The sequence below is a fragment of the Falco peregrinus genome, chromosome 5, assembly GCF_023634155.1.
Source record: "Falco peregrinus isolate bFalPer1 chromosome 5, bFalPer1.pri, whole genome shotgun sequence".
NCBI classification, from domain to species: domain Eukaryota; kingdom Metazoa; phylum Chordata; class Aves; order Falconiformes; family Falconidae; genus Falco; species Falco peregrinus.
The window spans coordinates 83,380,398-83,443,984 of record NC_073725.1 but is presented as its reverse complement, the minus strand read 5'-3'; the positions used below and the strand labels follow the sequence as shown (position 1 = coordinate 83,443,984).

Genomic DNA, 63,587 nt, shown 5'->3' with positions numbered 1-63,587 from the left:
TTGCCTGCTCTGGTCTGGCCACCATCATTAGTGGGTCTGTGCGTAACAGTGTGCCTTGAAAGCATGGAAGCACTCATTTGGGATTAGCTCTGTGGGACTTCGTTAGTGTGAGCATCATGAAGCCCTCTGGAGAGATACTGCACTGGATTGGGGACTTCGTGAGTGGTCCTTCGAATGATGTGCAACTACTGATAGCACGCGAGGACCAGGCTGCTGTATTCCTAGATGTAAGAAAATGAAGAGAAAAATGTACAGAACTCTACACTGGAGTTTCTGTTAAAAAAAAAAAAAAAAGGTGGAAAAAAAAAAAGGCAAACCAATCCTTCTATCTGCTGTTCTCCAGCCCCTATATTAACTGGGCTTCTGTGACAAAAAGGGTCAGAAATTCAATTAGGAAACTTCACAGCCATTACAAACATCTGCAGTTCAAAATGAATTAGCAATTCCACTACAGCAGCCTTCACAACTCCTATGTCCTTCGGGTACTGCTGGATCCTGCAGTCTCTGGTGTGTGCAGAGCTGAAAATGTGTGTATCATTCTCGTGAGTTTTTATTGTAAGGGAGGAATCTCACAGGACAAATGTGTAATGTTGTAAGAGCAACAAGGTTGCATGGATACAAGAACACAAACCAGGAGGCTTGCACTTTGAGAATATGAATCCTTCGGAAGAACAACTATCTCACTGTGTTTGGATGAAGCTTAATAAAATGGACTGCTCCAAGCTAGGCCTCTACAGGCTTCCAAGCTACAAACAATGAAGAATAATATCACAATTTTATGGTACTTAGCATGGCTGAGTTACATCCTGGATGGTCTCCACAGAATCACTGCAACTAGCTTTGATTTGAGTCAGAGGAGAAGAGCTTTACACCCACATTGCTGAGGAGACATGAGCACACCACGCACGGGACCCCAGAGACCAAGCCCTGAGTGTATTGCTTTCATTTACAACACGTATCAGTATACCTTAAGCCGGGCTGGTACTTTTACAGTTATTCAGCTGGATGAACTAAGTATTACTGACAAAACACAGCCCATTTTTAATAGCTTTATCCACCAGGCAGAGAATATCCCGCACTCGCAGCAGCTCCCTTGTCCCATAGGGGTGGAGAGCAGGGAGAAACTCCATATACCCACTAAAATAGCGGCCTGTGCTGGTATGCAAGTGCCCTAGTTCAATGCCTAAACATGGTATCTCGCTACCCAGGCTGGCAGTGCTGCCAGTTCGTACTCCAGCCCTGAAGGTGAACTGTGTGTCACTCAGCAGCGTCTCCCGCAGCAGGGAAGGTCAAACAGCCCCTTGCTTTCGGCTGTGCTGCTGGGCCTCCTGGGTACGAAGCAGCTGGGCAGTGGGGAGAGACGAGCATGTTATCAAAAGCATTACTAACTGTCTTTCTTTGCTGCTAAACCAAACCATTTCTCCAGGGAGAGTTGGGTCTAACTCCCACTGAAGTCAAAGCGGCAGTTTTGGGGGCACGATCAGCTCTAGTGGGACCCTGCTCCATTCACAGGAGGGCAAAGCATCTCCAGAAATACTGTGGCTTTAAGTGTCAACCCGTGCAGGTGGTGTGGGCCATGGCTACCCTCCATGTTCAGGGGCAGGGACATCATAAAACTTTTCTGAGCCCCTTCTGATCACTCTGCTTAGCCAAAACCTTGTAGTAGATTTGCATCTTATGACTACTGAAGAAAATTATCAACTATGAAACTGGAAAGCTGCACAAACAAAAGTTTCAAAGAAAACAAAGCTCAGCCAGAAGGACAGAGCCAGTGCAAGGATCCAAAAGGAAGAGCTGGAAAAGAAGGCAATAATGTTTGTAGGTTGTACCAGCTGGAATAATAACTGCCTTGCTTGTTCTTCTTGCAGCTTTTCTTACTGCTCTTTATGCGCCAAATTTCAGGAAAGGGAACGGTTTACTTGCCATCAGCGCTCTCTGCATCTGTAACGCATTGCCTGTGCTTCACCTGCACCTGTGACAGCTTTGTCCCTGGTGCTGCAGGCAGGCAGCAATCTTGCTGCAGAGGGGGAAGATGACCTTCCCCCACCATGGCCACGTGCCCCTCTGAAGCTACAGGCCAAAGAAACGTTCAAAACCAGACAGAAAGCACCTGAAGTGGGTGAGCTTCCTGCCTAGCTTTCTGGATTTTATGTTCCGAACTTTCATCCTCCATATTACACTGTGTGGCACTGACACTGAATGGTGCAGGTCCAAATCGCTGGGAGTATTTCTTTATAGTCCCTTTCTGGAGCCAGGACACTCTTGGCTCTTGGTCCTTTTCCAGCTGCAGCAGCAGGTTATATCCCATAGAACATACCAAACCACTTTGGCCAGCCCCAAACAGCCACTAAAATAAAAGCAGGCCACCCTTTCAAGAAAAAAAACCCTTACCCAAATTCATTCTGTTAATTTTAACATGATTATCAATGAGGCAAACTCCCCACTGAAATCAAGTCTGAAAAAGTCTCCGACAGGTTTCCCAAGACTCCCTCAGCAGGAATGTGACTGCAATGAAATGACTCCTCTTGCAACTTTAAGGCTTGTTAAGAGGGCCAAACAAGTGTCAGCATCTCAGCCTGACCCCTGAACTAGCTGCCTGGGGCTGCAGGCACCATTCCGAAGCCATCCCAGTGCCTTCCATGGCTTCAGCCTGCTCCTGCACCGCAGCGCCTGCCTTGCTGCCCATCCCCGGGCCATGCTTCTCCCAGCGACCTTCCTGCGGCTGGGCTGCTCACGTGCATCGCACTCCCTGCACACTCTGAAACTCGAGTTGGTCCCACTACACGCCTTGACCTGTGTTTCTATCAACTGAGCCAGCAGGATTTAAATGAGCTTTGGTAGCTGGTGCTGGAAGCCCGATTTGGGGCACCCTGGCTTCATGCGTCACCGCCTGCAGAAAGCACTGGTGCCACTGAAGTAATTTCATTTTGTGTCAAGGAGCTTCTGCATTCCTTCCCCCGTGCCAAGTGCTGTGCAAACCCCGGGAAGCCTGCCTCTCAACACTCCGTCATAGTGTAATTCTATTATAATTCCTGACATTTGAGGGACTTCTAACACTACGTGCTTTAAATTAGGCAAGCAGTATCTTGCTCCTCTCAGATAAATAAAAAGGCACAAAATCTAATTTTCTGTTGCTCTGTTCTTTGTACTGATTTTCTTTTAAACCTATAAATACCGATCCTGACACTCTTTCCACATGTGTGTCTTGCAGGTATTACATAAGCGATATTTCATGTTCGGTGCACACATGTTTAATAGACTTGTGGATGGTAGGAAGGTGCCATGCTGAGGTAAAGATGTACTTGTGTGATGTTTTTCACACAGATGTATCTGCATGCTTGTAAGGACTGATGCAGCACAAATGCAGTTTTTGATCAAACAACAGACAAGGAGAAAATGTGTTTCGTAAGCACATAGACAACCCAAGTATGAAGTTGTTTGTAGAATCTGTGTGAATTTTATTTACGTTCTCTGGTCTTTGGTCTCTTGTGGGATCTTACATATTTTGCATTATTATCAAATATTTGCAATGATCCATATAAACAGTCTAATGTTAAAAGCTACTCCAAGTGTAACTCGACCCAAAGGAAAGATGCTTATCTGAGCTCCACAATGACAGATTTAAAAAAGATGCTGATGCATTATGTTTCTCATAAAATATGTAAGAAAAATCAAAATGGCATAATTTTTTTTACCCATAGAGGAAGTAGGACTTATGCCTATGTTGGCTTTCGTAGTGGAATACCACTTGAAAGAGCTACAGATACCCAGCACTTCTGATCCCAGACACGTTAGCCGATGAAGGAAGGAAGCAGAGGAGTAAATGCCCAGTGAGCCGGTACTGTCAGAATCTATTTCACTGTTTGGTAATTATTTTTTTTTATTACTATGACAACACAGACCGTAAGAATTGTTTCTTTAACCCCAGCAAATGGTAAATGCAGATGAGACTTTCTCTTTTTTTTAAGTAAAGTCGTCACTTTTTACTTCTGCCATGTCAACTCCCGCTTAAGAAAGTGATGGCAACTACCAGCATGACTTGCCCTGGGCTGCCTCCTGCTTGCCCTGCTGCTTGCCAGCGCAGCCTGCGTGGACGGGGCTGCAGCAGTGTGGCACTCGGATCATTTTTTTTAATGTCAGGAGGCATTTGAGAACGGCTCCACACTGGCTCAGCATTTTCTGCCTTAAAAAAAAAAAAAAAAAAAAAAAAAAGGCATTCTCCTTTTTAAAGTGCTTCCAAATCTTTTACATCTCTTTCCTTTCTCCCTCTTTTCAACCCCCACCTTTCCCCCCCCCCCCCCCCCTTGTGGTCCTGGAGACCACCCTGTAAGCCTACATGACATCATGAGAGAGAATTAAACGTACTTGAAAGGCCACTTCTGTTTTGGTGGGAACTTCTATGCAATTGCAAAGTGCCCATTAAAGCACAGGTTGTTTCCTAGAAGCATGTCCAAGCCAGTAGCGTGCAAACCCCTTCAGGGCTTCTAGAAAGCATTCGCTTTTGAAATGCTGAAGGAAATTCAGAGATGAAAGGATAAGTCTCCCTGGCTGTGCATTTACAGTCTATTGTCTTCCATGAAGGATAGTATCACTCCTCAGTTGTGTTATTGCAGTTAATCCACTTAAATGCTATTGGATTTTCAGATGAGCTGAATTCTTTGCATCTGCTATTAAGATGCTTTGTTTAGATGAGAAAGGGCTGTTATTTAAATCACAATGAGTTCAGGGAGATGTCAGGGTGCAGCAGGCACCTTGTGCCAATCTGCGCCGGGGAAATGGGGGCATCTTCTCGCCGGGGCGGCGGGGAGGGAGGATGCGAAGGGGGAGCGAGCCGCCGCCGCCCGGACCCGGCGCTCAGCGGGCTGCCTGCGGGGCGCCGGGGCCGGCTGCGGAGGGGCCGGGGCTGCCTGCGGGGGGGCCGGGGCCGGCTGCGGCGGAGCCCCGGGGCGCAGCGTCTCCGCGGCCGCGGCGGGGAGCCCCGCACCCGCCGTAGCCAGGTGCCGCAGGGCGGAGGACACCGGCTGCCCCCCGCCCGCACCGCCCCCCCCCCCCCGAAGCTTTTAATTTTTTTTTGGGGGGGTTGCTTTCGTGTTTCTTAAAGGGGGGGGGTGTCCTTCGCAATGAGGGCTGCGTTGCAACAGCAGCGAAGCTACGTTCCCCCCCCCCCCCCCAACCCGCCGCCACTCTGCCCCTCCCCTTCGGCAAAAGGCCGCCCCCCCTCCGCAAAAAAATAATAATAAAAAAAACCCCAAACGATTAAAAAAAACACCCAAACCCTCCGCGGTCATGGCGATCTCTTCCGCCTTATATAAAAGGCAGGGGCACAAGGTGGATCCCGTAAGGTTCCGCGGCGGCTGTTGCGCAGCAGCGCCCGGCCCTTCCCCGCTCCCCCGCCCCGGTGCCGCAGAGGGCCGGGGTGGCGGGCAGCCTGCCCCGCTCCCCCGCTCCCTCCCGGCCCCCCCTGGCCCTTCTCCGGCTCCTTTTTTTTTTTTTTTTTTTTTTTTTTTTTTCCCCCCTCTTTTTTTCCCCCTTCCGTGTGGGCAGAGCCCCTTTCGCCCTGCGAGCAGGCGCTGCAGCTGGCGGCACCCCCACTACTTGTTGTTTGTGGGTTTGGTGCCGGGAGTACCGGGAGGAGGGCCGGGGGAGGCGCATGGCAGGAGGGAGCGGTATATGCTGCTCCTCGCCGGAGCCACGCTCCAGACAGGCCACCGCTTCGGAGCGAGCCCGGGAGTCCTCCCTCCGCCAGGAGTTGCAGTTCGTCTCCGATCCCCTTGGGATTTAAACCTTCTTGCGCATATATATATATATACACATATATATATATTATTTTTTTTTCCTTCCTCCTCCTCTCTTTTTCTCCCGTGCAAAGTGGAGAAGGAACTGCACCAAGGCAGCCCGCGAGATCTTGCAATATTGCTCCGATTTATCACTGCTATTATTCGTAATTAATTATTATTTTTAACCTCACCCCAGCCGGGGAGGGAAGCGGGACCGTTCTCAGCAAGAGAAACATTTCGATCCGTATCAATAAAGATTTTTTTTTTCCTTTTTGAGAAAGGGGGAGAGGGTGGAGGGGCAGCATAGCGGGCGGGGGAGCAGCCGGCAGCCCGAGCGAGCCCCCGGTCGGTCCCGGCGCGGAGCGGGAGGCCGCGGCGGCGGGGGGAGGCGGGCCCCAGCGCCGCCCGCCGCGAGGGGGGCCAGCCGCCCCAGACAGGTGATGGGCGTTTCGGCTGCGCTCCGGATCGACTCCTTGGGTTTCACTTTGGTCTGATCTAAGCAAATATGCAGAAGTACCGGCTGGTCTAGTCCTAAGAGCCAAGAGGAGCGAGCGAGAGCAGCAGAAAGGAGAGCAGCCACGCTCCCGTAGCGAGGGGAACATACAAACAGCGGCAGCGCCGTAATTAAACCACCGCCGCCCCGAGGCAGCCCCGACCCACCCTGGATGCGGAGGACCCCCGAGCCACCCCGCTGCCTTTCCCCTGAGGGATGGTACTGAATTTCTGCGCGGCAGGAGCCGGCCTGCAGCTCCTCTCCATCAGCGTTGCCTTCCCTCCGTGTCTAAAGTGCACTAGACCGCGATGAGGACCTGGGCTTGCGTTTTGCTGATAGGTTTTGGCTACCTGTCCTTTACCTTCTCCGAGGTAGGTGAGAGCGGCTTCCCGGTTCCCGGTCCCCGGGGTGCGCCGCGGCGGAGGGCGCGGGGGAGCGGGCTGCCCACCTGGGCTCCGCGGGCATCTCTGTGCCCCGGCCTCGCCGGCAGCGCTCGCCCTGCCCCAGCCCCTGCGCGGCCGAGGCAGGAGGCAAGTTGCCATTTCATGCATGCCAGAGGCGAAGGAGAATGACCGTGCATTCCGCTCCGGGGCTGCTGGCAGCCCTTACAAATACACACACACACACACACACACACACACACACACACACATATATATATATACACATATTCGCGCCCCGCGGGTGCGAACGGGCTGCGGCTGTTCGCAGGCAGCGCGGTGCGCGGAGCCGCCCGGCAGCGGCCGCCCCCGCGGCGCACGGCGCTGCACGCAGCCGACCGCGGGCACCGTTAGTGCCGCGGGCAGAAGTTGGTTGCCTGCCCGGGCTCCCAGAAGAGCCCGTCCGTCCCCGGTTTTCGAAGCCCGCCCGGCTCGGAGCGGGCGAGGGGCGGCAGCCAGCCCGCCCGCACACGGCCGCTGGGTCGGAGCGGGGCGCGGAGCCGCCTCTCGGGGTTGCTACAGGTGGTCCTGGCCGGGGCGAGCGCGGTGCTCGGCGCTGCACGGCGACCGTAACTTTTCCCGGGACCGGGTCTGCTTGGCGCTGGGAGCCGCGACGTGGGCGCTGCTGGTATGGCGGTGGCCCCGTGGGTCGCGGACCTTCTCCTCCCCGGGCCGGGGGAGCCCGCGCCCGCGGTGGACTCCGCGCCCGCTTGGGCAAACTCCAGCAGCCAGCTGCCCGGCGCGGACTCCGGCCATCGAGCGGGCCTCGGGGCGCGGAGGCGCAGCTCGGCCGGGCACACGCTGGCCAGGCCGGGCCGGGGGGGTGGCCGCCTGGGGGGGTGGCCGCCTGGGGGGGTGGCCGCCCGGGGGGCCGTGGCGCAGTCCGGCTGGTGGCGGGCAGAGCGCAGCCCCCGCGGGCGCGCAGGCGGGAGGCAGCGGGGAGCGCTCCACCAGCGCCCGGCGGAGCGGGGTGTGTGTGTGCGTGTATTTTTCCCCTGCTTCGTCCAAACACGTCCAGCAAACACCCCGCACCCTCCACAAAACCCCAGCGCTCCCAGCCCCGAAGCGCCGAATCCCCGGTGCTGCAGGGGCGTGGGGTGCGCTGCGCGGGGTTGCGCGGTGACCCGCGGTGTGTGTGTCTTTGAAGGAGGCCGAGATCCCGCAGGAGCTCATCGAGCGGCTGGCGCACAGCGAGATCCACAGCATCCGCGACTTGCAGCGCCTCCTGGAGATTGACTCCGTAGGTAAATTAGTCCCGTCCTCCTTCCTTCCGCGCCGTCGGCCGCCGCCGCCCCGGGGCAGAGGCACCGCGGGCGGTCGCGGCGCAGCGTCCCGCACGCCCCTGGCCGCTCCAGCGGCACGGCCCGGGCTGTCTCGCCTGGGAGACGAGAGCCGTGCGGGGCCCCGGCCTAAGGAGCCAGGCTGCCCTGGGCAGGGGAGCTGCCTTTCGAAGGGAGGCGGTGGCCAAGGGGCTGATCGGGAATTAAAACTTCGGGGGGTTCAGGGTGGAGAGGGACCTAGTGACCCTCTGTGTTTTCAGACCTCTCCGTCTCTCAGCAGAGGAGAATTTCCATAAGGTTTGTTGTTGGTATTGCATTGCTCTATTATCTTTAAACTACTGTCCTAGAGGTATTTAAAATATTTGAAACAATATTTATGAATGAAGTAATGTCTCTTCAAGTGCTGGGCTTTATTAAAAGGAAAATAAACTGTCCGCGCTGATTTTAAACAGGAACCTGCACATGAAGCTTACCCTTAAAAATTCACTTTTTTTCCAAAAGAAAATAGCGCAGGGTTATTTTCTGCATAATTAGGCATGCAAATGGGTGTAGTGAGAGCATGCAGTTCAAACAGATCATTGCAGCAGTAAATCAGATCTAGAAGCACTGGATTGCTGGGTTTCTTATCATTTGGTTTCACTTGATGCACTTTGTTCCTGGTGATTTCTTCCCGTAGTTGAGAGAGAATAAACCCGGCACCTTTGATGTGCCCAAGGGAAACCTGCATCGTTCTGAAGAGCAAACATGGAGAAAAATGAATGAGTTCTTGCTGGCGTTGGTACTGGGCCATCTCCTTTTAAACCATATGCTGTGTATTTTTGTAAAGTCTGTGCCAGGTTCAATCACCTTCATTCAGTGTTGCAGGATCCTTCTACAGTTTAACTCACCGCTTTTTGTATAGTGCTGTATTAATGGGCAGGAATGCAGTAGGAACAGATTTTACAGACATAGCTTTCAATTTTCATGTGATGAAGGAGCAAACGGTTTCCCATTACACTGAAAATGGAATATTTTGCTCTTGCACAATACTTTACCAGAGAGGCTAATTACTAATTACCAGATTTGTTGGCATGGGTTTAGTTTTTGGAGAGCAGTGCTTCTTATTGCTTATCACTGCAATTAAAGAAGCTTTCACAACAGGGACGGGGTATGCAATACATATTTCCCCACCAAAGAGTGTTTTGGACCAGACAAGTGCACTACTGCTAAAATCTTTTTCCCAGTGAACTTGGTGGAAAGCTTGGCTGCTGTTGCGGAAGGGCTGGATCTGAGCACTAGCGTTCTAAAATACTGCAGGCTTCTTTTGCGTTTGAGTTGGTATTCTGTAGCTACCCGAATACATTATTTTTTCAAATACCCCAGTGTAACAAGCACATGCTTCATTTTTAAATACCACTTAGAAGGAGAGCAAAAGTTCACGTGGCTCCATTGCAAGAGAATCAAGCAGACAAGTGGAGCAATGGCAGGAGCTGAATAAATTAGTAGATGTGGCAGACAAATTTATTGCAGAAAATAATTATTTACCACGTGGCAAATACTAACCAGAGGATGCATGCCCCAAAATTGAAGAGGTCAGCCACAAGTTTACTGTTTCATTTTGCTGTTTTTGTGCAATTTGTCAGTTTAGAAAGCATTAGAGAAACAAGACACATAAATATTTTACTATTTCAACATGAAACAGTAATGCCTTAAGACATGAACTCAAGCAATATTATAAAATAAAACCAAAACGTTCAGCCTTTCACCCTGTTCTTGCTTATGTGAGTGCTCCTTTGCACACGTGCTAAGGTTTATTCTGAGCTACAGAGGCAGGATTGGATCTTCATAGAGAGCAGCTGGTCTTTACTACCCACAGTTAATGTTTTCAGGGCACAGTCCTGCAGTCTTCACTGTCACGAGAAGTTCCTAAGGGTTTATCAGAGTGACTAATTGAACACTGAAATGACCATGTTTTCTTCAGTAAACAGGATTGGGCCTGTTCACTATATGTAGTGTTAGATCAGCAATCAAGTGTTTTCTAGTTGTCACTGGTAAATGCAATTGCATTTAGGGAAGGGCTAGTTCAGTGAGAGCTTGTGCAGTAGCTACATTTCTATTCTATAGCATATACTGAGGCTCAGAATAAAAACACTCCAGTGATTATTTTCTCCCTCAGTTTAGTGCATCGTATTGCCAGTCCTTCTGCATGTGAGTAGCCCTGTTTAAACTCAGTGGGTGGACTTGAGAATTAAGAATGATCTTGTAGGAGAAGAGTTTGCAGGATCAGGCATGCATGCAGAAAATGTCTGATATTCCTGAGTAACGAGGCAGGATCTGTGGAAAATGAAGGAAGAACAGTGATTTTTCTCTTCTGCAATGCAAAGCATATATTTTTAATTGGAAAAGTAAGTTCTGTAAGTCAGAGTAGGCAGGTTTTTCTTCTATTCTGACAGATTTGGTCTCTATATTGTAGCGCAGAGATGACTGATAACCCCCTTCATAAAATTAGAAACCACACCCCCAGACCATCTGGCATATTACTTAAAGAAAAACACAACCCAACATGGAGCTTATCATTGTATTCAAAAAAAAAATCCAGGCCAATTTTTCAGCGCCCAGTGCTGCGTGTTCGATTCAAAGAGAAATCCCTGTAAAGGCAACATGAAAATTCTCTGTTTATGTCAGAAAACAGGGTCTCATTAATTTGCTGTGATTGGGATCCATAGTCGGCGACAGAGTTTCATTGGCATGACGGAGAGCAGAGTCTGACCCTATTTAAAACAGAAAGCATGCACGATCCCAGGAAGTAGGCAGCTGTAGCGTGCAGAGTACAGTTTTACTACTAACAGACTAAATCACCGAAACGGGGGCATTTCCTATATTCCGCCTGTGAAGTTCTCTTTGGCTTAGCAGCGTGGTTTTTCTCCTCGTGCTTCACCTCTCCCATCTGTCCTGTGGGAGGTAGAGTTCATTTCATCACCTATTATGTTTGCCTCCCGCTGGGAACAGATTTTTCCCCCAGTCACCTCCCTGCATGGGGAAATACAGGGCTGAGCCTGCTTCTTTGCATGGTTTAAGGGCATCAACCACAGGGTCACCTTAGGCCATGTGAATTTAACGGCCTGTGATTAAGAGCTAGCAGAGCAGCTTTTAAGTGGAGAGATGTTCTAAATTAACAGTATAGTTGCATGGAAAAGTGTTAGATTGCTGCAGAGCTCAACCTCTTGGAAAATCTTCTGTTGACTTTGTGGCTTTTGGCGTGGTGCTCAAATTAAGGATGTTACAAAGGAATGTGTTAGCTTTCCCTGCACCTCGTAAACATGATGAGAGTTGGGCATCTGCCGTGTGTGTCCTGTGTTTTTCCTGAGACAGATAGAGGGTATACTCCTCCTTTACAGTTGGTTGATCACATCTAGGTAAAGGGGAAAAAAAACCTAAACAAAACAGGATCTTGCAGGCTGCTACTTATACTTCCTTTAACAGATCAAAGTTGAAAACTTAGTGACATCTATCTCTGCAGTTGGATGTCAGAAGGGCATATTTTGCATCAGCCAGAAAGAAGATCAAACAAACAGACTGACGTTGCCTTGGGCTTTCTGGCTCTAGGATCGATTTGAAGACAGACCGTTTCAGTTTATTGTACCTTACATTGGATTCCTAAAAAAAAAAAAAAAAAAATAGAATGAGAATTTCCTACACTGCTGCTGTTGGTACTAGAAGTCTTCAACCTATACTTTTTGAATGCACATCAAAGTGGCATCTGGAAGGGTTTGTGTTAAGACTGCATGTATTGGAGATTGTACCTCACATAAAATTGTTTGGGAAGGAGATGGCAATAGCAAAAGTATAAATTGATAAATATAAAATAACAATAGTCTTGGGATGCTTTCCACATGCTTATTTAGTGAGAAGAGTAATCACATATTGGCAGAATGTTGCAGGAACTCTTTGATTTATATTCCATGACCCAGTGGAAAAATGCCAATCTGACAAAAAAGAACAATTTCAGCTACACTAATGGATTGACCAAGGCTAATTGCAAGAGTTTTTATACCCATCATTGATATGTTGTCAGTACATAAAAGATTACAGAGAAATTTCTTGATCGGCTGCCATAAAGACATTTTTTTTATTATTAAAACGCTAAAAGAGAGCTGCATTAATCTGGCTTTGTGCAGCATCCTCCATCTTCACTTAGTGACAAGCAGTGTTCAATTTCTAAACTAAGAACCACCCGTTTCTAAGCTTTCTGCTCCAAGCCTCATTTTGTGAGACGCTAAGCACCCATCAACTCCCATTTCCTTTGCTAAGAGATTATCCTTATCCTGCAACTTTGCGCTCCTAAATCAGTACAGAAGGGGGAAAAACTGATACAAATTAGGTATCAGGCTTCTTTAGAGTTAGACTAGAGAGTTCTATTTGTAATTACCGTAGCCATCATTGTTTTTAATGAAATAAAAGGAAGTCTGCTGGCTGCACATCCAGAGTCAAGTGTGGGTTTCAAAGCTGACTTTCTGATTTTTCAGTACTGCTCAGACAAGACTCCTGTTGACTTAAAGATTGCTTGAAGTGCAGTGTTTTTCCCGTTGACTTCACTGGGGAATGGAATTCCTTCCAAATGCCTGTGGAGATCAGGGGGACACCAAGTGCCTTTATACTATCTTTGGGCTCCAGCCATGTGCTCCATAATTCTGTTTATTAAAAAAAAAACCAACACATTGATGCTGTATCAATAGAAATAATACCACTTGTGTTGCATAATGCATTCAGGTTTGATTGGAACTTGTTTCTCAGTCTGCTGTGATAGCTGTGTAGATCTCTTTTTTTTTTTTAACCCCACAGTGAGACATGAACTTACAAAATGATATACATGCCTAAGATATGTAGCGAGACAGTGAGATACAGTATGAGCCAGAGGCCTTCTTCACCTTAGAAATCATCTTATAAGCAACACATGCTCCTCGACATGTCATTTTGCTTTATAAACATGATGATAGAATATGGCTAATTGCAGCTGAGTTGAGCAGTTATATATAAGCACATGGCTTAACATATTGGTTAGCTGATCATACTATTCCTTTAGTCTTACCAGTTTCTTTAAACAAGACAGCAAGAAGTCAGTCATGTTAGAAGGGAGCTATGCCAGCGTGTTGAATGTGGGATTAGGACCCGTGGCTCAGGCCTGCCGTACAGCTGGCATCATCGACGGTTTCTCTTTTCAACGAGATGTCTGTGACCACCAAGCAGTTCGGATTAGAGGCATTAGTTTTGTGTTTAATCTTTTTTAAGCACTGTTTGCGTGCGGACAGAGATGCTTCTTGCTCTGAGCCTAGGTTGGATCTTATGCTGAGCAGAATTCATGCTGGTTTCTTTAGAGTATCACTTCATTGCCTCAAATTGAGGGAGAAGTTGTGACAACTCGAAGCTGCCAAAAAGGAGGTCAGTATTGAGGTGTTGAGTGGCTGAGTGCTAGGAAGCAGAAGAGGGGTGGAGGAACAACAGAACGGATCCTCATTTTTCATAACACCGTTTGGGGTCAGGTGGATGGCCTGGTGCCATTGGAATGGGATGTGGGAGACCTGGCTCTGCTTCCCAGCCCAGTTGCAAACTTCCTGTGGGATCTCAGGCAAGCTATTTTATTTACTCTACTGATGAGTTTTCTGGAGCATGGGGTACAATAAAAGCAGAAATAAAATCCATTAGTCATTGCTAACATTACAGCACTAGGACTGCAAATAAGGCCCGCTATCAGCTGATCAGTTAGGTTCCAGAATTTCCCATCAAAATCAATGGGAAAAAGCACTCTACATAGGAAATAGGAGCCAGCCTATTTGGGTAAATTGGGAGTCTGTATTTCACACTGACTTATTTCAGACAAGGATCTGTTCAGCTGATAAGAAAAATAGACAGGACCAGTGGGTCTTCCTGGTATGACCTCTCGGGCATTCCATTTCATCTTCTACGATAGTTTTTTCCAAGAAGTGAAGATAAATTGTGAGGTTTAGAGCTGTTTCTAAGGTGCTGAAGATACCACTGTCTTCATGTCTTACCAGGCTCTGCAGGTGGTATCACAAGCTGCAAGCTTTTTAGGGTAGGATTTCTTGAGGGAGGAGAAAGAGTTTTTTTGTAGAGCAGATCTTTATGATGTGTATTACTAATAAAGTTGAGAATAAACCAAGTTCCAGACTCATGGTCAACTGTATGTACAAAACGAACTGGAAGCAGGGAAGGTGACCGTGGAGAAGACAGGAGCGTAGGATGTTGGTAGCTTGTAGAGAGGGTAATAGAGTACTGAGTAATAGTCATTTACATTTTTTAGTGCACATCACAGTTTTCTTTGGAGCCAGCAGTGAAACCTTGAAACTCTCCAGTGACATTACAGAGGGCACTCCAAGCAGCAGAGTACTAAAACTCTTAGTTTTGGTGTACTGGAATCTGTGTGGAGGTCCTCAGTTTGCTTACATCTTTCTGATCCCGTTTGCAGATTGTGCTTGTCGTTTTCAGAACCCCACTGCATGGGACACGACCTGGACTGCTTCACTTAACAAAACGAAATAGTTGGAGCAGTTATTTTGTTGTTTTTTATGATAAATGAAATGCCAAGTTTTCTGTCTTTGCTTTTTCTCATGGCCCTTTAACCCATGTGGTAGGCTTATTTAGGGAACAAGACAAGCCTGGATGCAGTCCCAGAGTTTGCAGTAGCTTCAGATGCCCCTCCAAAGGTTAGGATACTTCACAGGGGATTTGTTCTGCAACAGAGAGGCTAAAAGGAAACCCATGCTAGTTACTTTTTGCTTTTGATTCTGTCCTAGTACTGCCCTGAAAACCAAGCAAGAGAAGATTTACAGAGGCAGCATTGTTGCTGTTGGGTGTGTAATACCATATTTTCTACTGTAGCCTCGTACCAGAACTTCAAGAGACTGATAAGAAATGTTTCACGTGAACTGTTACTGTTCTTATTTCTACACCTTTCAGTAAGAAAAGCTGTATTATGCCTTTCACATAAAAATGCAACTGTTTTACTTTGGATGTGGTTCTGTGTCACAGAGTGTTTCTGGGGGCTTTCAGTAAAACAGATATTAGAATTAAATTGTGCATGCTTATACACGACTTTTAATGTCTATGTCTTCCCTGCCTTATGCCTTTGCAATTGCATTGACAGGAGTTACATTAGACTGATTGCAGCAGGATTTGGTCTTATGCATATGAACAGCACAGATTTATATGTATGGAACAGGACCATAGTGGCATTGGTGTGAATAACATAGCTGAGGTTTAATATTTTGTTTTCCTGTTCTAGGATATGATGATGTTTCAGAAGCAAACTTGAGATCTTACAGTGTTCATTCTGCTAAACATGTGCAAGAGAATCGTCCCGTGCCCATTCGCAGAAAAAGAAGCATTGGTAAGAAACAAGCTATTTGTACTTGGGGAGTAAAAACAGAGGGGGTGCTTTTGGTCAGCCAAGCAGGACATTTCACTGGAAAAATGTGACACGCACAAATGAAAAAGGCCATTTCTAGTTTCTCCCGTTCTTTTTACAAAAGAGCTCAACAAAACGAGCCGTTGCCTGAGAAGCTGTCTTCTGGAGGATGTCCATAGGAGACAGACAAGCACAAATTCTTTACATTCACTTTCCTGTTGCAGCATGTTAGAAAGCTAGACCTTGGTTAGAAAATGCTGTGATATTCAATGTATAATTCATAGTGTGGGGAACAACTACAGCAGTGTGCTTTAAAAAACATCAACAGTTGGTAGAGTTTTCAGTACAGAAGCTCCACAAAAGGAAACAGCTTGACTCTTTATTCACAAGAAAAAACAGTTTATCCAAAAAATTAAAAGCCATTGGCAGAAACGCTGGGGCACTGATTTCCATCATTGCGTAGGGCACCAGGCATGTTTACAAGGGATTTTGTTCTTATTAAACAATAATGATGGTGATCCAACAAAGTCCAAATATAAATTTAAAGAGATGCTAATGAATTTTAGAGTAGGGTTTGTATGCAGTGCTTGTTCATCTGAGTAGATCTGAGTGTTTTACCATTCCATTTGACTGTGGAAAACATCCATGATCGCTCCTATTACAGCTAATTCAGAGTCAATATATGTGTACTTTAAGCTACGGTGGTGTGCAGTAGATAGCACAGCATGCTGTCAGCATGGATTTGCAGTGTGAATTGGCAAGCGTGCTCGTCACATTGAATGCCTCTAGAGAACAGCGGTTCTGCAACAGTCTGCTACACTTGGCATCTTACTCTGCAAGGTGTTGAATGCCTCCCCATAAAAGTCAGTGGGAACTGGATATGCTCAATAACTTGCAGGAGTTGCCAGCTATCTTGGAGTATTGGATCCGTTAATTTTCTTGAGTTCATGGCACTGGGGATAGAGAAGAAATTTCCCTCTGCTTAGCTGACTGAAATGCATCTCTTTCAAAACTAAGCCTAGATTTTCATGTTACAGGCACAGGCCAGGCCTGAACTTCTTGTACTTCAGGAGTAATTGAAGAAGTGTAGGCAGTATTCCAGTTCCCTGACACATCTAACCCAAAGCTATCACTGCTTCCACTGCAAGGCAAAAAAATCCAAGCTGCCTTTGGAGAACTTCTCATCAAACAACTTGTCCCTGCCATTGCTATTATTGTCTGGACCATTTTGAATTATCAGCTTGACCTCTTAGGTAGTCCCTAGGTCGAGAAGGATACATGGTTTGGATTTTCCATGGCAGCATCATGCAGCAGTACAGAGCTACTCTTTATGATCTTCATGTGGCTGAAACTGTCGTCTGCAAGCTCACCTTACCTGAGCCCAGCAGGGTATTGGTTTAGCTGCAGGTTTTTCAGTCGTGCTACTCTTGTGGTTTTACCTCATTCAAGAAATAACACATCAAATAAAACCCACTGCGTACAAAGCTTGGATAACTTCATTTAGAAAAAATGGCAGTCACCCTTTGGGATGGCAGACAGACCAGGCTTCCTGATATGGGGATGTTAAGGTTTTGGAAGTGGAAACCCAAGACTCAAAAGTTTCAAGCTGGTGCAGGTTGTTTCCCAACTCAGCCAATTTGGACGTGATATAAATAGCCTCAGTGCAACTTCTGTGGTGGCGTTTGCCAGGTATTGCATGTTTGTGTGATAATATGTGTGTGCAGTGGTAACAGCTGCTGTTACGCAGTTGCTATGAGGCTGTATTAGAGGATCATCTAATCTGGAGAAGCCCCTGGCTTGCTGTCACTTCTAAACAGCCAGGATTGTCTTATCTAATGGTATGTGCTCCGAGCTATGTTGGGAGCCAGGCCACTGTAAAACCTCACTTTAGGGCTGGGCTTTTGGGAGTGAGTCAAGCTTCTCCCTAGGGTAGCACGCACAGTTTAGTGGTAGGCAAACAGTACTCAGCACCGACTTGTCGGTGAGCAATGGGAACTGAGAACACCATCTCAACCCACCAGCTAAGGGTGCCACTCATAAATCAATGGTGTAAAGTATCTGGGTGCTCTGAGGTGAGAGCAGCTGCTCACCTGGAAGTGTGAATTTGTGTTTGCAGAGGAAGCCATCCCAGCTGTCTGCAAAACACGGACGGTTATATACGAGATACCTCGGAGTCAAATTGATCCCACCTCTGCCAACTTCCTGATATGGCCGCCCTGCGTGGAGGTGAAACGTTGCACTGGCTGTTGCAACACCAGCAGCGTGAAATGCCAGCCATCGCGGATACATCACAGAAGTGTTAAGGTGAGCAAATTGTGGCTGCAGAGCCGTAAGAGGGTCTAAAAACTCCAGGTATTCTTGTGGTTGTTCTGTCTGACCTGGATCTTTATTATCCATCCTCATAGTCTCAGGATCAGATACAATGCTCCCCTTCGTTTTGAGTGAGCAGATGGCCTTTTCAAGTTACGTGATCATTGGAAAATCTTGGGTTTGAATTGACTTGATTTTCACAGGATTCCCTTTAGGTTTTTCTGCTTTTGTAATGAAAATAAAGTTGATTGTGTCTTTCCCATGATCTCGCACAGTACAAATCTTAAAGTTAAGAAGATAAAATGACTCAAGGGGCATTGGACTTAAAAAAAAAATAAATCACAGTATGGAATGCAGTTTTCTTAATTAAATATTATGCAGCCTAAATTGGGCTTTTATATTTGACAACATAACACTTTTGATCTGAAAAAATGTGTTTTAAATTATCTTACCCCAGGGATAGAAGACTCAACGGCTTCATGCTGTATTTACTCATTAGACAAAATCCCTGTTGCAATTTTCCAGTAAATATTATGTGAAATATTTCTTATGTTCGTTTGGCTTCACTGTGTTCTAATTTTTATCAGTATTTAAACAAGTAATGTTGATCTACATCTGCGTGTAGGAGATTAGACTTACACTTAGCATTTATATTGTTAAGACTCTGAGTTCTTGTTGCCATGAGTATTTTAAGAGCAGAATTTGAAAAAAAAAAACCACCCCAAAACACATTCTGGAACAGAATTACCCAGCACAACACACTGATTGGTGTACTTGCAATGGTTTTCTTATTGAGAAAGGTGTGGTTAATATAGTGCTGTACATCCTAAACACAAAATAAGGCGTCTAAGCCATTTCCTTGTTTTTCATACACAGACGAACACATCTGAGCAGGTTTTCTTTTTCTTTTATGTTTCTGAACATGTGAAAAATGTTTTCACACCAAAATAAGCTGGAGAAACATCTGAACAGATGCCCTCAGTCTTTCCAAAAATAATTCTACTTTACACTTGTGTGCTGCCCTTCCTTTGTGGGATACACTTTGCAGAAACAATCATAAATGAGAAAACTGGGATCAGTAATTATTCAAGGGTTGAGAACAAACTGGAGAAGTTGAAGCACTGCAGTTGGAAGCCATTCAGATTAGGAGTTAACCAGCGAAGTCCCTCAGGGTTATAATGTCTGGTGCTGTTGCCTTTGGGTTTGATACAGCTTCCAGTCAATCTTGTGTAGCAGCTAATATGTACAAAGCAGCTGGAGATGCCCTGCAAAGAGTTGAGCCATGTATTGTGAACTGGTACCTGTGTGTGACATTGCAACCCTGTGCTTTTTTCCTATCCCTGCAGTGATGGGGAAAATTAGAGACATAGGTTTGGCTGTCAAAATCCCCTGCTGATGGGGACACTGAGGGTTCCCCAGAAGCTGCAGACTCCACAGCTGGCAGCAGCTGTGCAGGATGTCATTGCTGGGGCTGCTTCCCCAGCGTACCACCACCTTAAAGAAATCTTAAGTTTGTCATTTGGTCTGCTCATACGGTTTTAGTGCTTTTAGATTTGCATTTTGGTGGGACGCAAGCTAAAAGTAGGCTCATCTGAGCAGCTGCTTTTTGTGGCTGTGTAAATATATTGCCACCAACAATATCAATATACGTCAGCCAGCTTTGGAGGACTTTTTTTTTTTTTTTCCTCCAAGCTCCAAGACTGCTCCAAACAGTCATTAAGTAGAAGGGAAAAAAAGGACAAGAGGTCAAGCAGGAACAGGATGTTCATTGTAAAGGTTGTAGGCTGACCCCACTGTCACACCAGAAATCTCTGAACAGAATCCATATTTATGCCCTCCAGAGTCAGATCCTCTTGCAGCTTTGATATAATTGATGGTTTTATGAGCCTTTTGCCAATCCTATGTTCAGAGCTGAATGTCTGCTCATGCCATTAAGTAGCTGGCCCAGAGTGAGGGTCGCTGGAAAGGTAGGGGGGAGCGGTTTTGGAAAGCCTTCTCAGCTGTTCCTGCAGTGCGGCTGGAAAGCCGTCTTGTGTTTTCCCCTGATGTCAGACTGCATAAAAGCCCTCTTTTGATAGACCATTGAAAAGGCTTTCCCCACTTCCTTTTCATTGACAAGGTAGTGAGATCATAGCTGGCCCATTCACACTAGAAAAATGTTCATCCAGAAAGGTCAGCAAGTGGGTTTGCATCATCCAACAGGCGAAAGCAAAGGGTGTTTTCTTTGTCTTGCTGAGGGCCGCTGTAGTCAAGGTTAAGAGCCGGCCGTGGCAGTGTGGGAGGAGCAGCGGAGGTGCTTGTATTGGGGCATTCGGTTCTTGGGACGTGATTCAAAGGCTGTAGGCTTCGGGGATGTCCTTACTTCGCCTTCACTGAGCTTTGGTCAGTGAAGTACCATTAACGGGCTTGTGGAATTAGAGCTGCAGGGAGGCTCCAAGCCAGGGGTGTTGGTGGAACAGCTTCCCTGAAAGGAATCCTCTAAGGTTTCCCTTTCGTGGGGTCATTAGTAAGAGGTGGGTTTGCCCTGCACCCTGACAGTGAGCCCATGAGAGCACAGCCTCCTGGTCCTAAAGACATCTCTGTTAAGCAAGCTGTACCTGTACAGCACTGCAAAAATGGGGCTGAAATAAAGAAGTGGGTTGGGAGGAAGAAGTGGGAAGGAAGGAACTGCAGTCTACTCCTGATAGAGTAATGGTGACAAGGGTTGATGAGTTAGGGGTGTTGGTGTCTGTTACAGATACATTTTCTCCTCTGCCTGCAAAAGCATTTCAGTTACATCTGCAAATTCTGTTGCCTCTGCACAGTGAGATGAAGTATTTACCAAGTACCAGACCATATTTTATTTGGGGGGGGTTCTGAACTGAGTCTTCTCAAGAGGTTTTTCATAATGTTGAACATGACGTTTTTAGTGGTTTTGCTCATGACAGTAAAAACCAGTTAATATTATGGAGCAAATCCTGCCTATACTGCTAATTTTGAATAAGCTAAGCTGAATATTGTGGTTGTTTGCAGCAATGGTCATTTCCAAACTGAGAAACAAGAGCTCCATTGCTCTATCTACCTCAGCTTTGCCTTCTGCTTGGGCTTGAGCCATAGCCGTACCAGCTTTAGGCGTTTACGAAATATTCAATGTTGAGCTGATTTGGGGAAATTTAACCTAGTATATTCTTACAGGAAATCAGTATGAGGGAGAAAGGCAGGGGAAAGGAGCTGGGAAGGAGGGGGTGTAGGAGCAGCTCCTCAGCTGTCATTTGGGAATTGTTCAGAGAGGTTTCGAAGAGAGATGGAAAAAAGCACAGTACTTAAGCACGAGTTGGTCAGCAGAGCTACCCAGCCTCTGAAGAGGTTTAAAAGCCCTTGTAGAACAAATTGTGCATGTAGGTAAAATGGCTATATGTAACATTTGTAGGTTTAAGAACATTTTTCTTCAATGACTGTTTCTATCATTAGGATAAAGAGCACTTTGGTTTTAGCTGTGTACTGAGAGCCCTTGGTGGGACCTGCAAGCAGGACCAGCTGACAGGTACCAAAGGTCTATTTAAGATCTGGAAAAACGAGGGAAACCCTGATCCTGGTGAAGACAAGACAGAAAACTAGAGAGGGGTGCCCTCCGGGCGTGACAGGAACCCTGCCAAGGCCTGGCGGTGCCCGCTCAGGGAGGGAGGACACAGAGACCCCACATCAGCCGTTCCCGCCGCCCCCGAGGGCGGGTAACGAGTTTGCTGCGGGATCCCCCGGCCCGGCCCGGCCCGGCCCGGCTCGGCCCGGCCCGGCCCCAGCCCCCGGCCATGCCCGGGCTGCCGCACGGCCACACCGCCCTGTGAGGCGGCTCCCGCCCCGCCGCCCCTCCCCGCCGCCTTCCCAGCGTGCCCCGCGGCCGCCTCGGCTTCCCGCGCCGCGGGGACTGCGTTTCCCGGCGTGCCGCGCCGCGCTGAGGGGCTGCCCGCCGCCTGGGGCACGGGTGCTCGGCCCCGCCGCGGCACTGACAGGGCTCCCCGCTGCACCGGCGCCCGGCAAGGGCTCAGCCCGGCCACCCGGGGCTGCGACAGGCCCGCCGCTCTGTGCGCGGACAGGACAGTGCACCCCTGGGCCTCACATCCCTTCAGGGAAACCCCCCTGCCCCACCCGCAGTAACCGTGCACGAAGCTTCGCTGCGGTGGGGGTGTTGCCGAAGGAGTGCCTGCAGCACTGCAGCGGCGGTTTGGGACGGCCCCGCACCGCTGGCGCCGTGCCCCGCAGGCTGCGCCGGCCCTGCCTTGGCCCTGGCGCAGTGGCCCTGGGCCTCCAAACGCTCTGACTTACCAGGCCACTAGGATCCCTGATCTCTGCTCGGGCCTTCTGGTACCTTTACACCCTGCTGACCTCCGTGTTCCTTGCAGGCCTGAGGGCTGTAAAGATCTCAGTTGCAAGGTGAAGGCATGTTTTCCATCCTTCGTATCAGCACACTTTTATTTTAATACGGAAGAAACTGATGCTTCCAAAAAGCATCCTCATTCATTTGCTTTTTGGTTTTATTACCCATCCTGTGCTTTGCAATCAGCCACACGAGTTTTGCTGTTACAAGGAATTTTTGGCACTGAGACCTCTCTTGCAAGTTCCTGCCCATGATAAATTTTGCCTTTGCACTAGAGGTGTTTTGGACACGTGCTTACAATCTTTTTCTTTTTTTTTTTTTCGTCCCCCCCCCTTTTTTTTTTCTGCTATTACTCCTAGATTTCATCTTTCCTGGAGAGTCTCTAGAAAAGGTGTTCCCATGACGTTTCTGTTAGGCCACATATTTTTATCAGATTTTACTTTAATTTTTACTTAGTCACCACACCATACTACAGGATAGTACCTAGAGTCTACAGTGATGCAAGTATGGTGCCACTGATTATACACCATTTAACTAAGCTGGTCACTGATTTCACTGTCGCTCTCTTAGAGAGTTTTTATATAGAGATACTTTGTGGTTTTGGAGGATTTGAGGTGTTTCAGTTTTGTTGCATTAGAGACAAGGAAAAGAAGCTCATGTTGGTTTGTTGAGGACTGACCATTTGGTAATACACTTGAGAGTATCTGTACACAATAAACACCAGGGAGAAAAATAGAAGATGCTAATGCAAGGCCAAATCCCGTGCTGTTAGCATAGCTATCCCTGTTTATACGCACTGCAAATCTGACCTACAACCTTCATCATTTCACATTGGCATCCTGTATAGCAGCAGGTGCTAACAGATGACACAAGCACAGCAGTTTATCTGGTTTGTGCTGCTTCAGTTTGAATATTTGCAGCATCTTAAAAGATGACATTCGTTTAACTTGGTGTAGCCTGAAGTAGGGCAGTGGAACATATGCTGGATTGTAGTTTAACTACAGTACAGTAAAAAACAGGTTTAAATTGCTGCATAAATTCATTATGATCCTATTCTTCAGAGTATTATCTTCGTTGGTTGGTTGGTTGGGTTGTTTTTACTGTTGTTCAACACCAAATAGCCACAGGAACTGCATATATCTTTCAGTTTAGAAAACCAAACAAAACAAGGACAGACTTTAAAAAGCTTGATTACTGTTTATTTTTGTTGCGTGTAATTTTCAATAAGACTGGTTTATTCTAAGAGCTGTAATAAGCATGGCAGATCTGAAAGCTGTTGCATGATTGCTGTGTCTCTTTCTTTGTCTCTGATGATGGAGGTGTCTTAATTACTGTTTGTTTTTGTAAATTTTAAGGATTAGTCATCCTTTGATGCCAGATGACTCAGTTGTAGTGTACATTTTCAAATCTTGTGTTCAAAGGCTTGATGGAGTTGGGTTCTGATAGGAGATTTTGAAACACGCTGCTTCGACCCATAGTTAATCTTTCAGCAAAAACATTCTTGTATGTCACAGCCAGCGCTTAATCTGTTTATATGGAGATCTGAGTTTTGGAAGATACCTTTTAATGTGGACATTGTAGTTATTGCATCTGTCGCTGCAACCTTTCTTTGCTGGGTAGATGAAAATGATCTCCAGATCCTGTTGACACAAGAGGCCATGACTAAAACGTGGATCTAAACTCCATGCTCTCTGAAAGCAATGGAAGATCTCCCATTGACTTTGACTTTAATAATGCCAGGATTTTTCTCTAGCTTCTGCTACTGTCATCCGGAGTCCTTGGTAGTTGTGTCCACAGAGCCAGAAGTGTTTCTGGGAACTGGGAATGTGCTGGTTTTTTCCAGCCATCACTCTCATTTTGTGACATTATTGTTCCAGTTTTGGGAGAGCCAGGGAATTATGTTCACAGCGTGCAGATGGATTTTGAGCATTAAATCCCTACCAAACACACAAGCAAACCATTGCCAGGGGAGTCTAGTGTAATTGTGGATGCTTTATTTGGTAGTAACTGGAGCTTTTGGATGGATCAGCTTTTATAGCTTTGTCATACAACTTTTGTAGAGGCAGCCGGCCTCTCTTGTCCTACTCCCTTATCTATCTTATTGATAATGCCTACCTGTACTATGTAGTCTTCTTGTTTGCTGGGACAGCCACACTGCAGCCCCCTTTTCTCAAATGGTAGATAAATCATTAGGACTGAGAAGTTACCATTTCATTTCAGTGACTTTCATTGCAAGCAAATGATTATCACCTATTTATGCAGATTATACAGTTTAACAGAACTGTGAACTAAACATTGGACCCCTTACTCACTATCTAGCACTGTCTTTACTGGCTTTATGCCATTTTCCCCTGCACGGTCATGACCATCAGGCCCATGACACTTGAAACAAGTCAGTGCCCAGCACCCCACAACCCATTTCATCGCCCCAGCACAGCAGTGTTCCTGCCTCTGTGCCATTCCTCCTTTCCTGGCTGCTGGCACCAAGTTGGTCAGGATGTCCTCATGTTCAGTATCCCCCCACCTCAACGTCCTCTTTTGCATTGGTTTCCTTCAGACTGGAGACCTGCATATAGTCTGAGCTTCTCCAGCATTCTCCGTTCTCCAACCTCACCTTGCTATCCAGACTTTTTTTTTTTTTTTTAAAGGATGTCAGTGCTTTGGCTCAAAGTGGAGCAGTGCAGTTAGAAGCAGTTGAATGGACTGGAGAGAAATCATGTACCTGCCAGCTACCCACAATAAAGTGAAAGGCTGGATCCAGTTTGCGAGTGGTAGTTCTCTTGGATCCAAAAACAGTGCATGGGAGCTCATGTAAAGAAGTCCCAGGTCACTGCAAAAAGTGAGCAGGGCTGAGACTGCTGCTTTTGAAGCTGATACTCAGATCCTGGTTCTGTAGCGTTGAGCACTTTACGTTCACAGGGCTCTGGAGAAACCAATTTGCAAGTTATGTACTGTATTACAAACCAACCTAATGCTTTCACTGTTAACCTTCAGCTTAAGAGCTGCTAAAAGTGGCAGTCTATAAGAACAAGCAGTGATTTGAATCCATATAGAAATTTGTTGTGTTACATGTGAAAACTGAGTTGCTCAAAAGTTCAAACCAAAATGAATGGGAAATTGTTTTATCTCTTGAGGGAAAAGAAAATTGTTTCAAACTGCTGAACTTGAATAAACAAATAGTCTGCAATAAATAGTTACACGATGCACAATTAAGATAAAAGATGATTAGTATGCTAACATTTTATATGGGTTTGGCTGCATTAAAAAATAGGGGTATATAGTTATCTGTCTTCAGTTCTGAGCTGTAACTATGTTAATGTGTCTCAGTACATACCTCGTTGTATTTTATAGGTGGCAAAAGTGGAATATGTTAGAAAAAAGCCAAAATTAAAAGAAGTTCTGGTGAGATTAGAAGAGCATATGGAATGCACCTGTACATCATCAAATACTAATTCAGATTATAGAGAAGAAGAAACTGGTATGTTTTCCTTTTATTTTTGCATTAATGCTCATTTCATATGGACCTTATTTTACATTAGTAAAGAATATAAAGCAAACTTTGCTTCCAGTGAACTCAGTAGAGAAAATCCCAGCTACTCTGTGCATTGAAGATGCAAAATTAGGGACAGTTTGTGCTCTATAAAGAGTTTGGATTTGAAGTTTAAAGTGTATCAATTCTCATTGGGTTAACCTTTAAATAAATGTAATTGCCCAATAGTATTCAGGTCTTGCTTAACTAAGTTAAAGGTTGTCATGTTCCAGCTTATTGGTGAACTCTGTTGCCTAATTTCCTTAGACTTTGTGGAGACAGGATTAAGACTGAGATTTACGTGACCTTGGGGAAAATATTAATGAAGTGAATGTAAAGGATTTAGGAATAAATTCAGTATTCGAGAGTAAGGACTTTTGAAACAACATTGCTTGTTCTTGTTGTTTTCTTACATATAGTCAAGAATTTATTGTCAGTTGTCATGTTAAACCTAAGTTTGCCTTATCAAGACAGCATTTAATTTACCATGGGGAAAGATGTATGGGGAAAAATATTTACTTCCAATTTGACTTTCATAAAGCCACCTGCAATCATTAGCTCAGATCCTCTTACTAGGGTGCAATCAATGCAGAATTTGACATGTACTTAGGAAACCCACTGCAGAATGGGACACCTCCCATTCTCCTGGTTTTGGTTGAAGGCAGCCTCAAAAATTTGTTTTGCACCTCGACTGGGAATTTAGAGGTGCAGCTCAAAATCAAAGTCAGTGGAGAGCAGGTAAATATATGAGGAAAGCTGCCCAAATGTGATGGATTTTGTAGGTGGCTGGGTGAGGAAGAGTTTTCTGTACTGTCTCCATCCAGCATGGACACATAAATCTGGTCTAAGTGAATGTAAACTTCAGTTGCTATGTACAGAGCAGAAGAATTAGAATTTGTATAAAAGCAATGTTAGGCCTCTGCTGTGATTTTATTAATTTATATGCATTACTTTATAATCTGAGTGTTTTAGCTGAAACTAGGTTGAGTTATGAGCAGACAAAACCACTTTTTAAACGGTTATTTTTATGTGTGTATGGTTCGGTATTTTTTCTGTGTGTTCTATTTGGAAAAAAAGTTTCATTAGATCAATTTCAGTTTTCCAAAATGTCTTTCATTGCCAAAGACTAAGCAGTTAAGATTTTAAGATGAAAACTTCTTTTTAATGTGTGTAAAATATAGATTTGGAGTCATGGAAGAATATAGATTTCTAGGATTTAATTACTAATAGGAACAAAACTTGCACCAGCAAGTGGATGGTGAGCTGAAAATAGCTTAACTACAGAGCTGAAAGCAAATGTTGAATACTGCATGGTAACAGTAATTATAGAGGATCATGGAAATGACGTACGCAATGCCAACTTTGTTTATTATTTCTTTACTTTTGTATAATTACTTTGTAAACGGAATGTCAAATCAGACGTTATAAAGTTATTACTTTAATGCAAAGGATAATGAGATTTCTTTGAAATGTAAACGGTTTGAGTATTTATTACTTCAGTGTTCAACGAAATGCATTACCTTGGGGCTTTTTACCAGCCCTGCCCTTATGTTAACAGGAAGGCCTAGGGAATCAGGTAAAAAACGGAAACGAAAAAAGTTAAAACCAACATAAAACCTACTGGAACTATTTGAATATTCAGGTAGGACCTATATGCTGAACACCCTAATAGCACAAGTACTGGAAAACTTAATCAATTATCATCACTTCAACTTAATCACTGTTCAAAATCTTGACACTTGCTACCTCAAGGCTGCAAAGAGATTAGATGTGATTGGCTTTGATAATTCTACCTGCTGGTATTTTTCCTTTAAGCTCCACATCACCATCAGCATCTTACATTCTTGAGCTACTTCCTTTTCTTGCCTTTTTTGTTTCTTTTTTGTTTGGAGGGTGCTAATACTTCAGCTTCTGAAATCTCAAGTTCCATTGCCTCTGCTTTTATTTCATTATTATTGATTTCTGAGGTCAAAGCATCACATAATAATGCATGAATGAATTGCCAGGTTACGAACTGTTGTGTTCCCCATTGGCTGTAAAACATTGAGTGTACATACAACAAATACTATTATAAGCATGGTCATCAAGCCCATGTTTTGGCATGAACTGGGATTGATTGTACATGCACCTGAGATGGTCTGATGATCTGCCTACCTGACAAGGAAGACGCTTAGAAATACCGTTTTTTGTGTTGCAGGGCCCTGTGTTACTTTCACCAGAAAATTTAAGATCTTTTTTTTTTTTTCTGTGTTCAGTCTCAGTAAGATGATAACAGTCAGTCATCAAAATTCATGAGGTTTTCACTGTAGTGAAAAACTAACACCCTCTCATTGCAAAAATGACTGAAATCCTTTGGCCAACATATTAGCAATGTGTGATGATGGCGATACACATTCCAAATTAAATATGGAATTTCCATTTCTTAATGACTTGAAATTATGTAAACTGCAGCACTTGCAATTGATTCTAGTATTTGGAGCGGGAATGATTTGGATTTTGCAGTGTATGTGCCTAGCGCCTGGATGATGGTGAATTTAATTTCAAGCACCCATTTCTGTACGTAAACTCCCAATGGCAGTTTTCATTTATACTGATGTGTGATTTCTAAAGAATGCTAAACTTGATATCCTGTTTCAGATTAACAGGTATTTATTGGGAATAGTATGATAGAAGCAAAGATTTTCTAAAATTCAACTTTAAAAGTGAGCATGTAAACTCAATCAAAACAGCATTTAGAACTTCTTGTCCCAGGTTAGTGACTCTTCATGCAGAACAGTTTTTTTTTAAGTCATCTACTTAGAGGATAGGACCTTTGATTCTAATCATAGAGTTATTGTATCTTTTTTCTCTCCTGCAGATGTAAGGTGAAAATAAGCTAGAAAAAAAACTTCTCTCTGGGACATGGATGTACATGGTTTGTTACATTCCTGAACCTACTATGTATGGTGCTTATTGACTGTATATTTTATTTGTTCTCCTATGTGAAAAAACTGGCTCAAAAGAACACTTAATGAGAACAAAGAGACAATGTACATTTGTTTAATGTGACATCAAAGCAAGTATTGTAGCACTCTGTGAAACAATAGGAAGCTTCCCTGTCCAAAAAAGAAAAAAAAATGAAAGAAAGAAAAACAGAAAAGAAAAAAAGACAGTTGAATGAATGGAGGATACCAAAAGTACTCAAAAACATGACAAAAATCTAAGTGAATAGTGGATTTCTGTCAGAGCAGTCAACGGTGCTTTACGTCAAGAAATGTGCCTGCGTTCTTGATGAAGATGGATGGACACTGGTGGACTTCAGGCACAAAAAAAGCAGGAATGTATGAAATGATCAAATGCCACGCAAACACTATAGAACAATACATCCTTGCTTGGTGGTGTTTTAAAAGTCTATACAAAAAAACCTTCTGGGGAGCCTTAAGTGGATTTTTTTTTACACCATAAAGTGATTATTAAGTTTTCTTTTTACTCTTTGCCTAGCTTTTTATTATCTCTTGGACTACATTTGCCAATAACACATATAAAAGACTGGTATAACAATAAGCAGAACACAAAACATTATGGTATTTCTCCTAGTGGGATGCAAACTAATGAGATGTATTAAAATAAAAATGGTATACCTATGCATAATTTTCTAGACGTTTCTTGGTTTATGTTCCCCAACCTCCCCCGTAATTTAAAGCATTACATAAAAATTAAAAAAAGAGAAAAAAAAGAGAGATGTGCGTAAACAAATCATAGGATATCCATGCAAAAATCCTTTTTTTTTTTTCTTTAAGACTTATGCCAGTTGCCTACTAGTGATATTGTGTTAGCAATTGTCATTCTTATCAGTATACAGATACTTTTATTTCACATGTTGAAGCTGTGTGAAATGTACAAATTCTTGTATCTGCATTGTACAATGTCATGGTAGCATGGGAACTACCTTGCTGCAAATATTTGAACAAAACCTAAAATTCTTTATTTTTGGTAAAATGTTATGCTTTATGTGTATTCAACAGAAATACGTGTTTTTGTAAAGGTGAAGTTTGTATTTTTATCTAAAAATTAACAGTTTTATATACCTGAGAAAGCCTGCTATGTTTTCTTGAACCAAAAAAAAAAAAAAAAAAAAGAAAAAAGAAAAAAAAAGCATTTTGTGGTCATATTTTTGTAGTAGAATAGCCCAAATAACATCAAAATATATTTTAACTATAGCAGGGCAGATAAAATACTCTGGCACCAGCTTCTATGTTTTCAAAGTGCTAAAGGATTAAATGTTCGGTTCCCCACGGATTGCAGTGGGAGCCACATGGCTAAATCCTTCTGTACTGCTTTGGAAATATAGGGCTGTGCCAGATATGTCATGGCTACTCACTTGGCCAAAATCACTGCCCCACCCCAGTAGTTTGGATTATGTACCCCTTGTTTTATTTGGATTATCACATTGGATATGTAAAATGAACTACTGGATTCTTTTATTCGTGAAACCATCTACAAAAAGATGAAAGAGTTTTCTTATTTTGGAACGACAAAAAAGTTTGTCTTGAAGACAGTGTTCCTGCTCAAATAAAAAATATCTTCAAATATGAATGAACTGCAGAACCTTAAAACAACAAAAGAGAGATTTTTAACCTTTCCATTTCTTTAAATACAGTTCAGACATTCCCCTCCTGATCCTGTAGCTATGTCCAATTACAACCAAACAAAGCAATGTTAGCTAACAGGCATTATTGGCTTCAGATGCTAATGCAGAGATAGAGTTAGTCACCGTTCTATTTTGTGATCATTTTCCCAGTGTATTTGTTGAGCACCAAAACTGGAAATACATTTAACTAAGATTGTCTGTGCTTGTTTTCCACTAAGTGTACTGTTCACAATGTTATGCACATGAATGTATGTGTCTGCGTTTAAAAAAGTGTATAAAATGTAATTTATATATTTATGTTTCAGTGGGATGCCAATAATGTTGCTCCGTTCCTTTTTTGTCTAAAAGATATCTAATGAAAAAAATCCATATATCCATTAAAGTCATGTAGATGAAAAGCATTATGTCACCCACTCAGACACTGTGCAGGTATGAAAGGATGTCAAAGTCACTTAAGTGGAATAATTTGCATAACAACTTTTTGAGAGTCCTATGGTTGCACTGGCATAACGTGGTTGCATTCAGATCAGAGGGCCAGCTTCCCTGGAGAAACTCCGTTCAGTGGAATGGAGCTCTGTTGATTTACATCACGGGTGAGTCTGGCTTTGTAGTAAAATCTTGAAAAAAAGGCAAACTGAGACGCATACATTTTATTGGTGCCAGCAAATAAATGTGTATGCCCGATTGAGAAAACCAGGAGAGAATGAAGACTGGAGTCGCTTCCAGTAGTCGTTTGTTTGAGACTTGTAGTCTCGAGTTAACTTTGTTGCAAGGAATGAAATGCACATGAGTCTTTGTTCTCAAGCACAGTGTTTATATGGCATGCAGCAGAAAACTCAAAAAAAATCTCAGGGCTATATTCTCAGCTAGTATAAATTGGCAAATGTTTTTGACTTCAGCTGCCCCTAAGCTAATTTACATCAGATGAGGATCCAGTCCACACTTTTCAAAATACAAGGAGTAGTGTCACGCCGTGAGCGTTGCTTACTGTAGTCCAGCTGAGATACTGCCTGCCAGCCTCTGGAACATTACAGGCTACGGTATCGGTCCTTCTTCTTCCAAGTGGCAGATACAACCAGAAGGAACAGTAACATTAAAGGCTGTGACACAGGAGACATTGATTCAAAGTTAAGTTGGACATTTCAAGGGCCATATCCTCAGCTGGTGTAAATCATCACTCCATTGCCTGCAGTGGAGCTGTACCAGCTTACACCACTTGAGGGGCTGGTCCCTCATTCTTGCTCATCCCTTTCACTACTTGACCCTGCAGGGATCTCAGATTGTCATGTACGGTTAATGTAATCCTGTGTTCTCTAATAATTAAGCACAATAAGTGAATATAAGAATGGGTGTCAGACTTAACTTTGAATGTCCAAGCTCTGAAATGGTTTGTTTCACCATTGTGGCTGTAAATTAAACAGTTCTCTGTGCATTTGTGAATGCTGTGTCATATCTTCTTCTGCTATCTACTGGAGGTGGACTCCATCTGGACTTTTTAAGTGCTGCATTTGGAGTGTTACAGGGAAGGGTGTGAGCAATTGGAGCTGCAATATATCAGATTGACAGCTCTGTTATTTGTGGGGTGGGGGGTTAGTAGGGAGCTTAATGAAGGAATTGGAGATAACAGTTGTTGTAAGTCACATTTCCTTGCAATCCTTCAACACCCTGTTAGTTTTGTCCTTGCATGTATAGGTAGAGATTTGGGGGTAAAATGTTTTTCTGTTTTACATTCAGCAGTCACTTCCTCTGTCCAGAGATTCAGAAAAGTTGTTGGCCTGATTTCATCTTTTTTGAGGTCTTTCCTGGTCAGAAAGTGTATGTGTAGGGGACTGCCCCAAAACAATCTCAGTGTTACAATATGGTGCATGATCACTGATTCTCTAGCCAGTTCATTACATTTAACTTTGTGCTTCATCTTTCCAGAGCTGCCCTTCAGTTGCTTTTGCTGAGTGAAATCAAGGATTACGTGCCAGTTTGCTTTCCTTTTCTCCTGTCCTCTGTCCTGCTTGGCATCTGCTTTACCAGGCAGTGCACAGTGACTGCAGGCAGTTGCTCCTCTCCAGCCCTGGAGGTTCCTATGCAGCTCCAGCACTTCTGTGTCTTTGAGCTTAGGCTTTTTACTCTGCTTGGAACAGCATCTCACGGGCCTCCTCCCTCCAACGGGCTTCAGCATTCCAGCTGTGAGGTTCTCTTGGCTGTCCTCCTGGGGTCCATGTTGCCTTTCTGTGGTCTGCTTTCCAGCTGTTCTCTGCCTGACTTTCCCATCCCTCTGTTTCTGTCTCTCAAAAATGATTTTCCCTTTCTAGGATCTGTCTCATCATGTATCTCTTTGCTCTCCTCCTGCCTGACAGAACAGCCTTTGATCTGTTTATCTCCACATCAATTGCTTTATCTAGGCATGTGCCTGAGATCCCGTATCCCAGGCCTACAGGCCCATAACTGACCCCCACATGAAAAACAAATGCTGTTATATAGACACGTGTTTGTGGAGAGAAACAGATAAATCTTTGCATTTGGAAAAATACTCGTTACTGAAAGCGTCTTGATAAAGCTCTGTCCAATTCCAGCAACGGTGTAACTCTGAATAGTGGCATTGAAGCAATTTCAGACATCTGACAGTTCAATTAAGATCAGTGGCCCCATTAATAATTTAATTTGAAAGTGTACCCAAAACCAAAGATGATGTTTCAAAGCTACCTCTGATTTGCGTGCTCGTATTTTAATGTAAATCAAAGAAAATCTTGTTTGTAGGCCCCTTCCATGGCTTTGAAATTTTTACTCTGAATACTCTGGCCCTCTCTTGGGCTGGAAATTGTGGTTGCTTTAAAACAGAAACAATGCGGAGGTTTTCAATGAATTTCCTTGGTGTTTCTAGTACACAGCTTCTAGTACTAGCAGATCTCAGAAACAGAGTCAGGTAAAAATCGTTTAAACCCATAAGAAACCCACTTAAGTTTGTTTTAATTTCAGGTAACAGAGAAAAGCCTATCAGTGTTGCATTCCTCAAAAATCAGCCTCTGTTTTGTATTTATTGTTCCATTTAATTACTGTGTGTTTTCCCACAATTTAATAGCAAGGTATGATTCCATGTCTGAGCTTTTCTGTGCCACTCTGCTGTAGCATCTCTGCAGCACAGTCTTGAACTGGTTTGTACTCCTATCTCCTCTGAAATAAAGAACTATTGTTATCCCATTTTAGGCGAGACCGAGGCATGGAGAAATGACTGTGCAAGGTCACACAGCAAGGCTATGGCAGAACCAGGGATAGGACTCAGATCTGAGTGCTCATCCAGTGCCCTAAATCACACGACCATCTTCCCTTTCCAAGAATGAATCCTTGCACCCTTAGAGCTAAATACTGAAAAGATTGAGGGTAAGTTGTTTTGCCTAATTATTGTGCATTGGATACATGATCAAAAATCACTGCCATATCGTCAGAGAATGTAGTGACTGATGAAAACCCAGCTTTCTGCCCTTGAAATTATGTAGCCTTTTATACTGTCATGAGCTAGTAATTTCCTGCATCTCTAAGGAGGCAATCCTTTGTGACTTACAGTGAAAATTATGCACACAGAATGAATCAAGACTCCGATTTTATGGGAATTCCCAAAAATTCAGTAGACAATTTCATTGTACTTCCCTTTCATTCATTCCTTTTATGGTGTGGGTAATGTTTCCAAAGGGAACTGTTTTTATCATGGGCCCAATCCTGATTTTTTTTTCCCAGGCCCTAACATGGAAAGGCACTTTTAAGAGGCGCCTGTGTTTGCCCTTCTTCAGACTAGTGCCTAAGCATGCTCATAACTTTGGACAAACATCCCATTGACCCCAGGCAAATGGAGCAGAGTTGATGCTTTATTACTTTTTTTAAGTAGGGTGTGCCTCCCTGACACAAGATCCCAGTTGTGGGGTAGGGGTCTTTGTGCTTTTAGAGTGTTGCAGTATGTTGTAAGCAACCCCAAAGATGAAGTAACAGGACTAGAATATACAACTAGAAAAACAGCTGGGAGAATTCCACACTCTTCTACTCCTGTGGAGGTTGCCATTTTGAAATACGTATTTGTCCTGGCATGGGTGGATTCAGCACTGCAACTGCTAATGCCAGTGAGTCCATTTAAGATCATCTGTTGGGGCACATCAAAGAATATAATGTGAAAATTCACAGTCATACCCATAACAGACAGATGAGAGAGCAAATTTCATGTGAAATTTGGCAACTTCTGGTTTTGTGAAAAAAGAAAAGGAATTAGAAGAGACAGTGAACAAGGTCAGAAGGTTGATCATTCATTTTTCAGTTGTGGAATGTTACCTGTCCCTTTAATCATTCTAATTATTTGCTGCATCAGGCTAAATTATATGCTGAAGTAGCTCAGAATCAGTACAACATGTAAAACATTATGGCTGGTTCTCGTTGAACTGCTGCCTATTATCATGGCATATGACTGTGAGGTGGGACCTGCAATCACAGCTGTAAATCAAAGAACAAGTCATAGGTTAGGTACTGTTTTCCTTAGATATTGTCTCTAAGTTTGTTTTCTGTATGCTGGTCTCTTGAGTGACGTTTGGTGAGCTTTTCAGTTAGGTGTAAAGTCACAAAGACATGGTTCCCAACCTGAAACTAAGAAAGTGCTAATTCTTAGTCTTGTTCATAATCAATAGATGAAATCCTGGCAACATCCTGGTGATAGAATTTCTGTCACTGAAGGTTTCAGCATCACATTCTTCCAGTGTTGCTTCTTCCTCTAGAGGGGAATCCAGTCATCATTATTGTATTTGACTTATTACCAGACCATCAAATCTGACTTGGTTTGAGCTTTTAGCATCTAAAAATTTCTGTTTGTGATACTTGTGCATGCCAAGTGTCTTCCAGGGTCTTAGATAATACACAAAGAAAGGCTGACTTGTGTGCTTCAACAGAAAAGAAATCCACATACGAAGGCTGGAGTGGTCCCTCCAGCAGGGAAATAAGGAGCCAAATTTGTAACAAGTGTTGCACACTCATCTTGCCAAGATCAGACTGGTTGTTTTGGCCTCTTCCTACTATCTTTGATCTTGTGTAATAAGGGCAACTTGTTTTACTGTCCATGTTTGAAATTGAGAGTAGGTGTTAAGATCAGGTAGGCAAAACCCAGAAGCACCCAGAGATGCAGTTGAGCCCATAGCACTTGAAATCCCCTGGGGATTTTGAAACATCTTGATTCTTGAAAGCAATCACAAATAAGTAGAAGAAAAGTTTTTTAAACACTTCTGAAAATCTCACCCTGGTTTATCTGGCAGGTGAAAAAAGAATTCAGGAAATACAGTACATAGAGTGATCATTCAGTGACAAAATAGGTGTTCATAGAAAATGCTCATGCTTAAATCTTTCAGCAGTTAATGATCATCTTTACAGACCATAATACTTGAATACTTCACTTATCGATACATCAGGGCTTGGATGAACTTTGAGACGTATGAAAATGGGACACTCCTTAGGCCAATGGTAGCTCTATGATCTAGTAACTGATCAACCAATTACATAATTGGCCAGATCACTAACTTGCATAAATAGATACAACTCCATGAACTTCACTGGAGATGACAGTTACCTGAGAATTGACCCGAAACTCTTGCCACAAAGCAGATAATGGTTTCATATTTTGCTGTTCAGTGTTGTTGTAAAAATAGACTCATTTCCTGGAGCAGTTAAAACAAGAAAATCTGGAAAAGCAATTTCCCACAGAGACTCATCCACACTGGAATTTGCCGAGGTCCCCAGATGTGAACATGTACTGTTAGAAAACATAGAACAGCAACTTTGTTTAGGGAAGGCTCTGACCTGTCAAAAATACTGAGCATTTGTTACCAGACTTTTCCTTGGCAATTAGCGGGTAGAATTACTCATAGAAATTGTTTTGTTTGCTCACAAGGGGAGAAGCAAGACATAAATTCAAGATATCCCTGTTTGACCACAAGAAAGAAGATTGTTCACAGAGGGATTGTTGTTGAAGTGCTGAGTGGCCTCAGGTCCCTTTGGGGATGAACTTAAACTTGTAGACATCAGTGAAGTATCAAGGGCCCTCCAGAATTGCTGGACATCCCTAGCTGTGATTTTTTTCATCAGTCTAAGGGATTTGGGCATCCTGTTTTAATTAATTTTTACAAGACTTTTGAGAAACCTCAGTTGGTGTCAGAATGCTTCTGTCTTTGTTCTGCAGAGAGACTTATTTTGACCCAGGGATGGTACCGTGACTGTTGCCTTCCTTCTCTAGGTAGTAGCACTCAAACCTCAGGTTTGCTTTCTGCTGTTTGGTGTAGAGGTTTCCCAGCAGTGACTTTGCAAGTGTCTGTTGCATGCCCCATTCACTGCTGTGACAGCCTGACATTTCAGATGGAGAGCCCTTGTTACTCCAGCCATGCTTCACCTTTTCTTAACACTTTGGTTTTACATCTTCTCTATGAAGGCGATGCTGATTTAAGCTGAAGACCAGGGAAGTTTCAACAGGCCAGATTTTCTGCTGTGGGCCCTGTTCTGCTGGAGCCTGTTGCCCAGCTGTGTCAGCTGTATGGGGCCAGAAGAGGAGGGAGAGATGCTGCAGCACTTAAAGAAGCCAAGATACGTGTCTTATTGTGCTTAAACGGTCCTGCCTGAAGACACATCTTCCCTGGCTGGCACCAAGCACTGCAGTTTCCTCCTTTCTAATGTTTTCTTGATGCTGACATGTCCCTCATGTGGAGGAAGGTCTCCTGCTGCTTTGTGTGGCTGAGGAGATGTATCTACTTGGCAGCAAGATTCCCATGCAGACTGAGGGCTCTGTGCAAATACACTTGGGCATAAAGACATTTCTTGGTCCAAACTCACCCACAGTAAAGTTAAGCGGCTCAGAGGTTTTCCTGGAGCCAGGAAGCTACTCAAAAACCTGTTCAGGATCTGAATTCCCCTTGACTGCAGTGGCTTTCCACAGCAAAAATGACAGAAGCAATTTATCCCAGATAAAGTGGTTTCTTCAACAGACCATGTAGGGGTCCTGCAGGTTAATGCTCAGCTTGCATACTTTACTGATTGTCACCTATACTGCTTTTAAATCACATTGTCACTATTTATTCAGGGATGTTTCTGGGTTAGCAAGTGCAAATCTTTCCCATTAGTTCCCTGCATTCCCCTAAGTTGTGATTCAGCAAGAGAGTCAGTGGAAAGCTGAATGTGAGGCATGTGAGATGTTTCTTTGAAGTTTCTTGTGCTTAAAGTTAGGCATGAGCTGAGCAGGCTTGCTAAACCGAGTCCCTGAAGAGGCTACGGTGGTAACACAGTGTAAGCTTAGTCTTTTACACATTGTCTGGGGTGATGTTAGTTGCAGAAGCAGTCCTCAGCCTTTCAGTAAACTATTCCATAGTAATGAGGAAAAGCTTTAACTATTCGGTGGCTTTCTACCAGCAAGCTCAGCTACACTAGAAAGCCCACAGCAATGCTTGCCCTCTCTGGGCCTCTAAGGTCTCTTCCTTCCTTATTTTTGTCATTTTTCTTTTCTAAGGCAAGTGAAAAAAAAATCTTAAAATAGTACCTTAGAAAGGTGGGGAATTAAGCAGATCATATCATCTCGATTCCTTTATCTCACTTAATTAAGGAGAATTTTCCTAATAGTGATCTGGTGTTTCCTAAAACAAGTGTACGTGAAGAACACTTTGAGCAACTTCAAAAGAATTTTCAGGCTAGATCAGGAAAAGATAAAACCAGAAGTGGAAACTTCTAATACTTTATAGCTCATTACTTACAGGAAGTGTATTGTTGCATAGGATACTAATGAATTCTGCAGGATGAAGCTTCCAAAAGAAAAAAATGGCACCTTCTTGTATCTTGGGAGAAAGATCTGAGAGCTTTTGCAATTATGATAGATACGCAGTGAATGTGTATGGTCTTATCACCCAGAAAGAGTCCACCTCTGCGAAAAAGCTTTTTAAAGTTTCAGGTGTGTACACTATTGAATTTCTGTAGCAACTTCCTGGTCTAGGTGCGAAAAATGATAAAGGGAATGGTAAAAGTCTGTCTTGTTTTCAGTTGCTCTGTTCTATGCCCTCGAAGGCAGAAACACTGCACTGTGTGTACCTAGCTGCAGGGAGAGCAGCCGGAACACGTTTGAATGACGTAAGGGTGAACACGGTGAAGTTGGTGCTGATGTTCACAGTCAGGTAGTGAGGCCAGCAACGTGAGAATAACAAAATGGATACTCAGATTTACCAGTGACACCTGTCTGGAAAATTAATATTTGACAGACTCTTAATTAACTCAAGAAGTAATCCTAAAATCCTGGTTTTGAACAAGGGCCTGAATCCCAAGTTACTGGATTTACTGTTGATGAGCTGATGCTCTCAGAAATGTTGTGAAACGGGAATATTTCATTTTGTAAAGCACCCAGAGATCTTATGGGTAAGAAGTAACAGTTTCCTACTGTTAAAGAGTTCCCTGGTGTAAGCAGGCCCCTTGATGGTGACTAGAGAGCTGAAGGGTCATGCCTCAGTGTGACCATCCCACCACGGGGGATATGCCCACCTTCCAGCTCTTGTATTTCACTCAGATTGTAAGGCTAGCTTTGCTGTATGTATGAACATACTTTAGGTGGCAAGGCATTTCCATCAGGACTGAAGCACACGGGTAGTGAAGCTTGCACATTTTTTTTGTTATATACAGGCAAGATGTTTAAATACCGAGTTAGCTGCTTTTTGTATCTATAGGCACCCAGATACTTCTAAACTTGTGGTCTTACTGAAAATCAAGAAGTGTTTGCCCTTGTGAAAGTTTCTACTCATGTGTGAAAGTGAGATTTGGACTCCTAAGTCACAAAGATGCTTTTGCAAATGTTGTATCTGTCTTTCTGCTTCTCTATAAATCAACCTGCTTGGCCTGAACTGAATGTTTAAATAATAAACCACTGAAGGACAGTCTCATTTCTTCTTTCTGAGTGTTTCCCTTATGGAGCGCTTGGGGTCACATGGCATCTGCTTTGACCTTAAGGACCTGCTTTCTGGAGGCTTTTTTACAATGCTAACAAACCCCACATTTTAACTAGCTGTTAAATAAGCCCGTCAGTGGTAACTATTCAGGACAGAGATTAGAAGAGTATTCTTACTGGGATACAAGATGGCTCTGTCCATGTGCTGGCCAGGGATGAAGGGCTGGAAAACTGTGTGGTGGAAGAGACTATTAATGTGATTTTCCACAACTTTCCTTGCAGCTGCATTTTTGAGGAGAGAGAGAGAGAGATGGCTAGGCTTGCAGTAACATGTTGTGCCGTCATAAATGCTACAGCCACCATCTGTTTCCAGCCCACGACTTGAAAGAAAACTGAGCAGTAATCTCATAATTCACATGAGCATTTTACACTTGTGAACCCTTCCCAACCTTTGTCTAGTAATGAGGGGAGTGCATGGTGCTAAGGTTTGTATTTTTCCTGCACGTATTAGTGTTTATTTGTATGTCTCTCTCTGTTTTGTTGTTTTTGGTTTTTTTTTCCACGGGCCCATAAAAATAATTTCTCTGGGAGGGAAATCAGACCAGTTCTACATCCACAGTCAAAAGAAACATAATAAAGGCAAAATCCCAATTCCATTGACCTTGCTGGCAAAATTCTCTAGGAGGAGGTGCATTTAACATTTCTTGCTGTGTCTGCCTTAGTTACTTGATTAAAAGAAAGACAGACATTAGAAAGTGAAGAGGCAGGTTGCTGAACTGCCCTTTCCCTGCAGAAACAGAGCTGCCAGGATAGCCGGACATGCGCATTTTAAACCTGCACCATCAGAAAGGATGGTAATGTTAGGCTGGATTTTAATGAAAACAAATTCTTCTGCTAATCTTCGCTTCGGGCTGGCCCTCCGTGGGATTAAGGATACCACCTGCTGTGCCAAAGACATGCTCAGGTTCGAGGCTGCTGGTGGGTGGGAAGAACAGAAACATCTGAGAGTGACTCTGGTGAGCGATCGATCGCAGTCTGTCCTGTTGCAGTGCCCTCAGGGAAGCCAAAGAGTTGAGATCATTTAGCTGATGGAAATACTGCTCCCCTCCACCCTGCAAAGCAAGGCTAGCATCATTAAGGATTTATTTTTGACTGTTCTGCAAAACCAAGGGCTGCTGTGTCTCTGGGCCTCCTCTCGTCTTTGGACCCAATTTGCACGCCTCCTCCCTAGCACAGCCGAACTGGCTGAATGAACTCCTGCTCTCCTCTGGCCTTAGAAAAAAATTACTTTCATCATCTCGACCAGACTGCAGAGCAGTGTAAGGATGAAAGGGCTTCTCATTTCATATATCCCACTGCTGCTAGAACTATAAATCCTTGATGGACTGAGTTTATAACAAACTGCTACTGCAAGCAAGTGAAATTTATTTTGTGTTGTCATATGTATGGTCAAACTGTCCAAGAAGTTGCCAAAGAACTGAGCTGCTGATGGGCAAGCCATTCAATCTCTTCTCATTTTATTTAAAAATAATTAATAACTATCAATCAAAGGAACTTATTTTGACATGTGCTACTTGTTGGGTGATCTTCAGTATCTCCAAGATGTGTCCATAAGCGGAAGAAAGCTGCCAGCTGTTGCTGGGTCCAGCAGACATGACATGAAGTTCCACCAAGGAAAGGTTTTTGGGCTCATAGCGCTGAGGACAGGTTAAGGGATGCCTCCTTTTTTAGCACTGCTTGCTGTTCTGCATGTGTTTGGTCAGGTAGCAAGGGTGCACAGAGGCCAGGTCTAGCCACATTGACCTCTGCTTGAATCAGTGACAAAGCTTCATTGACCTGTACACGGCAGTGGTCCTTCTGTCTTGCAGCATGATCAAAGATGGAATGCTGGTGGATCTCTGGGGTCTAGAAAGCTGGCCCATGTCTTTTTTGGTGCCTTGTGATGGTAGATGAGCTAAAAAGAAGATAGGACAAACTCTAATCTGATGGGGTCTGAATCATATATGTTTCTGTATCATTTTTTTTACAGAACAAATAAGCCTGAAAAGTTACCTTATTTTTGTTTTCTACCTAGGCTAATTAATTATAACTGGGAGTGTTGGGAGCTGTTGTATTAAACAGCCTTTCCCTGCTTATTCCTGTCCTGCCAGACTCAATCTCTGCAGCCCCCTCCTCTGTAGTTCATGGCCACATCTGGAGTGTCTGCTCTGCACACGTGCTGGTAGGAGCCCTCTCCCCGCTGGTGCACACGTCGTGGCCTTTGGTGTCCATGGAGTTAGAAGCATCTTTCCTGACGCTTGTTTTTGCGTGAGAGGGAGAGAGAGAGGGGGCATGGGAAGGGCAGTGGCAGGGAAGGCCTCTGACATGAAATTCCCAGGAACAGGATTTGCACATTTTATGACCGTTCAGATGGAAATGCAATAGAGCTGAATTATTCTTCCTTAATCCTGCTTTCTCCTTTTCCTCCCAGCAGCCTCCTCCCCTCAAGCTTAGGTAATACAGAAGCTTATAAACAAATCCCACTGCATGAAAAATAGCATGGGGGGGGGGGGGGGGGGGGGAGGCGGGAAGGACCTGGGTTAGGGCTGTGATGGATAGACAGGTGGAAGGCAGGCACCAGAAGGGAGGATGAATGGTAAAAGCCTTTGATGGAAACACTAAAGAGCTATTGAAAATCCAAAGGGTGGGGGGAGGGAGAAGAAAGAATAGCAGGAGGAGAGAAAGCAAGGGAGCCGTGCCCCCTTCCCCCCCCCCCCCCCCCCCCCCCCGCCCTCTTTCTCAGGATGTTGAAAGTATTTGTCCTTCGTTACAAAATGATTGAACTGCCGCCAGGCCAGGCCACCCTTCCAGCCATTGCACTGGGAAACTGGCACTTCTGAAAGCTGCGTCACCTCTCAAATTTTATAGCTTTCCCTTTTTGTGGGAGTTTTTGTGCTGTGCGACTTGCAGGATTGTTTTCAGATTTGCTGCGTATCAAAGAAACTATATTTTGTTGCTCTGACAAACACAAAATCCAGGTAATGAAAGTAAGAATTAAAAAATAAAGGCCCATTTTTATCAGAATACCCAGCTGTCTGCCTTTTATTGAGTTAAAATTTCATGCATTTGGTATTCATGGTGTTGCATTAATATTCATTTGGTTTATATCTAGTGCTTTTTGAAGGAGGAATTTCGTCCTGTAAATAAAGCTTCAACTTTACTAATGTCTGTGTGCGCAAAAGCAATGCCTGTTCTTCACAGTCAAGAGTAGTGAGGGTGATTCTGTTACATCATAATTAAAATGTTTTTTGCATCAGGTGATTGCAGACAGCAGTGTGGAAAAGATAATCCTTCCCCTTTTCAGAATGGTCCCTGAAGTTCTGCGATGTCTTTGTCCTGTGAGATCTGCAGATGAGAAGAACTATTGAAGACCTGCGTACGAGACTGTTACTGCTGCCAGAGGCTGTATTTATATGTGTATGTATTTATATAAGCCTGATGCTTGGGAAGGACTGAATCCATGTGTATTCTTAAGAATTAGATCTGGGTGTCTGTGGATGCATCCTTCACCCAGGCTCTTGTTAACCAGGGGAGGATGCAGGACCATGGTGTCTGCCTGGTGCCACACGTGCCATCGCTGGCAGAGAGGAGGATGAGCTTGCGGTGCCCTGGCCAGGCGGTGCCCTGGCCAGGTGGTGAGCGGGGTCCTGGCCATCCCCTGGGCAGGAGCCTGCTCTCTGTGCTGGGCGGCTGTATGTCCTCCCTTCCTCGCCCTCAATGCAGCCCTCCAAGTAAACAGTGCAGACAGTCAGCTGTCTGTTGCCTCCAAGATAAGATCCTGGGATTAGGTCTCTGAGGGCTGGCTGTGCCGTATAATTAAAATAGGCCTAGGAGAGCAGAGAGGCAATATGCAGCCCATACACATGAAAGCTGAGGGGGCTGCGCTTGCTGACATATCCACTGCAGCTGAAAGCAAATCTCTCCACTAACATAACTTTGCAATAGCACTTTCCACGTAAACATCTTCAGTGCCTGGTTACATTCCTCAATGTTTGCAGTGCCCCGAGAGAGGTAACGCTGCCTTTATCCCCGCTTCCAAAAGAAGAGAAAGGGTAAGTGATTAGCTCAAGGTTAGATGGTGAGTTGCTGGAGATGGTGCTTCGGTCTCCTGCCTTCAAAGGAATTTGCTGCGGTGACCAAAGCAAACAGCCCCTGCTGTTCCCAAGGCGGACCGTGGCGTGTCATTTGCACTTTGTATCTGAGATGCTGTGTCTGGGAAGGTATCGCTGTCCTTGCAAACTAACTTCTAGTTCTTGAGTGTGGGTGAACGCTTGTCATCGTGCCAGGATGACACAAAGTCTAGAAATTATGGTGGCAATTTAGGTCATGGTATAACAGGGGAAAAAATGCTGCCTCAGAAGTGTCCCTGTCTAGTGTCACTGCTAGTGATTATTTAGCTGCAGGACATGGCTGTGGCAAAGATCAGGTTGTAGCTGATATGAATCATGCCTTGAAATAACACTTTCTTTCTTACATTGTGAAAATTGTAGAGGTATGGGAAGTGAGGGAAAATGGGATTTCCCTGGAGGTTAAAGATTTTCCTTTAATCAGCTTTCATAATGTTAATTAAATGTTTGGAACAATGGCTCGGCCATGGGATCCGCCCGCTCTTGCATAACTATCTCACAATACCGTTTTCACTTTCATGTTTATTTGCCAGCATGATTCAAAGCCAGAGCTGAGCAAGACTCCTGCACCAAGGAGCTACTTGGGTTTTGGGAAAACTCACCTCCCTCTCTTACCTGTCCAAGAGAGATAAGGCCCAAACTCTCCCCTCCTGAGAAGGAGCAGCCTGGAGGGATCACAGCACTCCGTCTGTCATCATTACCCCATCTGCAAATGGGGCTAATAAAAACTTACTGGAATTTTGAGACTGGAACATAGAGATACATACCCACCCACAGGGGGAAATGGGTGTGTTTATAGAGATCGGTACATGGATAGATGTATTCCGGGTAGGTAAGATATATTAGTGCCACTTGCTCCCTGAATTTTCACTCCTTCTGTAGCGTAATTGCTGTGTGCCCACGGGAGCCATCGTTTCTGGTCCTTTGAGCAACGGGCTTAATATAACCCAGGCTTGTATCACACGCACGGAGCGCTCAGGGGAAGAGAAAATTCAGGGAACGGTTCACAGGCAGGGGGTGACATTGATTACCCCAGGGACCGCACACCATGGGAGTGGGAGCTGTGCTAGGTGTATTTCCACATCCCAGGAGGTCCTCTCCGTGCCAGACTGGGATGTCTCTCCTGGTGGTCTGAGATGTGTCAGTATGTCCCAGAGGTGGTCCAGTGGTGTGTTCAGAGCACCCACCAGCCACACACGTGCAGATACATACAGAGCCACAGCCTGGCCACCCTTCTTCGAGTTAGAAAAGACTTTTTTTCAAAAATAAGGCATTCAAATTTACAAATGTCAGACACTACCAGGGGAAAAAAAAAAAAAAAAAAAGAGAACTTATTATAGTTTAGGTCAAAGTGTTATCTAGCCCAAGATTTTTAAATATGTGCAAAATGCAGTTTCTGCAGAAGGACCATTAATCAGCTGCTGGGAGAACTGCCTTTTTTAAGCTGCAAAGATGAAAACAAAAAGCTGTGAGTGCTGGGGCAGCTCCATTTTCCCATTGTATGGATAGTGGGTCTCAGTGCAGGAGGGCACCTATATCTGTGCAGGCTCTTGCTTCCCTAGCAACATGTTAACATCTTCGCAAAAGCTGTTTAAATACACCGAGCCACTTGCCACGCAAGCTCTACATGGCAGTTTCCCTGTTGACACATGCTTTTGTCTGCTCAGAGGAGGTGCTCTGTAAACATAAATGTTAGACGGTTTTTATGTTACTTATTTCTGATTCATTGGTTCTAAATTAGTAGCTCAGAGGCACATACCTTTTGTACAGGCAGGGAAGGGATTGCGTCTCTTCTCCCCACCTTTGGAAACTTTGACCTGCTAAGATCACAAACTGTAGGAAATCTCGGAGGCGAAGTCCCAGGTACTGCCAGCAGTAAAAGCCCAGAGTAAACAGATTAGGTGTGTTTGAAAGACGTTTTAAGGGAGCTTGGACTATCTAGCTCAGTTTCCATATACCACAGGCAAGATTATTTTCAAGACTGATTTTGATAGCTTGAAGGCTTCTTCCTTAATATAGGAACCGGCTGTGTAAATAATATACATATACTTTTTCTGTTTGGCAGTGTAGGACATGAGGAATTGAAACTTCTTCTCCACACCCGTTTGATTAGCACAGGAGTGGCAGGAGGAATTCTTTCTCTCTTAGTCATTCTGGGCAACCTTTGAGCCCAGCTTTTCCACCCTGTTCCCATTAAGCAGCCTCAGAAACCATGCGAGCGAGCCCCTGGCCGGCTGGGAGCTGTCAGCTGCCCGAAAAACCTTGGTCAGCTCTTCTGTGATAAATCTATGGTGAGGTGTGTGATGCGTGGGGTATCAGCCCCATATCCCACACGGTTCCTGTCCCAGAAGGGGTGAAATGAATTTAAAAATTGGAGTACAAAAGGGAAAACCCATTTCTTGAACTTTAAAGTCACTTTATGGAGCAATCAAGGGTATTGGGGTTGGGTTTTACTCATCTTTAACCAAGGGCTGCTGCCTGTAGGCTTTACCACCCTTTCGCAGGAGTGGGGTGGCAAAGCCCTAAAGCTGAGCTGTTTCCTCCTGGATCCTCCCTTGCAGATGGCAAAGGACATTGTTGATTTCCACACGAAAGAAATGCAGAATCCTGTCTGCACATTTTGGGCTGAGGCAAATGAAAATTTTGTTGTCAGTCTGGCTTGGCATCACCTTTCATTCTCTTCTGTTTTGTCTCTCTGTGAATCATCTCTCCATTTCACTTCTTTTTTGTTTGTTCCATAATTGCTGGCTTAACCTGGAGGCACGAGGCTTCCTTGTGGAAACATCACCACGCTGTCAGTCAGCGAAGGAGAGGTGGTACAGCTGGTACAGTCCTTCCTCCCTCTCAGGAGTGAGTGAATCATCCCTTGAATATGCAATATCATCCAGGACAGGAGCCAGGATCCTCAACAGGCACATGAATTCCACCATCTCTGGAAACATTATTTCCACATTTTGGGCAGACTAAGAGACAGCAAGTAAATAAGCAAGCTGTGGCATTTGCAATCTCTGTAGTTTTATTTAAAGTGACTGCCTGTGCTCTAAATGCTTGTGTGGGTATTAAGAATATGAAGAGAAAAGCGTATATCCTTGATCTGATACTGCCCAAGGCAGCTTCATGGTATGGGCCATTTAATGCTGTTGAGCAGTCCATTGAACAATTAAGAACCCACCAGAAACAGTAACTCCCTGCTTTCCTCCTGAAAACTTGCATGAGCTAACGTATCCCAAACCTTTCTCTCTGTCTCTGGCTTCTGTATTTCTCCTGTGAAACAGTGTCGGCGCTCTCTCTTGGTCCTGCGTGGAGATGTCTCGCATCGCCCTCGCACAGGAGCAGCCAAAGGCACATGGGCTTCTTCCCTCCGCTGGCTTCTCATGCAGAAGTGTTTCCCCTCCATGGAAAAGGCCAGTTTCCCATGGTTGCTCCTGGGCTGTGAGCGGGATGTAGCCAGGGAATCAGGGAAGACTGACTGTGTGATCAGGTAGCCCATGATACAGCATTTTGTAACATCAAGTGGTTTTCCTAAACTCTTGTCTGCTGTGCTTATGAATTGGATAAAACTGCCCCTGAATGTTAGAACCAATGAATACAGTTAGATGTCATTGTTGAGTGTGTGAGAAACACAATGGGAGAGGAACACTGATGCAGTCGAGCAGAGAAATACTGGTCAGGAGGGCTACGGTACTGTGTTCTCTGTTACTAATAATAACTTACCAACAGCTAAGACTTTTTCTGCTTTGCTTTTGTGCCAAGGTTATAGCTACATGTTAACCTTCATCTGTCCTTCTGACTGTAACGGTGAAAGTGAAATACCATTAAAATTATCTTTCTATATGTTTAAACCACTCTGGCACTTTTCCAGGCAGTATTTGTGCCCGTTTATGCCGCAGACCCTGGTGACCCTAGAATACTTTTATTTACGACAGCATAAGCATCATTTCCATGGCAACATGCTTTTCAAGCTGCAGATTGAGGACTGCAATTTCCTAAGCAATAGAAGAAGCAATGGTGGATTTTTTTTCCTAATCAGCTAGTAGCGACTTTCATGTGCAAAATGATCAGCCACCACAAATCATTTAAAAGCTACATTATAATCAAGGCAATTTTAAAGCTCAGCATGGTTAGTTTAAAAATAAAAGGGAGTTAGATCCAGTTGTTTAATGAAAATGAAGATCGTGCAATGATATCCTCGCTGCTACTCTAGTAAATTAGCTTCAACTTGCTCTGCGATGCAGCCTAATGAGGGGCAGAGCAGTTTACTTCACTAGAACGACACATTATTTACAGGAAGACTACTACATAATTATAATCCTACATGGTTTTGGACAATGCTTTCCCATATTGGGGGAGACAACAAAGCCTGTTTGAAAATGGGCCAAGCTATCAATAAAGGAATGTTATTAACAGATATGATGGTTAGCAGCTCCTGTGAAATTGCACTTGGTGCTTTCTGCCTTCAGAGAGCACCAGGGTGGAGCTGATCCTGGAGATGGAAAAGCTGCCTGTGCAGGCACATATGCCAGCAGAGCCCTTCCCGTTGTGGCGGGCAGAATTGCAGGACTGAGTCGATGGGAAAACATCACTCAGCGGTGCCACAGCGTTGCTTTCCTCCCCCAAATCAATTTTTAAAGTGATGTCTTGTTGCTCCACAAATAGGGAAGCTGAGGTGCAGAAACATACAATGATGTGTCCGAGATTGCCTTGGCCGACAGTCAGAGGTGCTCCCTGGAGTCCCAGGACACCACTCTGCCTACCAGGGGCCATGACCATTTATGAGAAGGTGTCCAAAGGCTCGAGCTGTCCCTTGCTCAGCCAGCTTGGTGCCCAGCACCATGAGGGCCATTGCTGCCTGCTGCTCTTCTCACCATCTCTCACTGGAAGAAAATCTGCATTAAACCGCTTCAAGGAATTCAGAAAAACATCAGGAGTTTCTTTCTTGTTGGATTGTCCTTGAGAGAACTGAAATCTCACCTCGTATCCAGGCAGGATTCGATGCTGGCCCGGCCAAGCCCAGGGAACTGCTGCGTACCTGCATGGGTGGGCTTAGCAGAACTGGCTCAAACCTCTCTATATTATCGGTTACTCATGTCTCCAATTTCCAAGTTACATCTTAATGGTGAGGGTGTCACTACAGAATTATCAGAGATTAAATATCTAAGTCATCCTAGAAATTATTTCAAAGAAAATAAGATTTGCTGTTGTTTTTCTCCCCCAAGAATTATTTGGGGTGACAGGTAAAGAAATACTGAACTACATTCTGTAACAGTAGATGTACATTCCTACTTGACGAAAAAATGCATTCATACTGATTTGTTTTGGGCCTCCGATACTTTTTGGGGCAAAACTTCCACTGGTTTTGAAAGCGTTAGGACAACAGAAGGGACCTCCAGGTTTCAGGGACCCCCATGTCTTGTGAGGTAGGGCTGGTCATTAACTCCTCTGGGGGAAGCTGAGTAAACACTACTTTGAAACACTGGATTTTCCACACCAGGGACCGGTTAAGTTAGCATTCTGGGGTGTTAGATATTGGACCAAGCACACCACACAGCTCAATGTCAAAATCTTTCAGGACATCGAGAAGCCGTGGACTAGGTGACCTTTAAAGGTCCCGTCCAACCTAAACCATTTGATGATTTTATGGCTGATTCTACGCATACGAATGTGTGAGACTAGCATTAGCACCCCAGCATCCTCCTCCCTTTGAAGTCAGTTGTCAGACTTGATTTGGAGTCCCAGCACCAGGGCTGGGAAATCAAGGAATCACAAAATACATTCTGCTCTAGGGAAACCTCTCTCATGCTGGCTGGCAATGGAAGAGGAGGAAGGTTTTTCAGCCTGCTCTTATGGTTTCAGACTTGAACTTGGAACTGTTTGTTTTTGCTACGCCACCCCTTCCGCCCTAGTTAATAGTCAACTTTGAAACCCAGCTTTATGTCCCATGTATTTGATTTACATTTCAAATGAAGGGCCAGCAGGGCAGGCGGTCTAAATCACTTGTCAGCACAAGGGAAGGAGGTGACACAGTGGGAGGAAAAAGTGAGATGCGGCTATGGCCCAGTGTAAACGCTCAAGCAGCTGGGTGATGCTGTTACTGGGAGAATCCCCAGCAAGTGACAACTGCTCACCTTGCTCAAAGGTTGAGGTCTAACCCAGGCAGCACACAGGGACCGGCTTGTCTCCTTTGATTTACACTCGATTCCTCCAACTCTACAACCCTGCATCCTGTTTTCCTTATCCGCTGCAGCTGTACACGGAGGTGAGGGCTTGGAAAGACCTAGCGAGAGGAGTTTCTTTTGAAACCAAAAATAGCCTGTCATGATTTTTTTTTTTTTTTTTGGTCAGCATGTTGCAATTTTAAATTTATCACCGATCTGTAGCTGAATTGACATACAGGAAACCTACCTAATCGTGAGTCGGAGGGCACAGGGCAGAACGAGTTCACTGGCCACTCTTGAAAACTGTCTGGCTGGAAATATCATTTTCAGCTGCTCTTTGATGAGGTAACATCAAGGAGCAAAGCAACAGCACACACCACACGGGCCAATGCCAAATGGTTTGCAGGGCCAGTCAATGTGGCATTGAGGAAAGGGGAAATATTTGCAAGATCAGTCAAAAATGAATTAGATGTGTTTTAAAGCAATTACTTTCCAGACCGTTTACTCTGAATGACACAAACATGATCAGCCTGTCCTTAGAGACCTTCATGGGCTCGACCTGATGGATGTGGTGATGCCTAATCCTGCCCTCGCTGATGCTGCCTGGAATCGTGTGTGTGTGTGTTTTGACAGCTCAGGAGCAGAGCCTTGCTGGCTGCCGTGCACTGCCCTGATGCATTTGCACAACAGGATGACCTCTTCCTTTCATCTTTTTACATTAAACACAAGATCCTGAGGCTGCAGAGGGAACCACCCCTCGTGGAGATGGAAGGTGGAGGAGCCGACACAGAGACACAAGCCCAGCACTGTCAGAGGCTGGTGTAAGCATCGTGCCTCTCCAGCGAGCCTGCACCCACCAGAGCTTCCCAAGATTTTACTGGAAATAGCTGTGTCTGCTTCTTGAAAGCGCATTAAAAACTACCTGCCAGGTTCAGCTGACATAAATCCCCATAAATTCATTCACCAGCCTTACTCCTGGAGAACTGCTGCTTAGTGCTCTGTTTCTTCATAGCTGCAGTTTCTCTCCGTTTGTTTTAACGGTAGTGCCTTGCTCTCAGTTTCCCCACACACGTTCCTATATTGCTAAAAAGGCACTGATGAACACGAGCTGCATTACCAGAAATCACATTCCTGTTCCTGTTCCTTGGGTCATTTCTCCCTCATTTCCCATTAGTTTCCCATTTTAAGACTGCGTGCATGACATATCTATCAGCTAGATCCACTCAAATATTTATCCCGTAATTTAATCAGTGAATTTCACGGTAGGTCGATAACTACATCGGTGATTTTCTCCTCATTCCCGTAGCTTGAGTTGCTGTACATTAGGGAGCTGGAAGACTGCAGGTTTGTGGGGGTGCATGAACCCAGTGAAGTTTATAAACTGTGAAGAGTGTCTCCTTTCCCTGGCAGCCCTGAGGCCCGTGTGAGCCCCTCGGCAGGGCGCTGCATGGGAGGGAAGGGGGAAGCGCCAGACACGGCCGACACTTGGGCATCGGCGTGGCCTTCATCAGCCTCAGCTGTGGGCCAGCCGCCGGTGTGTGCCGAGGGAGAAGCAAAGAGAAGAGGAGCAGAGTCCACTGAAACAGAGAGTGAGGAATTCTAGCTTTAAAGGCCAGAGAATACCCCCCTCTTTTCCCCCTCGCAGTCCCCAGACTCTCAGGAGAGAGAAATTGCAGTCCTGGGTAGGGGACTATTCCCCCAGCTTCCAGGCTAGAAGGACTTCAGGGGACACAACAAACCTCCAGACTTTGCTCTTGGAGCCCAGGCTGGAACATTCCCAGCCAGAACAAGCTCCCCAGAGCCCGGCACCAAGGCTGAGCCCCCCCGGCCGCCCGGCTGTGCCCCCCAGGGGCGGTGGGCCTGGGTGCTGGTGGCTTGGCCCCTCAGCCCTCAGGCATCCAGGGCCTCACGGAAAGGGGGGTGAGAAGTGGCACCCTCTTATAGTGTGAGTAACAGCTCAGCAATATGTTTCCCTGGGGCAAGGTATGCTCCACACTCAGTAATTTCAAAAGAAGTTCAAAAAAACAAAAGGGAAAAAAAAAAAAAAAAAAAAAAAGAAGGAATGAGGAACTAACTCAACACACCCTGTAGGTAGGTTCTGGCTTCCCCGTGGAGAATTAAGCTTCCAAATAGTATCTGCTTATGTTATAAACAGCTTTTCCTTTTTCTTATTCCTCTTCCTCAAACCCGAAACCACTGCTTCTTTACCAGATAACGCTTTGCCTTGATGGGATGGGAGAGACGTTGTATATGCACAGACATAGATACTCTATCATCTGTTTCCATTAATAGGTATTAAGAAAAAGGATAGAAATGATAACCTCACTCTGCTGCATCCTGTGCCCCGTCTCCAAGAATCCTGTTACTTAATGTTTGAAACATCCTTTGGAGGTAGATGTATATAGTAGCCCCCCACTCATTCCTGGCTCTGGAAGCAGCAGCACCCTCGGAGACACGCTTGCCGCAAGCACGGGCTTTGGCTACAGCGCTCCTGCTCTTAGCGTGTGTGCTCTTTGGGGCTTTGCTGGGCTGCTCAGCCGGTGCGCTTGATATCCTGCAGGATAGGGTAGGAAGACAGGCAGAGATTAAGGATTTGATCATGTTCCCAGGAAAGTTCAGTACAGAGTTTCGTCGATTTCTGTGGAAGAGAAGCTGTCCCTAAATAGTTTGCACAGCTCAGAAAAAAGCCCAGGAGATCCTGGTGTCCCATCCTTTCCTCTAACCATTAGGCTATACTTCTCCTCCAAGAAATATGGGACATGGGAGAACTGACACTCTAACAACCACATGGGTTGCTCCATTAAAAAAACCCCACCACACCACAATATTTTTACATAATAACTAATAGAAATCGATAATAATTGCATAATAATATAACTACTCCTGCAGCAAACCCTGCAGAAAGCCTGCATTAAGTATAAGTGCAAGGCCGGAGACCATGCTTTTCAGAATACCTTGGCAGTTTTAACCAAAACAGCAGATAAGTGGAGGTTGATACAACCTTGTCAGAAGTGTGGATTTTTTTTTTTTCCCTGTAGTACTTGTACTTAGCTGAAATTCCAGAAGTGATTGCGTTTTACTTGGGTATGTCTCCTGCAGAAGTGGCATGAGTTGTATTAGGAAGTAGCTTCAAACTTATTGAAATTCAAAGCATTTTTAGTATATCAGTAACCTCAAACAGTTCTTGTTAATTGCTGAAGTAATACTGCCTTCACTTCTCAAACAACATTAGCTGATTTTAGACAAGCTAGGAATATGAAAAAACTTCTAGGCTGGAACATGTCTTCTTAAGACTTTTGTAGATGCAGGCAGACTAGGTAGCTCAGCATGCCCTGGTTTTCTCAAAATTCTCTGAAAAAATTATAATAATAATTGCAGTATATTAGTTAGTCCTCAGGGATAGCTCCATTTTCCATGCATGTAACCTTTACTGCTTTGGGATGCAAGCTATTTGTTTTGGCAGCCTGAAACAGCCCATAACTTCACCATGATAACCATTTTTAGTTTGGCCCATAGATATTTTTTTTTCTTTTTCAAATCCATCTGTCCTGAGAAGTCAAATTCCTGATTTTATCTCGCACCACCCACCCTCTTCACTTACAAAGGGGACCTCAGAACAGTCCCTCGTCCTCTTGCCTTGCTCCCTGCTTTTCCCTTGCCTCATTCTCCGAGAGATTCATATTTCTTGTTTCACTGTATCCGTGTTAAATACTTCTGTCCTTGAAATTTCTGTACTCTGAGGTAGGGAGGTTCCATATTTATTACCTTGCAATAACATCTGAAATACTTTTTGTTGAATTTACAAGCTTTAGGAGCAAGAAAAACAACCCAGAAATAATTTTGCTGCATGCCAGATCTGAGCATTACATGTAGGATTTGGGTTGTTAGTTACTGCATCATCACAGGGGAGAGACATTCTGTTCTCTGGACTTAACAAAGCTGTTGGAGATGGGTACATGCATGAGAAAAGAAACCAGCTCTTTCCCCCATCTTTTTCTATTGCTTTCAGAGAAGAAAATTTCAAAAACAACTATGCAAGAAGTATTCATTCAGTCTAGCTGGCAGTGGTTTGCCATTCAGCAGCTTCATTCAGGCTGTGTTCAAGGGTGATTCTTTTTTCAGATGTCCAGCATCCAAATATAGCAGATGTGGGTGTTTTCTGTCTTTGAAAAAAGTAGAATAGGCATTTGGACAAGGACAGTGGGACCAATGCAGAGCATATGCAAAGTGCAGGGTGAGACCCAAGTACCCGACGAGAGCGCTCAGCTGATTTTGATCTTCACATCACTCTGGAGGCAGCTGTGGGGAGGCTGTAATTAAAGTATAAAAGAACATGGGGCTATTCCACATTGTTTCAGGACCAAGTTTAGGCCAGAATCTGTATGAGGGATGTAGGTCTGTCTTTGCCCTGTTTCTTTGGAGTGTTGTCACGTTCTGCCCCCCCTGCCCTGAGCTATGTACCTTTTTGCACTGTCTGCTCTCAGCAGCTGCCCAAGTGCAATTAGACCTGAGCAAACCTGGTGATGGGGGAAGGATGATTATGTTGAAGAATTGTCTTAGGAGTGCTGGGGAAGTGGTGGAGATTAGTGGTGGGTTTGGCAGTGGTGTTAGGCTGAAACTGATGATCTTAAGGGTCTTTTCCAACCTAAATGATTCTGTATTTCTATGATTTGGGGACACTGGAAAAAATGCCTCTTGTAAAACAAGTATTTCTTCACCAGTATTTTAGGTGTAGGAATAAAATGATGTTGTTTCTTGCTTCCCATGGAGTGAAAAGCTGTTCCTTCGGGTTCATCCCAAATAATTTGTGTGACTAATTCCCTCTTAAAGTTAGCAGGGAGAGATGCCTTGGCCTGTTACAGAGATAGCAGGGATTATTTGGTTTATCAGTCAGCTTTCCTACACTCCAGAGCCACTCTTACTCCCAGCCAGATGTTCAGAGGTGGCCCTGGCATCTGTGCAGTGCTTCACCAGACCCTCTGAGTCCTCATTGACAAATACCTGCAAAAATACTTTTAACTCGCTTGGCTTGCCATGGGGGCTGTGTGGGACTGCCTTCCCTGGCTGGATTCGGCTACCTGGGCTCCTGCTTGGCCATCTGCGGTGGGTAGCCAGGGACTTTTCTGGGTTTTGAACCTCTGCCTCCTTGAGGAACACATGGAATTGCCTGTTTTGCTGACATTCAAGATAGCTCTGAAAACTCTGCTGCTTTCTGGGAACTGGTGTACAGATATTCTTCATTAACATTAGTGGATTTACTCCCGTGATTAGGAACAGATAAATGATAATCAATACTAATATATTAGAATTAGTATATTTCATATTTTAATGTATCAAAATACATACATGAATGAGTTAGTGTTAGTTTCTAGCTAATTAACATGAGTTTTCTTTGGTTATGGGCTTTTCTCAGTGGAAAAATCTACTGCTTCTGGGAGTTATGTTTGAAATAGACTTGCAGAATCAAAACTTTATCTTTTTTTTTTTTAATTACTATTATTTTCAACATCCCAATCTGAGGAAGTGTTGGACCAGTCTCTCCTGGCCATAGCTGGAAGGCGTCCTGTGTCATTCAAGGGAGGGTTACTCGGTGAGTACAAACAGGCCACATCTCAGGCTTCCCTGCCTGTTGAGGGAAACATTTCCACTACATGCATGATGGCAGAGTGGCAATTAGCCCAGGCAGAGCGGGTGAAAACACCCAATCGTCATCCTGGCCACAGGGGCACATGGCATCGGAGGCACTGGCAGCTGATCCCTGCTCAGTGGAGCAGCTGGCTGTGGGGCTGCCCCCCCATTTCCTCAGTTTCCTACCACCTGCTTCAGTGCCTGCCCCTCCACCCCTCCCTTGACTGCTTCTCTCGTCTTAGGAAAAAGGACATTTTGCCCCTAATATTTGGAAATGACCCTGTTTTTATTTAAATCTGTCATTTCCTATTCCCATGGTTACTCCTAATTCAACACTGTAAAGAATTTGCCTCCTCGATGATGCCTAGCAAATGTCTTTGTTTAAACCTGCTCTGCCAACCCAGTGACATAACTTAAGCTCTCGGCTATCTGTTTCCTCGCACACAGGTGCCATTCCTCTGGATTCTACTGCTAAACCGTATCCCATTTATTCTGGTTATCTAGAAATCCTCCCTTCCCCTCCAGCCCAGTCCACCTTTCATCCCAGCCATCTGGAAGACTGCTGTTAGGCAATGCTATCTTGGTCTAATTTGTAAGAAATAATTGATTTATTACTGCTACATACCTTTCCTGATTTTCCTGAGCATGGCAGAAATAACAGGCTGTTCTAGTCTTAAAGAACTTCATATAAATTGCATTCACATACAATATATCTCAGCGATAAGGGGACCTGAGCTCAAAGGAAGCCGCATCATATCTCAACTCTCTGGAGTTTTGAGGGGTTTATTTTAATAATATCCTGACTTTAGCATATACAATCCACGGTATTTGCCAAGCTTAAAACAACAGCCACAGGAGGATCCTGCTGTACGTTTTGCAACCGGTTCTCACATCAACAGAGCGCTGATCCTGCATGGAATTCATTCCACATTTTATTCATTATCTGAATGAGTTATCAAGACAGCTCTCTGCCTGGCTGGAGGTACCAACATAGTGCAGACAGATTTTTTCCCACAGAACTCTCCGAAGCGATACTGTCAGCATAGCTATATTTAATGGGCTCTACCCATGCAGTCAATCTCTCAGTGCCGAAGAAATAGTTTACAATCTCTGAAACCCTACACTCCTCTCTGCCACGGAGCAGGAAAAAGTAACATCTACCGTCATTCCTTTTGCATGTCGCTGGATCCAGGGGGAGGGGAAAGCTAATAAGACAATGAGGACATTGAAAACAATATTCTAAAAGGCAGAGCAAGGAAAAAAAATAATAAAATCAGTAGTCAACATCTGCAAGCAATCTTTAACCACAGCTAAAGACTGACTTTAAATTCACGTGTCATGCCCTACTTACCTTTGCTTTAGGCTTAGCATTAGTTTAGAAATAACCTGTGATCTTCTGTGTATCATTGCTGCTGCTGAGTGAAGAGTTAGGACAAAGACTGTTGCATGCAAAGAGGTTTCCCCCCAAGTTAAATGCTGTTAGGCAGAAAATAACTGACATTTTGGGAAGATAACATAGGGCAGCTTTATGTGCCCTCTGAATTTTGTGATGCATCCCTGCAGCATGCCTGAAAGCTTTGTGCCACACACATTATGTTAAAGGTGATTTCTACAAAATAAAATTGCATGTTTCCCAATTTTTTAAAAAAGGTCTAGTTCATGAATATAGCAGAGAAATGTCATTACATGCTGCTCAGGGGAATGAGGTAAGTGGTGGGGTAGTGGTGTGACCTTCACATCTGGAATAAAAGCCTCTCAGAGTGTGGAAGAGGGTCAGTGAGTGATGGCTGTGAAACCTGGGGCTGGGGTATCAGCACCGTGGGGGGAAAATAGTCATTGCAGTGTGGTTTAGCAGGATTTAGCATTGGAGCAATGACACTGATAAAAAATAAAAGGACTAGATGAGACAACACAGCATGGACAGCAGCGACAAGAGGGAGGGAGAGCATCTTACCTGGGAATGAGCAGCGGCACAGCTGTGTCGGGCAGCTCACCATGATTGAAAATGCAATATGGCCATGGCAGGGAGAAGGCCAGGAGCTTATATGAGACATCTTCCATCTCTGTGAGTCCAAAACCCTGTTTCCAGTGCATTATTGCTAGAAGCATTACTGAGTTGGGAAGTGTGGAGGTTTTGAAATACAAGCATTTAAAGACTGCCTTAGAGCTTAAAGTTTTAGGATCAATGTTCATTGCCTCTTACCGTGCTGTATGTGGTATGTCTGCAAATCCCTTTTTAAAAGTAATAAACTACATCAATTTTAATTGCCCAACACAAGATCTGCCCTTCTGCACAGGCATAGGCACAAAGCTGACCACTCTTGTGACACAGTTTAATTCTTAGTTCTTCAGTTAGACTGCAAAACATCCCGTCTTCTTGCCCGCTATGTCCTCCTCCTCCCCCCGTTATAAAAAAAAATACCAAATGTGCAGGTTATAAATAACACAAGTTATCTAACATTTCACCATATAAGGAATGAGCAGAACTGGAAATGCTGATTTCTTTTTGCCTTTAGTGTTCAGATTAAATGGACAATATAGCAAATTGAATATCCCCAGAAAAAAAAGGTTTATGTGTAGTCCTGGTGTTCTTGTGTCTTGCTCTGAGCTTTGCCGGCCCCTTTGCTGGTACTTCAACAGCCGAAGACCGTAATTTGACATTATATTGCTAAAACGTACCAGTTTCTGACCAATTCGAAAGCAAGGGAGACAAGGCTCCTCCACTCTTGTGTTATGTCCTGTGTAAGGGTAGGGAGCATGTGTGAAGGGACTGGTTGTTAGCGCTCGTGGGACATGTAGCTACTCGCCAAAGACTATCATGAGCTCAGCAACAGCATCTTCATTGCTGTCTTTAGCCAGAGAACAGATATTTTGAGGGCAAGCACAGGCATTTAGATCTGTTGTCATGTAGATTAATCTTGCGGTAAGGATCAAAGCTAATTGAGGGCTAAAATTGGAGTCTGCAGTAATTGGTTGGTTTACACCATTTTTTCCTTTATTAAATAATGGGTATCCTTCCAGACCTCCTTTCCCGATGAACAGGAGCTGAGTGAGCCCCGGCAAGCAGTCCCCTTCCCTCTGTGCTTCTTCTCTGAAGCCTGAACTGGCCTCCAGTTAATTCACATGGAATTAAAGAAGGGGATGAAGATATGAAGCTGTTCTGAGCCTCTCTCTCTGGGCAATATCAGCTACTGAAAAGCAGTTTTGTATCCCCTGGTAACACCAGGCTCAGGAAGCATTTCACGAATAAAGAATCTGGCTACCTGGTTATTAACAGCCCAGCACTCGCTTCCAGTTATCTCCTACCTTATTTGCTCGCGACCAGGTATGAAAACATTTCTGCAAGTAACTGAAAATAATGGAAAAATTCACTGATTTTGGAAGCAAACTGAGTTAAAGCAATGAAGCACAGTACATATTCTTTATGCATGTACAGCAGCATAAGGAAACTGTGGGAAGCTAATTTGCAAGCCTGTTTACTGAATACCTGGAACAACTCCCATTTCCCATTTAAATTAGCTACAGGAAGCCAAGTGTCTAATTTGCTTCTCCAGTACCTGCTTGTTCCACTCATTTATGTCCTTACCCTCATGCATTTTAGTAGACCGTCTCTCCTGGCATTTCAGATGTTTATTACTGCATCTATAGTCTGTAGTAGCCTCTCCAGGGAAAAATAAATGCAGACTGCTAGCATACCGGGCTGGCTGGCTTTGTACCTGCTTGCACTTCATGGGCACAAACAGCTATTTGGAGTTCAGGAGAACAGCAGGTCAGGTTTACAACATCCAACAATTCCCTGGGCCAAAACCAGTATGCCGCTTTTGCAAAAGCAGAGACTGAGGAACAATCTCCTTTTTGCGGTCAGTGCTAAACCTGTTCAGTACCCAGAGATGCCTGGCTGTCCAGTGTTAAAGCAAACGATACCTAAGCACTGTAATACCAGTATTTAAAGTAATCCCTTCCACACACAGCACCTCAAAGCTTCTTTCCAACTTCATCTGTTCAGGGCTAACCTGAGCTGTGAGGAAAGCCTCCTGTGTCACCATTTTTTTTGTCTCCTTGGAGAAGGAGGGGACACCGCTTTGCACGTGAGAATTGCTCATGGAAAATGTCCTGATTTTAGTCCCTGTGCGCCGGTCTCCAGAGTCTGTGAGCTTGAAAGCTCAGCTGTGCGTCTCTAAGCAATTATAGGCTGCGTTAACATTGCTGCTTGCTTTTCCAGAGGTAGGTTTCTCAATGGAAAATTGTGAGAAGTGTCAATAAATAATGACGGTCTGAAAGCACTGGGCCAAGGTTTTGTCTTGCCTATGGCCATAGTTATGTAATGGTTCTTCATCATCTTGGCCTTTTCTTAACCAAAAGCCCCTTTGCAACATGCTAGTAATGTCGGCAGTAGCAGGTAAATGCCTCTTGTTTAGCCGTTGAAAACTCTTGTTTACTTGGGGTAGGGCTGGTAATGGCACAAAGCGTGTGCAGCCGGGTTTTAAATGCCTTCTCCAGCCACAGCTGTAAGGTACCTCCGCAGCCAGCCTGCCCCTCCGATTACAGGCCGCCTTTTCAATAGAACGATAACTGCCAGTTCACCTGCGTACATTTTCCCCATTTGTTTGTTTGCTATTGACAAGAAAAGAAAATTCCTTTATTCTTTTCCCTCCTCTCCCTCCAGAGACGTCAGGATTTATCCCTGCATGATTACATGATCTGTTTCATGCTAATTAAATAGAAAGCGAGTAAGAACTATCATTTATGGAGTCCTTAAGCCCAGAGGTCTTATTTTACATTTCAGAAGGAAATTGAAAACATTATTCCTTAGAGAACTGAGATATAAAAACACTGGGAAATATTCATGTAAGCAGAGCACACAGAAATATCTTTCATTTATGTTCCCATTTGTTAAAACAAAATGGTACTTTTTTAAGCAAATGATGAAAATTGAATACTTTCCTCACAGTAGGAATAGCACTGGTATCAGACGTATAGCCAGAATGACCATCTCCCCCCCAGCCGTGGAAAACATCCTTTTACAATACAGTGGAGTCAGAATTTGTCCCAGTAGGTGACCTGTCTTCTTAAAGCCATTGTAATCTTCTCAGCATTCTTCTTTAAAATAATAATTTAAAGTATAGTTGGAAAAAAGAACTGTCATTCTTTGAGTATCAATGTTTGATCCACTGTTTTGACTCTTTTTAAGGACGTATCATTATGTCTTCCTCAAATGCCATACCTAGTGAATGAAATGCCTAACCAGTAGTTAAGAACAGCTTATTTTTAAATCAATGCTGAACGCTGAGTACTTCAATGGAGCTCTAATAATAAAAAAAAAACCCAACACAACAGCTAGCAACCTGGAACCTGCAGCTGCTTCTTTTGCTTCCTCAGTGATTTGGGGTTAATTTTACAGGCTTTATTACATTACATGATCTCACCCTCTCCGTTTTCCAGGTGGATGAAAACATGTTCATTGAAATGACCTTCCCATGAAGCTGCAGAGCTCAGTTTGGTGGAGGAAGAATGGGGTATAGGTGGTGAATGTTTCTAGGACTGAATCACCTAGCTCTTGACGCTACTGCTAAATTAAATTACAGTTCCTGTGGAAGCTGCCTGGAGAGAACAATTTTAAAGCAAGGCTCATATTGAGAAAGGTAATCAGGCGAAGGAAACCTTGCAGTCAATCCAAGTACTGCTGGAGAAGATGAATTATGGAGAAACTTTGTCTTTAATTGGCTTTGGATACAGTTACAGGTAAAATCACCCTCATACCTATGGGTTTAGTTGCATATATGAACAAGTGATTCAGTGGAAGGTGTATGGGGAGGGCAGCAACAACCTGTGAATGCTACACGAAATAGCCGAAGCCATTTATCTTAGTGACAATCATTAACAGAAAGGTTGGAATGTTCCTTCCTTCAGTGGATAGTCTCTGTGAGATTTGGGATATCAGTGCAGTCACCCATGCTATCCCCGCAGAGCAAAGCGAGGGTATTTCCGACAGTGACACAGAGCTGAATGAAGCCGTTGCTGCTGCAAAACTTCACAGACTTTGGAAAACTAGACTGCGTGAATGTCCTTCCTCCAAATGTGGGAAACACTAGCTCAGCCATACTATCCTCCATGGCACCTTCTTGGAGGATTGTGAATGTACCTATCAAAATCCCTTCGATTTCATGGTTTTTCACTGGCTACTGATACCAATGAAGTGCTTCAGGAATCCTTCCACGCCAAAAGCAGCTGTTTTGCACCTGGTTTTATGGGAAACTGTGAAATGAGATTTTCTCAAGATTTTTGGGGGGAGTTGAGGGTGGGGCAAGACCTGATGAATTTAAAACAACTATATGAAGCTTTATTACTCAAGGAAAATCATACATTCTGGAAGAATTCATTCCTAGGAGTCTAATGAACTAATGAGGTCTAATGGACCTCACAGTTCATGTTTTGATCTTTTACTGATTTCCAATAAATATTTTTAATCAGGAAGGCTGACTACAGTGACTAATCTTGGAAAAATCCTTCATACCATGAGTAAGCCACAAAAGATTTGCTTTTCTGTACGTAAATAACTCACAGAGAATAAACATAATACTATAAACTGATTTTCAGTTATACAAAATACTGTGCTAAGGCTGCTGGAAATTTTTCCATTGAGATGGAAACTGGATTGTAAGTCGAACATTTTTATTAGTATCTGCTTTAGTTCCATTTCCATTTTCTGTTAGAAAACTGATATTTTTTTGGCTGAAAGTTCTTCCCTCCTCCAGTTCCCAGTGAAAAAATGTCCAACCATTTTCTACTAAACAGGTTTCTGGCTTTCAGGTTTCCAAGAAACAAGGCAAATACATCCACCGCATCCCTTGTCTAAGCCACTTGATTTTACTACAGCACTGGGTAGGTTCACAGCTCAGTAGAACAATAGCGTGCAATGTATGCCAGCAGATAGGCGAAAAAATCATGTCTCTGCCGCCACAGCTTGCAGCATGCAGAGAAGAAAGGGAGAGGAAGGAGAAAGAGGAAAGATGTGCATAAGCAGACCTTTAGCTTTATTTTATGAGCCCAGTGGTTCTTTCCTGCCTAAAAGCTCCAGGGAGAATATATGCCTTGGGGTGAAGTTTGGAAGAGGACGGTATGGGTGAGGTAGGAGGGAAGAATGGTGGAAAAATAACGGTGGAAAAATAATGGTGGAAAGGAGAGAAGGAAATGCGTGTGTGTGTGTGAACTGATAGAGAGGGGGGAGAGGCCAGAAGAGGGCAAAAAACTCCAGCAAGTGTGGAAAGCAATGGTAGGTGGTGGGGGATCTGGACAGGTAAGGTGGAGAAGGAGAGAGGGGACCCCACAGCCAGTGTCACTGCAAGCAAGGAGAGCAGAGCCTGGAGTTTCAGAGCTGAGGAGGTGGCACCCAGAGCCATGCTTCTCCCCATGTCTGGGGGTACCCAGTTTTGTGTCCCAGCCAGGTTCTCTAGGAGGGGAAGGTAGGAACTAGGAGGCTGTGACTTTTCACCCTCTCCATCTGCTGCTGGGACAGCAGTGTTGATCCCGGGGCTTTTGCCCCCGTGGCAGATGGGTGGCTGGGAGCTCTCGGGCTCCCTGTGGGGAGCAGAGCACAGCGTATGCTGTGATTAAACTGGTAACTGCAGAGAAAGTATTTATCTGCAGTGGAAAAAGATACACAGATGCATTTCATTCTTCTACTACTAAACTGGTAACAGGCAGCATGGCTGAGCGAGCCGGGTGATCCTATTACATTTCAAAAGGTAGCTCTGAGGATTCATCTTCCCCACACTCCGCGCTCCCATATGTTGTGTGAATGAGATGGCTTTACCGAAGCTACTATCTCCTATTGGCAAGATGGGTATATTCCATGAAAGCTATTAAGTGAAACATCTAAGTCTGATGCTGACGGTATTTCCCCCTGCCCCCCTCCAAAGCAAACTTTCTTCTCTCTGGCTGTCTCGTGTATTAGCACACATGAAAATTTTACTGATATGAATTATATAAATCCACCAGAGAGGCTGTTCTGCAGTAGCACAGAATAGGGAGGCTCTGTTGTAACACAAAAGCACATCCAAAAGCACATCATGGATGAATGGATATAACAGAACAACAGAAAATCATTAACAGTCCACAGGCCAGCTAAGTGTGCTGACCATAATTTATTCATATTTGCTTAGGTTTCTCTTCTGATTCTGACTAGACATAAATTAAAAAACCTCTTCAGCCATATCATGCATCCCAGGGAGAAATGCTTCTGAAATACTGATGGCAGAAGTGCCTTCTCTGTGGCAATCCCCACTGGTTTCAGGAGGGTGACGGACATCTTTTGGTGAATTGCATCCAAGAGGTGTAAGATGTTGCCACCTCCCTGGTATCAGAAGATAGCACCATTGGTCAGGGAGTCCCCAAACTCCAGTGACCTCCTCGTCGTGTCGTTTGGTACTGATACAGCTCAGACACGGTGGAGCAGTGGTGCGTGGAAGAAAAGAGGGTGAGGGGGAGACCCACACTT

At 44.3% G+C, this 63,587-nt stretch overlaps 1 protein-coding gene across 6 annotated transcripts; it reads left to right on the top strand.

The window, feature by feature from the left end:
- Positions 1-5,695: 5,695 nt before the first annotated feature.
- Positions 5,696-42,579, top strand: PDGFA (platelet derived growth factor subunit A). Of its 6 annotated transcripts, XR_008747474.1 has the most exons (8): positions 5,697-6,641; positions 7,858-7,954; positions 15,270-15,374; positions 17,509-17,696; positions 25,408-25,534; positions 27,144-27,227; positions 28,223-28,336; positions 28,443-28,460. XR_008747474.1 is itself a non-coding variant. In XM_055805974.1 (7 exons), exons 1-6 carry the CDS (start codon positions 6,579-6,581, stop codon positions 33,545-33,547), a joined length of 714 nt encoding a protein of 237 aa, XP_055661949.1. In that variant the 5' UTR covers positions 5,696-6,578; the 3' UTR covers positions 33,548-33,587; positions 42,485-42,579. The 6 variants fall into 6 exon arrangements, 4 of the variants coding, with proteins under 4 accessions (XP_055661949.1, XP_055661948.1, XP_055661950.1 ...); XM_055805974.1 differs by lacking the exons at positions 27,144-27,227; positions 28,223-28,336; positions 28,443-28,460 and adding exons at positions 33,414-33,587; positions 42,485-42,579 and having other exon boundaries at positions 5,696-6,641; XM_055805973.1 differs by lacking the exons at positions 27,144-27,227; positions 28,223-28,336; positions 28,443-28,460 and adding exons at positions 33,414-33,587; positions 39,424-42,204 and having other exon boundaries at positions 5,696-6,641.
- Positions 42,580-63,587: the final 21,008 nt, after the last annotated feature.

What these genes read in the sequence shown, in the direction of transcription:
- PDGFA (XM_055805974.1), top strand. Translation starts at nt 6,579, where the DNA reads ATGAGGACCTGGGCTTGCGTTTTGCTGATAGGTTTTGGCTACCTGTCC. An exon ending in TGTCCTTTACCTTCTCCGAG is followed by an intron (nt 6,642 to 7,857) that starts GTAGGTGAGAGC and finishes GTGTCTTTGAAG; the next exon opens with GAGGCCGAGATCCCGCAGGA. An exon ending in TCGCAGAAAAAGAAGCATTG is followed by an intron (nt 15,375 to 17,508) that starts GTAAGAAACAAG and finishes TTGTGTTTGCAG; the next exon opens with AGGAAGCCATCCCAGCTGTC.